This window comes from Alnus glutinosa, chromosome 13, assembly GCF_958979055.1.
Source record: "Alnus glutinosa chromosome 13, dhAlnGlut1.1, whole genome shotgun sequence".
NCBI lineage: Eukaryota > Viridiplantae > Streptophyta > Magnoliopsida > Fagales > Betulaceae > Alnus > Alnus glutinosa.
In genome coordinates this window covers 13,885,576-13,947,389 of record NC_084898.1, presented here as the reverse complement: position 1 = coordinate 13,947,389, position 61,814 = coordinate 13,885,576, and the positions used below count along the sequence as shown (strand labels likewise).

At 36.5% G+C, this 61,814-nt stretch overlaps 4 protein-coding genes across 4 annotated transcripts; 3 read left to right on the top strand and 1 right to left on the bottom strand.

Annotated features, from left to right (window-relative positions):
• The first annotated feature begins 3,908 nt into the window (after positions 1-3,908).
• LOC133854569 (probable enoyl-CoA hydratase 2, mitochondrial) lies at positions 3,909-12,368 on the top strand. The gene is made up of 8 exons (XM_062290803.1): positions 3,909-4,226; positions 4,315-4,484; positions 9,225-9,299; positions 9,930-10,020; positions 10,139-10,190; positions 10,331-10,434; positions 10,674-10,750; positions 12,015-12,368. Exons 1-8 carry the CDS (start codon positions 4,019-4,021, stop codon positions 12,189-12,191), a joined length of 954 nt encoding a protein of 317 aa, XP_062146787.1. The 5' UTR covers positions 3,909-4,018; the 3' UTR covers positions 12,192-12,368.
• A 9,405-nt stretch (positions 12,369-21,773) lies between these two features.
• LOC133855069 (ubiquitin carboxyl-terminal hydrolase 3) lies at positions 21,774-30,594 on the top strand. The gene is made up of 9 exons (XM_062291364.1): positions 21,774-21,904; positions 22,913-23,044; positions 23,190-23,228; positions 23,610-23,715; positions 24,430-24,488; positions 24,607-24,681; positions 29,457-29,505; positions 29,611-29,687; positions 30,336-30,594. The coding sequence occupies exons 1-9, from the start codon at positions 21,830-21,832 to the stop codon at positions 30,432-30,434; spliced, it is 711 nt and encodes a 236-aa protein (XP_062147348.1). The 5' UTR covers positions 21,774-21,829; the 3' UTR covers positions 30,435-30,594.
• Positions 30,595-50,620: 20,026 nt separating this feature from the next.
• LOC133854200 (ethylene-responsive transcription factor 2-like) lies at positions 50,621-51,753 on the top strand. Its single transcript, XM_062290285.1, has one exon. It carries the CDS (start codon positions 50,719-50,721, stop codon positions 51,553-51,555), a length of 837 nt encoding a protein of 278 aa, XP_062146269.1. The 5' UTR covers positions 50,621-50,718; the 3' UTR covers positions 51,556-51,753.
• Positions 51,754-60,235: 8,482 nt separating this feature from the next.
• On the bottom strand, positions 60,236-61,314 carry LOC133854636 (ethylene-responsive transcription factor 2-like). The gene has a single exon (XM_062290879.1). The coding sequence runs from the start codon at positions 61,226-61,228 to the stop codon at positions 60,431-60,433; it is 798 nt and encodes a 265-aa protein (XP_062146863.1). The 5' UTR covers positions 61,229-61,314; the 3' UTR covers positions 60,236-60,430.
• Between the last annotated feature and the right edge of the window lie 500 nt (positions 61,315-61,814).

Genomic DNA, 61,814 nt, shown 5'->3' with positions numbered 1-61,814 from the left:
TTGGGCCAATTGTCTAATCAAAATTGGGTTTAAGGGCATTATATTTCTACGAGTGATTCCTCCTAACCTTTCACATCGCTCACAAACTTTTCAAGATTCCTGGGTGTCTTTAAAAATGGTAGGCCAATAAAATCCACACTGCAAAGTTTTAGCAGTAGTTTTCTTAGTAGAAAAATGACTCCCACATGGTTCAGAATGGCAAAAGGAGATAATACTCATGAACTCATTATCAGGGACATCTCCTAATAATTTGGTCAGGACAATACTTGAATAAATAATGATCATCCTATAAAAATTTTCTTAACTCATTCAAAAAGTCTTTTGCATTTCTTTTTTCAAGAGTTGACAAGTTGAAAGGCATGAGAAGTTGAATGAGACAAAACTCATTCATCACAACTTTTGCCCAGCTATGTCTTTTCATTTCTCCTATATTTTCAATTCCTACAAAAACACAATTCATTACATTAATATCTATTTAAGCGCAACTTTAATAATTGAACAATATTCTACAAATAAATATAAAATGCAAGAATTAGAACAAAGCAAGGTATGATAATGCTTACTCTAATTAAAGAAAATGTGCACATTTAAGCTATTATCACATTTTAAGACTTGGTTTTTTCAAAACCAAGTTTAAACTTTTCACCGTCAAACCTAAAACCTGGAAACCAAAGGTTAAATCAGACCCTCCCTTCAAGACTTGGTTTTGAAAAAACCAAGTTTAACCTTTTACCTGCAAACCTAAGACCTGAAAACCGAGGGTTACATCCGACCCCCCCATGCCTTCTTGCTTAGGATTTTCTTCCTCTCTCGTTTTTCCTCAGAGTTTTCTCCTTGAATTTGCCTTAGGATTTTCTCTCTGTCTCTGGGGGTGGCTCCATGCCTTTTGTTTTTTCTCAGGGTTTTCTCCCTGCCTTGATTTTCCTTAGGCTTTTCCCCCTAGATTTCCTTTAAGGTTTTCTCCCTGACTTGTTTTTCCTAAGGATTTTCTCCCTGTCTTGGTTTTCCTCACATTTTTCTTCTTGGATTTGTCTTAAGGTTTTCTCATTGTCTCATTTTTCGTCAGGGTTTTCTCCCTGTCTTCGAGGGTGGCTACATGCCTTCTTGTTTTTCCTCAAGATTTTCTCCCTCTCTCGTTTTTCCTTAGGCCTCTTCTCATTGGATTTACCTTAAGGTTTTCTCCTTGTCTCCGAGGGTGGCTCCATGCCTTATTATTTTTCCTCAGAGTTTTCTCCTTGTCTTGTTTTTCCTCAGGGTTTTCTCCCTGTCTCTGGGGGTGGCTTCATGCCTTCTTATTTTTCCTTAGGGTTTTCTTGATGCCTTGTTTTTTCTCAGGGTTTTCTTCCTGAATTTGCCTTATGGTTTTTTTCTTGTCTTTGGGGGTGGCTGCATGCCTTCTTGTTTTTCCTTAGGGTTTTCTCCCTACCTTATTTTCCCTCAGGGTTTTCTCCATCGATTTGTCTTAGAGTTTTCTCCTAGTTTACGTGGGTAGCTCCATTCCTCCTTGTTTTTCCTTAGGGTTTTCTCCCTGCCTTGTTCTTGTAAAAGAAGCAACATAAACAGGTTCCTAGTCTTTGGATCGGGGACACTCTGATGCTTAAGTCAGCCTTATTCTTTTATTCAGAATCCATATTCCCAAAATATAAAGAATTTTTTGTCTTTATTAAAATAAATCTGAATTATTGGAAAACAGTAACATAGTTGGTGAAAACATAAATGAAGAAAAGAAAATACGTCGGAATACTACTGGTAGAGAGAGTAAGAGGGAAAGCCCGGCACACCACTTCATCGGGCATCCCATGAAGGTCAAGGTGTGCCTGGAAATTCTCCAAGTGCTCAATAGGATCTCCAATTCCAATATAACTTAAGATCTGTGCAACCTTGAACTTTTCAAGTAGCCTATAGTTTTGTACCCGCCTGCTGAAGGGTGATCTAGTACTCAACAAGAGCTTGTCCACTACTATGGCTTTACTTTTGTCCCTCATTTCCATCTCACGAGCCATGTACATGCATCTCCTCTCCAAATCAGCGAATCCAACTTAAATCTCATGCGTTCTTCCGCTGATCCATACAGAAATTAGGCCCTCCATTCTCTTGTGCCCAATGGTCGTGCTCCTGAAATTTGTCCTCATAGCAATCATCCTTTCGACGATCGTGGCTACTAGTGTGGCTGTTGCACTCCTCTTCATGCTCATCCCTGTTCATCTTGGGGTGGGATTGTTCCGGGATTCAGAGTAGCAACTCTACATTCTGTTGTGCTAAGACTTCAATCTAGGCTTCCAACGTTGCAACACGGTCTTGATTTTTGTCACCCAAGGGATGGAACGGTGGAAGCGGTTGATTGTTTTGAACTTCGGGAGTCGGGTTGGGTTGAACAATTGTCTCCGGCTGGTATCTTCCGAGCCGATTGGCTTGGCTGCTAGAACGTGTGTTCACCAACATGACATATATATATATATATATAATCGATCCCACACTAGAACGACATGTTCTTCGATGTTTTTTATCTTCACGTTCCCAAGATCACTACAAAACAACTAAAATCAAAGAGAACTCGTTGGGGTGCCGATGGGGTCTCACTTTGATGCCTAAGTAAGTTTTTGAGAGAAAAGTATGCCCAAAGCACAATAATTTAGTCTAAGGTTTATACTTGATATATGTGCCTATTTATAGGCTAAGAGGCTGAGGTAAACTTGAATTAGGGTTTCTACTCCAACTTGGACTAAGAGTGCTAGGAGTTTAATTTGGACATGGAGTCCTATCCCAGTCCAACTAGGAGTAGGACTGTTGATCAGGTTCATCAAGGAGTCCTAATTGGACACGAATTGGGACTCCTACTCCAATTTGGCTTGGAGTAGGGTTCTAGTCCAGACTATATGTGATGAGATCTAGTCAAGGAATTCCTAGGATTGAGACCCGGCTGTATCCTTCTATGGATTAAGGAGTGACTTAACACATTCTGTGATGAGACCGATACTTGAGTTCCCGGGGCATGCTTTTCCTAAGTGTTGGCTACAAATGTTGAATCTTGGTCCTAGGATGTGTCCATTCTCGAGACTTAATTCGAATGTGCCGTCTGTCATATGTTTTCGGAAATAACCTTGACCAGGAATGACTCATTTGGGTGTCCATCTCTTGGATAGGCCCATCCGGGAGTCTTGCTGTCTTGACTTGGGGCCCACAATTCTTCTAGGGCTGGTATGGCTTGTAGGCCCATGATTCTTCGTATGGGCAAATCTAAATGAGATAATTCCCGAAAATATTAATATTATTTAATTAATATTTAAATATAAAGAAAATGGTTTCCTTAAACTTATCGCCTTATGCTTGAAAATATATCGAGCCGGCCCTAGTAAAAAATGTGTTTTAATAATTTTTTAAAAATAATAAACCTCGTATTCTATACATAATACGAGAGACTTAGCTAATTTATTGAAGATGATCACCTAGTAGCAAAGGGTTTGAACCAAGAACTCCATATGGATGGGGTAGGCGCTGACTTCCTTATTACTGACGGCATAGCTATTTCCTGGCTTAAACTTGTCACCCTATGCTTCAAAATATATCAAGTCGGCCCAAATAAAAAATGTGTTTTATACTTTTAAAAATAATAAGCCTTGTATTACTCAAATAGTAATGCTACACATCATCCGCTTGTTCTTCTTTTGTTCCCCCAAAATTGATGCAGTTCTTAAAATCATCATTGAATTTTTGATATATCACTCTTGGATTTTGATCCAATGATAATTTTAAGAGCTACATCAATTTTGAAGGGACAAAAGGAAGACAATGGGATGATGTGTAGCATTATTCTTACTTAAATGATATTAGAGATAAATCTATTGGAGACGGTCCAAAGGTATCGATTTTAGCAGTTGGAGATAATATACCTCCTAAAGGTAGCGAGTCCATGGTAAAAACAGTGACGATGATTGGGACATCAATTAAACGAAAATTTTCTACACGCTTATCACTCTGAGCTCCAGCGAAATTCCCTCTCAAAAATTTCAATCCAGAAATGGTTGCGTTCGGGGTCTTCGCGAGGTCTTTGACGCACCACTGCTTGAAAAAATCGAACCCCAATCAACCATCGCTAAGCTTGATCATCTCTCGGAATTTCTCATCCAAGTCGCATACATGGCAGTACCAGAGTCTCAGAACTCTCATTTTGGAGACCGCCTCTTCCGAGTCAGTCCGACTGAACAGACTCTCCGACTCTGATTCCGGTAACTTTCTAATAAAACTTTGAAATTCCAGAGAGACTGTAAGTTTCTTTGCTTTGTGGCTACGAACCCACTTGAATTTTATGTGCAGGAATTGTTGAGGTTAGGTTGGAGAGGCCAGGAGCCAAAAACGCGATCGGGAAGGACATGCTGAGAGGCTTACAGGAGACCTTTGAAGCAATTGAAAGGGATCCCTCTGCTAATGTTGTGATGATTTGCAGTTCAGTTCCAAGAGTCTTTTGTGCTGGGGCTGATTTGAAGGTAATGAAACTACTAACTGTGGATGAAACTTAAGCATGAAACGGCCCAATGTAAGCTAATTTGGCCAATGTTGTGGAGAAAGTCTTTTTTCTTTTTCTTCTTTTTTTCAGTGGGTGTTCAGAGGAAGAAGGATCAACGTCATTTAAAGATTTGACAAATTGAAGTTTATTGTAACTCTGATTAGAATGTCAGGTGGGTTCGATCCCATATGAGTATTCAAGTGACATGGAGAGGAACTGATCTAGATTAGATTTCACACATTTAAATTTTTTAAATTTTTATAACAAAATAAAATCTGGACCTTTAAATGGTTCCTCTTCATTTTAAATCAAGTGGAGAAGATCCTATTCCATGTGTTCAAAGGAAAAACTGGTGAGTTCAGTATCATTGCTATTGTAGAACTATGAAAAGTGGACTGGAAAGTGGAAGAATCTTCTATGGTATTCTTACAGGAGGTGTTTTTTCATAAAGATTTTGGCAACTTAAGATAAAGCCCTATATGATAATGTGGAAGAATCTACTAAAGTCTTTGTATAGGAGGTGCTTTTTCATAAATATTTTGGTAACTTAAGATGAAGCACTATATGAAAATGTGATAAAACCAGGATTTTTGGACATTTTCAGGTTGAATGAATAAACTAAAAGTGATCATAATCTTAATACAATTTACTAGGTCTGGTCAGATAAATGCATAAAGATTTTTGGCCTCTTCTCATAATAATGGCAGATTGACAGGTATTCAACCCAATGAAAAATAAAGAATAACAGGTAGAAGACCACTGTGCGCAACTGAATCTAATTGGCAAGGTTATTACAGATGAGGGAGATGGTTCTGATAGGAAGAGTTTGAGGGCTGAGGCATTTTGTCAACTGCTAGTAAGGCGGTTGAAACAATGTATTTCACTTAAAATGATGTCAAAGAAGAATAGGACACTTCCTTTGTGAATTTTTGTTATGGAGAAGAAGACTGGCATGGAGCACTTTCTTGCTTGCTTTGGAGTATTTGGATAGAGAAGAAAAGCAATGCATTTAGTGGGATCCAGGCATCTATTTATGAGATAAAAACATAATTTTTTGAGTCTTTTTTCTTCATCTTGCTGTACTTTTTTTTTTTTTTTTAAAAAAAAGGTTTTTATCTTGTCATCCTTGGGTCAAGGATCTTGTTCACTTTCCCATGTACGTCAGCAATGCCCGCCTTTTTCTTTTCTTGCGTATAAAAAGAACATTTACCAAAATCATTGATGAAATTTGCATCTTCACAAGTTGAACTTAGTTCCTTTTGACCTTTTGTTTTTTTGGCTTCAATCTTCTAACAAGCCACCCCGCAACTCTCTTCTTAGATTTTTATTTGCTTTTCAGGATTTGTTAGCCCTTTGGTCCTACTTTTATGAGGCTTTGCTTGAAACTCTAACTAGAGTATGACTTTATGACAATTCATGAGAGCCTTTTGATTAGATTTTTAACAATCCTTTCATTTCTCTAGTTAAAAGTTGTGCAGTAGCAAGAAGACTAGCTAGCATAGAACACTAATATGGCACCTTTGAGAGGCCATATTACGTCTTTTCCTCCTAGAAACTCTGAGGGATAACCTCTATATGCGATGGATAGACTCCTGCAACCATGACATGATCTCTATTTCAGGATCCACATGCTAGGGCATAATCCAACATTGGATTATACGTTTTTTCCCAAAGCAAGTTCGCCACCAACAGTAGCAGCACCGTCTGCTAAATTTATCCCTTTTTGATGCAAGAGTCCATGATGGTGTGCTATATTTGAGGCTTTTTCATTGCTAAATTCTGTTAAATGTGTTGACTTATGCTTGAAGAGTGTGTTGGGATTTTGTTATATGATTATTTTGCTCATTTTGGCGAAAATGGGTGTTTTAGTCATTCTGATGTTTTGTTTCAACATATATAATAAAATCTGTGAGGTAGGCTATGTATCATTGTAACGAGCCTCCTCTTACCACTCATATTTTCTCATGCAAACCCATTCACATTGTATTAGAGCCTAGAGTTTAATCCCTCTTGGGTTTCTTGATTCTATCTTTCTCTCCCTCTTTTCTATTTTCTTTTTTTCTTTCCCACTTTCTCTCTGGTTGACCCTCTCTGGTTTTGTGATTACGTAAGAAAGACTTGCTACTCTAGTTTTTATTTTGGGCATAATGCTCGTGATTGGCGGCAGATAGAGTTGTTGTCATGGTTGGTGTGATTTCATCTTCATTGCCGTAAGCCCCGTAGTCGTAGGTGGTATCAATGTAGACAGCAGAACTGACATTGCGGCTGCTGTAATGTATGTTTTACCCTAAATAAGAAAAGTGGCTCAGGAAGGCTGGTTGTGGCTCAGGAGACTCAGTTCCTTCGGTTTCAATGATCTCCGACATGTTTCGGCCGGCACTAGTCGTGTTTCCAGAAGTTTCGGCCGGTTTCGAGTAATACATGTCAGTTTTCTGTCTATTTCGGCAGGTTCAGACCTTTTTGAGTATTTTTTGGTCAATACAAGCCTATTTTGGCTGGTTTCTGTTGATTTTCGCAATTTCTGGGTTGTTTTTGCTTCAGTTCGGATTCTTTTTGCTTCGGTTTGGGCTGTTCCTTGTGATTTTTTTTTGCCTATTTCAGCACTGTCAGTTGGTTTATCGCTTGTTGGTGTGGTTATTTGACCTATTTCAGCACAGTTAGTGGTGTTTTTAGCCCGTTGTTGTGATTATTTGCTGCATGCATTGTTCTAGTTTGAGTTTCTTGGGGTAATCAGTTGCTATTGGTACATTTTGTGGTCGATTAGACAGGCATTATGGCCACCAAATCAAATTTGATCACTTCAGCTTCTATGGTTAATGCTCCTATGATGTTTGTGGAACTAAATGGAAAAAATTATGTTTATAGGGCGCAATCTGTGTAGTATTCCTGGTAGGTAAAGGCATATATCATCACTTCATGCCAGAAAAACCTTTGAAATCTAGTTCCACTGGCCTTTGGGACCAAGAAGATAGTCAAATTATCTCTCTTATGTTGAATAGTATTGAACCTCACGTTGGATCTTCTTGTATATATCTTCCTACTGCTAAGGATATTTGGGATCATCTCACGCATGTGTATTCTGATACTTGGAATATCGCTCAGATTTATGAAGTGTGTAAACAATGTTGTGGGCTTGAACAGGGGTCTCGGAGTGTGGAAGAGTATTACAATCAACTTGTCGAAATTTGAAAGGAGTGGAACATGTATCAACCACTCAACTGACATGAAAGTTATGGAGAAGCAACGTCAAGATGTGGATGTTGTTCGGTTTCTCATTGGGTTGAAACCCGAGTATGAGTCAATTCGTGGGCGGATTTTGGGTGGCTCAGATATTCCTTCTCAAGGTCGTGTCTATAAGTTGAAAAAGGCTTTGTATGGTCTCAAGCAATCACCAAGGGCATGATTTGTAAAATTCTCTAATGCGGTATTGGAGTTTGGTCTCCAAAGATGTCAATTGTATGGTAGATCATTTAGTATTTCACTTGCATACTAGTGTAGGCTATAATCTCCTTATGGTATGTGGATGATATCGTGATTACTGGAGATGATTCAAGAAGCATTGCTCGGTTGAAACAAGTTTAGGGTACAAAGGTTTCATACAAAGGATTTGGGTAGACTTCGATTTTTTCTGGGTATTGAAGTTGCTAGATCTCGGACTGGCATCAATTTATCTTAGAGAAAGTATGTATTTGATTTGTTAGAATAGATGGATCTTTTGGTTGCTTGTCCTATTGAGGTTCCAATGGATCCTAATCAGAAACTTCTGAAAGATGAAGGAGAATTGTTTGAGGATCATGTCTGGTATCATCGTTTAGTTGGAAAGTTAAATTATCTTACTGTTACTAGGCCCGATATTTCATATGTAGTTAGTGTTGTTAGTCAATTTATGAAGGCTCGTAGGGTTTCACATTGGAAAGCGGTCACCTATATCATCCAATATCTGCAGAGAGTTCTTGGTTTTGGGGTATTGTATACACCAAATGGACATTCGGGGGTAGAAGGTTTTACTGATGCAAATTGGGCAAGTTCTCCCTCAGATAGGTTATCTACTATAGGATATTGTGCATTCTTAGGCGGTAATTTGGTCACCTGGAATAGTAAGAAACAAACAGTGGTGGCACGATCTAACGTCGAAACAGAGTACAGGGTAGTGGCTCATTAAAACATTTTCTTTAGGTGATTGGAGGAAGTGTTAGAAGAGTGTTGGGATTTTGTTATATGGGTATGTTGGCCAGTTTGGTGTACATGGGTATTTTAGTCATTCTGATGTATTGTTTCAACATATATAATAAAATGTGTGAAGTAGGCTACGTATCATTGTAACAAGCCTCCACTTTCTCCCATATTTTCTCATGCAAACTGATTCACAACTTTCATAATTCAAAGTGTTTTCAGTGATATATTCAGCTAGTAATTTGTTGAAGTTGTTCACTTTGATTTTAAGGTTGCATATTAATCCCAATCATAAGTTCCACAAGAACCATCATGATATCTTATGTAACTAAAACCTACAAAATTTTGTCATCTTAGTTGTCATGTTAATTTTAATTTTTTCGCTATAGCATTTTTTTATTTTTTAAGTAATCGAAATACCACTAACAGGTGTTAATCTCATGCTTGTAGTCATGCTCGTGCTGCTTTCTTTGATCTCATAAAGACCATATTAACACAACGCTATCATGCACATGCTTAACAGTTCTGCTGTTAATTGGGTTTGCAGGAGCGCAAGACAATGAATCCCTCTGAGGTTCATTTGTTTGTCAACTCGCTTCGCTCAACATTCTCAATTTTAGAGGTTGGTCCTTATCATTTATTTGTATGTTCTCTAAAGTTGTGTTGCCATCAAATTGGCATTATAACAAGGGCACATGAAACATTTATGATACTTCACTCCTATCACCCGTATTTATTGGGATTTCATTTAAAGGCTGGTCATGGTAGAGCATCAGGTTCACTAAATTTGCGTCTTGAAGCCTTAAGAGTGGTTTGCACCCGTCCACTGATCAGAGATGCCAACTGCCTAAACTCTGGTTATATTCCTTTAGTAATGCTGAAGCATCTTATCTAGTCAATCTTGAGCCATAAGTGTATGATGTTCAATAACATTTGTAAACTCATATTTTTAAATATGCATATACACATGGACATTCTAGCTACACTTTGGACTTGAACAATATTTTCCAAATAGATTTTAGCATGCTGTTGCTTCCACTGTTGCTCCTGCTTCATGCGATGTTTCTTAGCACTCACTTATATGCATACTTGCATATGATTTGCTTATTGCTCTTTCCCTGCATACATGTTAGTTCCTTGCAAGATTTCGTCTTATTGGTGCATTTCATAACCATTTCTTTCTTTTCCACGAACAAAACGAGTTTCTTGGCCTTGAAAACTAACATTATTCACTTGAATCCATTTTATTCAGGCCCTTTGTCTTCCTACTATCGCTGTTATTGAAGGCGCAGCATTGGGTGGTGGACTAGAAATGGCTCTATCATGTGATCTTCGGATATGTGGTAGATCTAGATTTAATAAATCTCATAATTAACTCCAATATATCCACTGAGATATCTTCCTGGTTACGATGTGAAGTAATTGTCACCGTTTGATCATTTCCTGCCTTGGATGGTTCAGGAGAAGATGCAGTATTAGCCTTGCCAGAAACAGGACTTGCTATAATCCCTGGGTGTGTAGAGTGATTTTAATAAATCTCTTTAGCATCTAATCAGATCGACACCATTAGTATAGTTTAACCATTTTGGCTTCTTTCTGCAGTAATACTGTTTAGTACAAATCACATCCTCATCAAGTCCTGGCTTTCCACAGGGCAGGTGGGACACAACGACTACCTAGATTGGTTGGGAAAGCAGTAGCAAAGGAACTTATATTCACTGGTCGGAAGATTGGTGGCAGAGATGCAATGTCCATGGGTATGTATGATCAGGTGCTGCTTTGTTTGTCCCTATATATATATTATCAGGGTATCCTAGTTTCACCATCAAGCCAGGAAGTACCTTGGGCTGTTCTACAAGCAGTGGTAGCTTACCACATAGAGGCCAAGCCAAGATCCACCAAACTAATCCCCGACCCAAGACCCCACTAATCCACAAGAAGTGGTAGCTTTGTTTTTTACCCATATTTAGTTACAGAAGTGTGTACTATGTTGCAGGTCTTGTGAATTACTGTGTTCCCGCTGGTGAAGCTCATCGAAAGGCTCTTGAAATTGCTCGGGATGTAAATCAGAAGGTAAAAGTTTCTCTGGCCCATTCTATATGGAAAAAGAGTTGTCTTGTGTATAAATCAATGCAGTTTTGTTGAAATCAGTTTTAAGCAACCATATCATAAAATTCACTAGGACTTTTTGAAATTTGATGCCATGATTCATTAATGTCCGTTTGTTTAATGAATTTCTGATCATTATGATCATCAAAGAAATGGCCCACTGATATAATCCTTAGGATTAGTTGTTTTTGAGAGTTCAGCTCAATTACAGCATGCAAGGCCAGCTCAATAGTAGTACAGACAAGTGAGGCCTTAGCCCCCTATTTTATAAAGGACCCTCCAAAAATAAGGCCCTTTATACTAAATTTGTCCAAAAAACAATTAAAAGAAGGGGAAAGGCCTTAGGAAAAGTAAAATGAGAGGATGCCATTTGGTATGCTATGAAGGCATAGAAAAAAAGAAGAAGAATGAAATGGGTTAACCATATTATTATCTATTGAGAATAATATATTAACAAAACTTGAATACAAGAATTTAAATATTTATTTGTTGGCACATATTACCAGTTAAATCATCCAATTTTATCGGTAGTTGCAACGTTGCAAGCTCGTCGGAAACTTAGGCATGGATTGGAATTCCATGCATTTCAGTTTTTAGCTAATCTCATATGCAAGGAAACAGTAATAGGAGCTACTACATTTTAGGATACTGAGATCACTAATGGAGGTGCATCAATGATCCTCTTTCTTTTTTTTTTAAAAAAAAAAATTCAATAAACAAGAACCGTGTCGGAACCTAAAAATACCTCTATGTTTTTTTTTTTTTTTTTTTTAATGATGAAATATGTATAATGTTTACAATTAGTACTTGAAACCCTGTGAAAAGATGTTGGAGGAGATTAAGTTTTACTTTTCTATATTTTGTATCGTTGGATAACTGTTGGTGATTAGTTATCATGATTTTCTTGTTATCTTCTCTCTTTCTGACTAGGTGTTTTCTCATGTATATTTTCTATGGGAATATATCATTTCCATTTCCGTTTAGGCAAAAAAGTGGGACAAAATTGTCTCAACCTTAAAAGATGGGAACAATTTTGTCCCAATTTTAACACTTTTTGGCCTAACAGGCTCCTCTCCATATTTATTTTTTGTGCACGAGGAGGCGCCTTACTCTTTTACTTTGAACCCTTTCAAAAACCAAGTGCAACTAGATTTTATTGGGTAAAAGAGAGCATTGCTTGCACACATGAATCTCTGATATTGAAATTGAGACGTTATATTGTGAACAGGGTCCAATAGCGATAAAGATGGCTAAAAGGGCTATCAACGAGGGAGTTGAGATGGATATGGCATCGGCTTTGGCATTGGAAGAAGAGTGCTATGAGCAGCTACTGAACACAAAAGATCGCCTGGAAGGCTTAACGGCGTTTGCTGAGAAGCGGAAGCCAAGGTATTCCGGTGAATAAAATGAAAAGATATTTTTGCTTTCTTTGGGCTGTTTTCTCACCTAAGTTGCTGTTTGGGCGTTTTTACTGAAGAAGGAAACCTTGCCCAGATTCTGATCTTATTTTATTCTCTGATTTATTTTCATTACTCACTCTCGTATGGTAAAAATATCAAGGAATAAGGCAGTTTTTTCTTCATCTCTTCCTCTCTTCTTCTTCTTTGGGGATCACTTCACTTTGCAATTACCCTTTTACCAAAATTCAAAAACTCTCAATTTTAGTGTATTAGATTTTCAATTTTATGCAATTTCACTCATTCTGTTAAGGTTTGAGGTTAAATCAGACAGACGGTCAAAGGGTAAAATGACCTTTATACTCTTGTAAACTTTTTACATTATTTTTTTTTGAAAAAAAAAGAGAAAAAGAAAAAGAAGAGAGAGGGTATTTTAGGAATTTCAATAGCCTCCGGAAGTTCGGAGGAATTAAGTGAAGTTTCTCTTTCTTCGTTTCTTCAACTTTTGAAATACCGATTATTGTACAGATGACCTCAAAACAATAATTGTCTACATCTTTGTAAGCTTTGGGCACTAAAAATAGAGAAATAAATATGTAAAATACATCCTTTCCTCCATTTGCATGGTGAGATATTTTGAAGTTTCAATGCAAAGAAGGAAACATATTTTGTTGAAACTTGGTGGAAGACTCGAATGTTGATGACTTTATATAACTATATGTAGTGGCGGAGCCACATGGAGGCCTGTATGGGCCATTAACCCTACAAATTGTTTAACAAATTTTAATGTATGAGGAAGATTTTAGATTGATTGTTAAAAATGACGACTACAAATTGTACACCTTTCAAATTGTGGCGACTTAAGCATGACCAGGGTATTCCTAATTCCTTTGAAAATTCATAACATTTTTCCTCTATAATACACTTTTTTGTTCAATTGTGTTGAGAAGCACGTTTAGGTCTTCGATTTTTTGAAATTTGAATTTAACTATAATTTAGCGTGCAAATTTCAAGACATAAAGTTGAAAAATATGTTCAGATAGTTTGACTTTCTGAGATAAAATTAGAAAAAGTTAGATAAAATTTAATTTGTTTTTGAAAAATCCAAACACTGTTGCATTCAAACATGCCAATCTGATATCTTTTTCTACACATTTTTTGTTTCTAATGATTGTTCAAACAAGACTACGCAACAAAATGGATGAGGAATTTCTTGCAAGTAATTGAGTTGTCTATATTGGAAGAGAAATTGCTGAGACCTTCAATTCAGATTATATAATTGATGATTTTGTCTCTCCCAAAGAATGTAGACCGTAGCTTTAGACACTTTTTTTATTAATGCCGACACGTTACGTTGTTAACATATCAATGTTGATACATATTTATGAACTTTTATGGATATAGTTTCTGTGATACACATTGTATGATAAATTGCTTCATTTCTATTTTAAATTGTGTTTGTCATATTTTTAATTCGACCCTTACGATAATGATTTTTATGGCTCCATCACTATCTATATATATGGACCTGCCTCCTATGCACGCATACATAAAGAATTAGAATAATCTCTAGGACTCGAAGTCAATAATTTATTATATGAAATGGAGAGTCATTTCATGAACAGAAGCTTACAAAATGAAATGCAAGCTAGATGTAGAAAATTATTGTTTTGAGGTCAACTGTACACTATTAAGAAAACTAAATTTTGTCACCAAGGAGTAACTCAATCGGCTAGGGACCACATCTCATGAAGCGGAGGCCACTAGTTCGAATGCCCCCTCTCCCTCTTGTGTGGATATGTCAAAAAAAAAAAAAAAAAAAAAAAAAAAAAAAACTAAATTTTGATTTTTTGATTTTTTTTTTTTTTTTTTGATTTTGATTTTGATTTTTTTTTTTTTTTTTTTTTTTTTTTTTTTTTTTTTTTTTTTTTTTTTTAAGTTTTCCCAAGTTTTCACTTTTCTTGCTTTTTCATTTATATGGGTATTACACTCCCACGTGCAACCTCACCTGCAAGGCTGCAACCATTAAATCACATGTTATTTTTTTAAAAAAGATTTTGAAAAATCAAAATTTTATCTAATGGGCCCTTATGCCTTGACCCATTTTCTATTCTAACAAATGCCCAACTTAATGGGCCTGCACACACTAAGCCCATCACATTGGACTCATCAGGGCATCTCTAGCAATGAAAGTTAGAATAGCTATTAAAAAAGAACAACTATCTACTTTAATCACCATTTATCCTATTTTCTCTTCAACAGTTCACTCTCAACTTTTTAAAAATATTATTTTTTAATCATTTTCTTTAATTTTTGTTTTCATTTGTCTCTCACTCTCCGGTCTCCCCCATCCCCAATCCACTGCACTACGACGAAGAAGAAGCACACACCGCACCAAAGCAGCACTTCAATACCGCACCACTCAACCACTGGATCAACGCCGTTCAACCACCGCATACACGACGTCAATCCACCCACGGCCAGGGCAATGGAATCACCGATTAGCACCGATCAAGACCGATCCACCAAATCTCCACTCAGAATATTTTTAATGCACCAGACCAGGCTTCGCTAAAGGATCTGGCGGGCCCCGTCAGAATCCACCTCCAGCTTCACTGGCGTCGACCCATCCACCGGACGTCACCCATCGTCGATCCATGGAAGATTGGGGCTCATACTGTTGCTTCCATTATTAGATGAGGGACAAAGAGTGACAGAGAGGGACGAAGAGGAATCGGAGAGGGAGAGAGGGAGAGAAAATACTAATAAAAAAAGTCTAAACACATGAATAATGAATAGCCAGTGTTGGCTATTCACTGTTCATATGTTTAGAGAAATAGTTAAAATAGCCATTCTGTTGGAGAATAAAATTTACTAACAAAAGTCAAATTTGACTATTTTGAAGGAAATAACAAGTCTGCTGGAGATGCTCTATGGGTTACTCTAGGCCTAGGTTAGGGGATGTTACAACTAAATAGTAAATACTTTATTTTCTATCAAATGTTAATTTGTAAGTGTTTATTCCCGTGAACAAAATCCTATTGTGCATATTCTGCAAATTTTATATTGGCATTGGATGTGTATCTCAAATCTCGAAACCTCAAAGAAAAAAACTAATTTTATCCTCAACTGTCTTCTTTTTAATTATGATTTCCATTGAATAATCCAAATTAAAAATGCTTTAACTTGCAAAAAAAATTAAAAAAATTAATGTTTCGTTTGTTTCGACGTAAAATGTTTTCCGTCGTAAAATATTTTCAACAAAATCATTTTTCAGAAAAAATGATTTCTTTGAAAATATTTTTCAGTGTTTGGCTTGTACGAAAAAATCACCAACGGTGAAAAACCACTGGTGACGAAATTCCGTCACTGACCGGCAAGATTCTGGCGATAGAGGCCGAAATTTGCTAGCAATAGCCAGATTCCAGCCAGTTTTGCCAGAATTTGGCCCAGTAAGACCGGATTTCAACCGTATTGACCAGATTCCGGCTAGTTTGGTTGAAATCTGAGTTAGCCAGATTCCGACAAAGGCGACCAAAGTCTGGTTGCCGAAATCCAGTGATGGTGACCAGACATCGCTGGATTCCGACGAACTAGTGCCAAATTCCGGCACCGGCTAGATTCCGACCTGTTTGCCGGAATCTTAGAATCCGGCAACTGCCACCGGATCCTGGCAATCAGATTCCAAAATTCAGGGACATTTAGCAGTAGATTCGAACTAACAATAAACTTCCATGCCCGACGGTGGCAGATTTCCACAAACGTATCTACAAGGATGAAGAGCTTAAATCCATAAAACAATTTACGGTTTTTAAAACTGTAAATCGTTTTCTAAAAATTAAAAAAACTTTTACGGTCAAAGTGAAAATGATTTCTGTTAATCATCATTTTCAGTTGCACCAAACACCAAAAAAATATAGAAAATATTTTACGCTCAAATAGACATAGCATAAAATGCTTTAATGGGAGGACATTTAGCTTTTCTAGCTAATCACATCTTTTCAAGTGGTTAGAATATGTCAATGGGGAGACTTTGAAGCTTTGTGTCTAACAACATCTCCAAATTACGTTTTCAACTAATTAGAATATGTCCCATACGTCGAATTTCTCCTTTTCATTGAAATCTCAGTTTAGATTTTGTCAACCCGTTAAGATTCCAAAATATGTACGTGTTTCTTTTCCAAGATCTTCCTAATTAAACCTCTTTTCATAATAAGATTTTGATGAATTCAGAATGAATATATATAATTAGGGATATAAATTTCTTACAAACTGGGCTGTGAAAATTTCCTCCATTCCAATCTCATGAATTGAAAGATTACGTAATTTATAAAAGAGATGAGAATAAGCAAGAGAGATAGAATTCATGTGGTTCGGCCTATAGCATACGTTCAAACATTCAAAACCTATTTTTTGGCTACATCTTTTTTTGACTGTATACAAAACTCATTTATATACAAAGAGTCCTAATGTTACAAGTCTCTTCTACTTGTACATTAACAATAATAAATCTAATTTATCACCTTCTAACTCTTGTTTTGATAAGAACCACATATTTTATCTATTAATGCTATTAAAAAAGCATATAAAAAACGCATGCTATTAGAAAAAAATATGTGCTTCTCACCTACTAAATGACATGTTACATCAATAATGCGGCTTATAAACAGGACACATAACTTTCATAACAAGAGAATTAATCCTCCATTATTATACTGCTTTTGAAGAAAGGGATTGCTAGTGGGATTCCTAAATCTCGAGAGCATGACAATATATGCTTGGTATATGCATATCATTAACCACAGGACCCATCCAAACAAACCCTTTAGGCTTCAGTTCCCTTTCCCCTCTCCCATATTGAATAATAATAATTATTATTTTTTTCAAAAGAAAAAAAAAAAAAAAGAAGAAAAAAGGGACCTTTAAGCTTTAGGGTACTCAGTCCTATATATATAGAGGAAAGAGCCTCCAATGTTTCCCAAGATAGCTCAGAAAGCTCTAACAAGTCATTCTTGGGGAAGTAGTCAAGCCGTGATATTGGTCCGGCTCATCTTCTACCTTCACACCTTGGGCTCTTGGATGAGCCGCGAACCAATATTACTCTTGAATGCTTCCTTGCATATAGTTTCATAGCTTCTTATTTTTATTTTTATTTTTTTTGGTGTTTGCTTGCATGCATGCATGTGCGTCTCTTTCGGATTGCATTGAAAAATAGAATTTTTGTTTTAAAAGAAAAATGTCTTAAATAACTTTTTAGAAAATCCACAAAACCCAATTTTAGACATTTTTAAAGCGAAAAAATGCTTTTAAATATTTTTTACAGAACGAACCCATTTTTGTTTAGCACAACTTTCTATGTATATATTAAAAGTATTTTTTTAAAAGTCTTTTAATACTATCTCAAACAGACTCTAAAGCTGTGATCAGCGTCCTATGCTTGCTCATAATACCTTTAGAGTCCCCCTTGCTGATTTTCTATGCTCCTAACATTTTCTTGCAAATTTCCTCTACTCCATTATAACTTGAATTTGTTCTTAATCTGGCTTAAACATCCCCATATAAGTTGCTGTGCGCTTATATTTGCACTTAAAAGTAAGGTGTTTGAAGCTTTGAGAAGTTAATATTAGACATCTTAGTACTTGGATTAGGCACAATCTTCAACATTCTTCAGTAATTCCATTTCCCTTTCTCGACAACGTACAATCCTTCCTGAAAGAACTTGTTCTTCCTAGAAATATAGAGCTAGCACAAGACACAGTAATCTTAATACCATGCTTGTACTGAAAAGGAGTTTATTAGTACCGGATAGAGACTCGAACGGTATGTGGTCGTGTGTATGGAAGATATTACTGGCCGGCCGAGTAATACTACTCTTCACACCCATTTGGCATTGATTGATGTAACGTATTTTTAAGTTACTTTTTATGTCAGCCATCTAAAAAAAAAAAAAAAAAATGAAAGCTACTTAAAACACGTTACATCAACCAGTATAAAATAATTATGATAAATAAGTGTGAAGTGTAGTTTTATTCTTACTGGCTTGATCGACACCTCCAAAATAACAAAAGAAAAGGCAAGATATGCATCATGTTTGTTTTATCCAATTGTTGCTCTCGTCTATAGAATGATGTCTATCTAGTTCTAGTTATAAATTTCAAGGAGTTTAAGTCACGACTTACAGTAAATTAAGTTTCAGGGAAAGTACACTTGAGTCCCTTAACTCTTACCATATTTATATTTATGCTACTAAACATAGTGATACCTAGTTCCCTCAAATTATCATTCAGTAACAAATAAGTCACTCCGTTAACAATTAACATCGAAATAGATGGAAAAGTAGTCACGTGCGCCTCATGTGACTATTTTTGAATCTTTCTTACTAAAAAGCCTTAAAAAAGAAAAGAAAAGAAAGTAAAACTGAAAAAGAATATTGTATATCCATTAATTTATTTATTAGTGACATTGACATTAATTTTGTCTACTGTGATAGCTATCGTTGAAAGATTTTTTTTAACTGTGAATATTGTTAAAAATTGATTACGCAACCGCCTGAGAGATCAATAGATGATTAATGATTATTTGGTTATGTTTATCAAAAATAGTATATTCAAGACTACCAACAATAAAGAAAATCATGCAGCGATTTCAAAATATAAAAAAGTCGTCGATGACAATTAAATAAATCAATGCTGGGTGTGAAAAGATAAATTACAAATTACATTTATATACTTTAAACCATAATAAAATTTTGTTGAATTGTTTATTTATTTTGTTAATTATATTCTTTAATATTTTTATTAGAAAGAATTTAGCTCTATATTTTAATCCTACCCTTATAACTCCCCCACTTAAATTTTTCATGGAGAGAGACCTAAAAAGATGCTGACCCTAGTAGTAGAGGTTAAGTTTCACTCACTTTTGAAGTATAATGATATTTTTTTTTAGGGAAAAATCATATTTAGTCCTTAAGCTTTTATTTTATTTGAATTTAATCTTTGAGTTTCTAATTTCAAGAATATGGTCCTTAGGTTTTGCACAAATTTTAAGTAGGCCATTCTATTACTTTTTTCCTCAAAATTAATAGTTTGTCATATTTCATGTGTGTCTCAATTGACATATCAGCGTCCATATCAGCACCTAATATTAATGTCACATCATTAAGAACCAAGTCATCCTTAGAAAAAAAAAATGATTAAACTCTAAAAACAAAAACTATTTTCTTCGTCATCCTAATCTTATAGATTTGTAACATTAAATAAAAAACCGTTAAATTTGATGCTGACATGGACATTAACATTATATTGGGTGCTAACATGAACCCTAGAGTGTCAAATGAAACACATGTGACAATAAAATATCGTTAACTTTAACAGTAAAGTAATATAAGGATAAATTTGAAATTTGGGCAAAACCTAAGAACCTTATTTTTGAAATTAAAAACCTAAAGACTAAATCTAAATCAGATGAAAACTTAAGGGCTAAATATGATTTTTCCCTTTTTTTATTCTTCTTCTTTTTTCTTTTTTTTTTTTTTGTGAAATGGAAGGCAATGTTTAGAACTTACTATAAGTTTATTGTGTTCAATAGAAATCTTTGTGTTTCCATATTGTAAAATCATTACTAAATTCATGCGATGGGAATTGTCAAAAAGAAATCAAATAATATATATATACATTCCCCCTAATTGAGGAGAAATGGATGTGATAACACATAACACATAACAAAGTTTAATTTGTATTTTGGTTATTAGTTCGAAAGATTTATTATTGGCGAGCTCTATTTCTTGGGATTGTAGTTCAATTGGTTAGAGCACCGCCATGTAAAAGTAAAAGCTGCGGATGCGAGCCTATTATTCTTGACAAATCCAAATCCATTAAAAAAATAATAATACATCAATTCATCTATGCATTTTCTGCAAAAAGGAGAACAAAAAAAATAGCAGAATTTCATTCCCAAGAGGAAGCGAGTTATTTATCACCAAGCATTCTTCATATGGCTAGATTCAATCTCATGGTCATTTGGATTAATAAAGAGACTGAAAATATAGTGAGTACAAAAGAAGAAACAAGTAAACGCAATAATATGTAGATAATTGTTGAAGTAGATTTGCGAACAATTGGACTGGCGATCGATCCCCTCCTGCAAACTAAGGGTCGTAAGAAGCCCACCGGTTCTGGAGGATCAAGGACACTTTGACGCCCAAGTTCGTAGAAACTCTCTCTGTGAGAGAGAAAAACAAATTAAAAGAGTAAGCCTAAGAAAAAATGTGTGTACTTTGGTGAGACCATTCTTTTTATACACTTGTCGCTTCCGTCATTATCCTCGGGGGTTTTAGGGATTGCCGCCAATAATTTGTTACTGACATAGAGATCCTCTCTCGAGAATATCGGGAATGGTTGCTTGGCGATGGCGTGAGTAAACAGTTGAGTGAGTTGGCCATGGGAAATCGACTGTAGAGTGTTGCACCTGAACGAGGTGTATTTGGGTTTGAAGCCACTAGGCTGGACTATTGGGTTGGGTTTTAGCTCTGTTGTATGGGTGTGTTTTGAGGGCTTCCTTGGTTTGTGCAAGTGGGCCTTAGAGGCCCATCGGTAATATTGTCTTCATTAACCTTACCGGGGATGGAGAGCAAAAGTATTCATTATACACGCACATGACACACACGCACACACACGAATACACACACACACACACACACACACACACACACACACACACACACACATATATATATATATATATATATCACTCAAAATTTAAATGACCATTACATACAACAAAAACAAAATTTAAATCTGAATTATAAAATGAATCATTTCAATTTCACTTTATATTAGGAAATTTGTTTTTTTTTTTTTTTAAAAAAAAAAAAAATTACGTTTGGATGGTTTAAAGAATCTGAGACAAAATTGAAAAAAGTTGGATAAAACTTTAGGGTGCATTTGGGATTGCAATTTTAAACCAAATAGCAGAAAATGAACTGTTTAGAAACTGCGTTTTAAAAAAATTACGATTTGAAAACGCAAAAAAGTGCTTATTCAAATCGCAAACAATGATGTGCTTTTTTGAAAACGCAGTATTTTAAAAGGTTAATCTGCGATTTTAAATGCCAAACTGCGATTTTGCTAAACGCTTAACTGCGTTTTTAAAAATCATTTTTTTAAATCGCGCATTTTAAAATCGTACTTTTTAAAATCGCAAACCCAAACGGACCCTTAGTGAAATTTGAATTTAAAAAACCTACCCAGACATATTTTTAAATAATAATAGAAAACAAAATGTTACCCAAACATGCCCTTAAATAACTCGTTTGTCTATTGTAATTACTAGGCATTTTTAAACTTCATCGTTTCCCATTTTTAAATTAGAATATATTATAAATCCTAATAAGATTAGATTACAATAAATTATTTGTTCCAAAGCTCCGATTTGAACATGTGTAAAGAGGAGTCAACACAAGTAATGGGTTGGGCTTATAATTATTACATGGGCCTGTCTCAAGCTGGCACATCTGAAGGCCCATTAAGTTCTTAAGCCCACCCAAAACCTATATATAAAAGCAGGAAGGAGTCAGTCTCAAATCTAAAAACTCTCCCAATTCTAAAACCCTTTTAGAAAGAAAAAGCAAGAAAGCAAACAAAGAGAAATGGCTGCTTCAGACGAAAGTCCTGCTGCTAAGAAGTGGCTTCCTCTTGAAGCTAACCCTGATGTTATGAACCAGGTATTTCTATTCATCATATAATCCTTTTTTCTTGCTCTTCAATCCAAATCCCTAGTTTTGCATTTTTTTTTTTTTTTTTCTTTTCATTAAGAAAATGATTGGAGAGGATGAGAAAATAGTATATGTTCGTCCTCGTTTGGACCCTAGAAATAACGATTTGGTTTAATTTAAGCGAGATTATTATTTTTCTTTAATGAAAATGTTGGAAAAGTGTATTAATTTCGAAGTCTATGGTGTGAAATTTTAATTTTGTTTTATTTCCTGAGACGCTGCTGGAGCCAAAGGGAGACTTGGAGTATTTCTCCGAACCTAGTGTGGAAATTTGAATTTTTCTTTATTCTGGTTTATGGGATATTTGTAAGAGAAATTTGTAGAAGTTTCTAATCGGGCAGGTTGGTGCTGTGGGAAATTAAAAAGCGTTGAAGGGGTTCAATTCAACTGAACCTCAGACAGTTACATTATTCGAAGTTTGTTCTGCAATTTTTTTTTTTTTGGACGAGGAACCCTACTGGCAAGGCACTTCGTGTACCCACCCTTGTCAAGTAAACCTTGTATCCGTGTAAAGTGCCCCCTAAGCATATATTGGATTACTAATCTTGCAGAAAACTGGGGTTTGAGTTTGCCATGGACTCTATGTTGCCGGGATTTTTAATCCCTGACCAGGAAACTTTGGTTTATAATAGAATGCTGTTTACGACAATTGTAGCTATTATTTTTAGTTATGAAAAAGAAAATCAATTTGAAAAAAAGAAGAAGAATACTTTTGACAATAATGGCGATATGATGGTTTTACAATATAAATGGACCCCATGTTTCCAATTACTTTCTCAAATGCCATGACCCCATTAGTTTTGTGATTTTCCATTAAGGCGATTGTTGTGAAGGATACCATTGTCCTTCTTGGAAAGAATGTATCTTAATTTGCTGTTTTCTCTTATTAGCAGAAGAATTAATGAGTTCATGTGAAAGACATTTTAGGTTGTATTCTTTTGTTTTGTTATTTTTCAGTTCCTTTGGGGACTTGGCCTTCAGGAGGGTGAAGCAGAGTGCTTTGATGTTTATGGCTTGGATCTAGAACTCCTGGAAATGGTTCCAAAGCCTGTACTTGCTGTCGTGTTTCTTTATCCCCTAACCTCACAGGTATTTTTCTGTGTGTTATTTGTCTCTTGCTAGTTTTTCTAGATTTTGGGTACCTGTATTCAATTACCACGAGGCTGTCCTTTTGCTTGGTATGCATAACAAGAATGTACTTGTCTGCTTATTTGATGAAAGTTTTTCTCCTCAGAGTGAAGAAGAGAGAATTCTGCAGGCAAATGAAAAGAAGGTGAGAGCTATGAAATTATGTTCATATGCCAAATGTAAAATACTTCCATTGTTGAACATGGTTTTCTTGGTTTCGGAGATTCTCTCTCTTTTCTAGGTGCTTTCACACAATCAAATTTGTGGCTCATAAATAATTGGCAATTTGAGGCTTTTATTTATGATTGATTAGCACATTCTGTACCTGACCCCTGTGTTTTTACTCTGCTTTCGAAACAATAGATACTGATTAGAGAATGTCATCATTCGTCAAATGACTTTAACCCATCAGAAAATTGTATTGTTCAATTCATGTTTCCAATGCTTCACACATAATATATTTGTACTTTCATTTTCAGTTGTACCCTACCCTGAATTTGATTGTTTCATACCATTCTGGTTGCAGGAAAGTAGCAGTAGAGTTTATTTTATGAAACAAACTGTGGGCAACGCTTGTGGAACAATTGGACTTCTTCATGCTGTTGGGAACATTACTTCTGAGATCAAGCTTCGTAAGTTTGTCAAATTATATTTTCACATGAGTGTTGGTTATATATGTACATGGTAATATATATTTTCCTATCCTAGGGTGTTAAAACATTGTCTGAATAACTATGATCACAGATATAATAAAGGACCATGAATTGTATAAATGATGCAAAATTTTCAAGAAAAGAACCTTTCTTCCATTTTCTTTATTATATCTGTAATTTTCAAAATTTCCTAACTCTAATTTTCTTCCCCTGTAAAAATTAACTGTAAAATCTTTTAGGGAAAAAAGGGGTTCTCCAAAGTCACATCTACGCATTTAATGTTTATGCTCATATAGTTTGAGCATCTCCCTTGAACCAATAAAATAAACGAAATAAATAGGGAAAACAAACAGCATCCTGAAAACGCTAGTGATTATCCAAAATAAAGTAAAAAATGAAAGAAAAATATAGAAAAAAAGAAAAAAGAAAAAAAAAGTTGTAGTTGATTGTGAATATGTGTCTAGCTATAGTCTACAGAAAGGCATGGGATCCAACTGAAGAGTCCTAAACCTTGCCAATCCTGTGTGATCATGCTTAACTTTTTTTTTTTTTTTGGATGCATGCTTCTGTGAAAGCCAAAAGTTGTGATTGAAATAATTCTTCTGTCTTTTAACGGTTACTTCTACTTTTAAAATTAATAGTTATCACATTTACCATTTTCCCTGTTTGGTGCTTTTTTCTCAATTTTTTCAGTCGAGGGATCATTCTTGGATAGATTTTTTAAAACCACTGCAACAATGGATCCATTGGAGGTTTTTATTTCTCTCTCTCTCTCTCTCGCTCCTCCCACCCCAGTTGGATTAACTGATGATAAACCTGACCAGTTTTCTCTTCACTTATGATTTTTATTACTTTCTTGAATTTGTGTAGCGTGCAGAATTTCTTGAGAATGACAGAGAAATGGAAGTTGCTCATTCTGTTGCAGCTACTGCTGGTGAAACAGAGGTAAGTTATTATTAACAGTGGCTATTTACACAAACAATGATGCAATACTCTAGGTCCTATGAGGATTTAAATGTGGATGTGGTAATTTTATATCTAGCTTCTATACCTTGAGACCACTACATTTATGCTTCTTGATTAGTTTATACCATAAATTTGACCCAATCATGAAGTTTTGTTCTTCTTTATCGATCCCTAACATCTAGTCATAAGGGCATTAAATATTTCACGTTAAGATAGTGGTGTATCCTGATACAATTTGCTATTTTTTGACGGTAAGGATTCCTTGCTTTTGAACCTCAATGAGTAACTCAATTGACTGGGTACCATGCCCCATGAAGTGGAGGTTATTAGTTCAACTCTCCCTTTCCTCTTCTCCTTGGGGCCAAAAAACTTATCAAAAAAGGAATCCTAGCTTCTGTATACTGGACTAGTGAGTTGAAGGCATAGACATTCTTTTGTAGATTGACCTCGGAAGGTCATATTTCTTTATAATAAGCAAGCAATGCTTTCAAATGATAGATGAAAATTTAGTGAACCATTGGAGTGAGGCAAATAAGAGTATGTTTGAATGAGTTTTTGAAAGGTATTTTTTTTGTTTGAAAACTGAAATGTGTTCTCTAGGCAGTGGCGGAGCTAGGATCTTGTTATTGTAGGGGTGCGACTTGGCACTAATAATTAATATAAAATAACATTATATTTTACTACGGTTTACCCAAAAACCAACATAAATACTTTCTTTATTTCAAACGCTTCAAAGAAAGTATTGCATGCCAAATTAATTGCTTCCAACATGTAATTATTTATCAATGGTGTGCAATTATTTTGGAGTTATTTTCATATATGGTTGTAACTCCTCTTACTGCTAAGGTTCATCCGTTCATTCCATACACTACTTGGTTAGGAAGACTAGCACTGGCTACAAAATTTATGTAATGTTGCATCTCTCTCATTGGTTGTAGTCAATGTGATCTCTCTTTCGGAACCACATCTAGAAATTCTTGAGGATGATCTTCCATTTTGAGCTTCAATTTTTCCACCATCTTTGTCACCACGACACTGTCGTAGCCTCCCCCCCATCAATGATAATATTGCACACCTTGCCATGAGATATACATTTTGTATGGAGGGAATTATTTTCAATCGAATCATCTTCTTCCACAAGGGCTGGACTCAAGCTTCTATACACAACAAGAGACTCTCCTTGATCGGCACAAATAACTTCCTCTTCTTCTCCTGCTTCCTCATCATATATATTGGATAACCACATAATTCTGTTTGTCTACATATTCCTCCTCAAGAGAAATAAATTTTTGGTTTAGGACCCGCAATACCTTGCATTTAAAACACCAACGACCTGTAATAAGAGGATTGGGTCAATTAGAACCAGCTGTCACATCTGATTTAGGAGGGGGTTTTGATGATGATGCCTTGGTTGAAGAAGGCTTAGGTGGGACTTCACTCGCTTCGTTAAAAGGGGTTGTCACAATTTGTGGATCAAAAACCAGTACTATGGGATTCTTTCAACTGTTTAAAATTTTCGTTGCAAGCTTACAAACATTGTTAAAAGTTAAATAGGGCTGTAACTTAACTGCATTAGAAATTTTATCATGTAACTCTTCAAGATAACGGGCTATAACTTGCTCCTTGGGCTCCACAATATCACAATGTGACATCAAATACTCAAACTCAGCAGTATACTCATATCCACAGAGAAAGAGAAATTCTTTTTATTTGAAGTTTTATTTTTTATTTTTTGTTTTTTTGAAAAAAAAAAGCATCTGGTTTGTAATTTTCTGGAAGGAATATCTTCTTGAACACCTTTCGCATATTTCCCATGTCAAATGATTCCACCATATCGAGGCAAACCTCTTCAATTTGATGACTACAATTTTCACCTTGCAATGCTCCGATACATCTTTTTATTCAAATTCCCTCTCCACGGTGTGCAGCCAATCAATGAATTCATATGGATGCGCTCTCCCTTCAAACTCCAGAATGTCAACATTTATGTCGAAATCTCATTAGAATTCATGAGTATTTGAGTATGAATTGACATTGAGCTTGGTCACAATGAAAAGGATTAAATTCCTCCACATCATCCTTCATCTTTTGATCCATCATGTCTCAAAAGCTCAAAACGCTTTAAATGTTTCTGAAGTTGCCGCATTTGTCTTCTTAATTCATCCATCTCAACATCGCGAAGATCATGCTCACGGTTTGGCCTCTCAACATCCGGTCCATGATAACCACGACCTCAATTTTGCCATTAAAACCTTAGTGTTGATACCAAGCTAAGGCTGGAATAAATGTTGAAGAGAAAAACAATGAGTAAATCAACGAGATTACTCACAACCCAAAGAAATCAACCCAAAAGATATAGATTTGGTTTGTTCACCACTCACAAAACAATCACGAGATACCAAAAAATATCCATACTCGCCACTCAATAGAGATAACAAAATGAAGAAAACGATATCCATACTCACCACTCAATAGAGATACGAAATGAAGAAAACCTGAAGAAAAATCTCTTTTTGAAAAAACCTAAAGCTCAAAACGTCTTTTTATAGGCTACAACACGAAAGCGTATGCAAGTAATGTAAAACAACCAAAACAACACGAAAGCATATACAAGTAATGCGTCCTGCTCAAACATGCTCGAGGGTTGTTTGAAAGAGCCCTTCATGTTTCGACTTTTGACAGCTTGGACACTCGTGTCAGATAGTTGATTCATTTTAGTAGGGCTAGTAATTTTTTAGACGGCCTACAAACCTGACACAAACACGAAATTAGCGGGTTATGGTTAAGGGGTCTAATTCGTTTAATTAAATATTCCGGATTATGGTTGACCTATATAGTGTTATAGTAATGCCTCGGTACGATTCGAATCCAACATACGAATTTAAGGCTTTCAATATTTGATACAGCCCCGACACGAACCCAACACGAAATTGGTGGGTTAAGGTTGAAGGGTTCGACCCATTTAATTAGATGGGTTGGGTAAAAGTTGACATATATAGTCTTATACTCATGTCATAACTTGAAACCAACACGCAAACACAAATTGCCACTTCTACATCTTAGTAGTCAATGGCGCAATATGACAATCCCTTGGCCTACAAGCTACTTGGAGCATTCGTAGTAAGCTCGTCAAAGCAACGAATTCACCAAATTCAACCAAGTTTCCTCAAAATCATGTCTGCATCAAGCTCACTACTGCTACAGTAATTCAGACGATTGTCAGAATCCCTTGTCTGTTCGGCAGAGTCAATTTCTTTCGTCTCTTATTATTTTTCATTTCTATATTCATTTCTGCGCGTACTCGTCTCAACCTTAGCTCCTTTGCCCCGATTTTGTGTCTACTGGAGATAGAAGAAGATCCACGGGAGAGGGACATCGATGAGCTCGAGCTTCCCTGTTCCTCTTTTAGCGGTGGTTTTGGAGGTTTGGCTCCGGAGGTTATTGTGGTGCCGGCGGCGACTCAAAAGCCATGAAGGTTCTAGATCTTTTGAGCTGGTTTGGTCTGATCCATGTTTTTGTTGGTGCGGTGTAGCTGGACAGGTTGGTTGTTTTTCCGGTTCTTCAATCGGTATAAGTTACTTTGTTGTTGTTGTGCTTGTGCTTTAGATTGTAATGGGTTTTGGAGGTTATGGTTGGATTCACATGGATTGTGTGTAATAGCGCTATGATTTTCATGGCAGATTGGGAAGACGAAAGGAAAAAGCTTTGATTTTTGTAAATGATTTGGGGATTTTGTTGTTGGACTGTGGAGGTGCCAACCTCTTGTTCATGGAGTTTATTGTATGTCCGACAATTTGCAGAAGTGATTTTGGGGATTTTGTTGATCTGCACTGGATTTTAGGGATTTTGGTGATTTGGGTTTGTCTTTGGTTTTGTTCCAGTAGTTTTACAAAAACAAATGATAAAAAATTGATGAAGCAGAACATTTTCTGCAAATTCTCGGACATACCTAAAATCACTCCGCCAACTCCATGAACAAGAGGCCGGCACCAGATAGTCCACCAGACAGTTGAATTCAACCAACTAAAACAAATAAAAAATGATATTTAAATAAAGTAGATAAATATTTAAAGAGTTTGATATTTAGAGCTTTGGAAAAATAGCTAGCTAAAATAACAGAAGTGAATTTTTTAGCTAAAATTTGCCTAAACTTTGACTAGTTTACTACGAATGCTCTTAAAGAGCTGGGTTTGACTAAAAGGGGCGACTGATGTGAACATTGGAGGTTGGCGTAGCTTACTACTCGGCAGGCACTTAGAGGAGAGAACAGTTAAATTCTTGGAATGGGTCACATGCATAATAGTCGGAGCGTATCTTTCTCTTTCCCTCTCTCTAGCTAGGGAGAGGTGGTCTTTTGATGTTTCATGGTCCTTTTCCTTTTATTTTTTATTTTTTATTTTTATTTTTATTTTTTTGCCGCCATAATAAGGAGACAAACCTCGGGGAAATAGCTAGGAATTTTGGGTGTGTTGGGAATTGAGACTTGGAGTATGCTAGGGTAGGAACAGGAGGGTTTGGTTTCTCTGTCTGCATGAAGTGTCACATTGTATGTGGAATATGCTGGATGAGGCATGACAGATAGCAGGACAATGGGGTTATAGGAGGAATCCAAGCTCCAGATTGAAGCCTAGATTGAGTCTTAAGTAGGAAAATCAACAATTGGTAAAGTAATGTGCTTATTCTTCTCATCCGCCACATGTATATATTGTTCAGGTAGTTTGTGCTTCTCATCTCTTACCAAAATTTCTTAACAGGCTTCAGATAATGTGGACACTCATTTCATCTGCTTTGCATGTGTGGATGGTACTTCTCTCTCTCTCTGTTATTTAGAATCAAGGGGGGAAAAAAAATTGCTTTGTACTTTTATTTGAATGTTTCTAATTTTTTTTTTTTTAATGAATGATGTAGGTGAACTTTATGAGCTTGATGGAAGAAAGTTTGGACCCATATCTCATGGTCCATCCTCACCAAGCAGTTTATTGCAGGTATGTATCACGATTGTAAAATGACTATAATTGTAACCCTCTAAAGCCTTATTTTGAACCCTATTTGGACGCCAAGAAAGAGTGGAAGATAAATGTTTCAGTTTGTAAATGAAATGAAAAGGCAAGCCATGGATTGAGATTCAAGCCCATGCGCGTCTGTGAATTTGTCGACTCGTCTAAAGAAATAGAAGGCAGTATTTTGGATTTTAAAGGCGAAGAAATACTGTCTGCCCTTCTGGTTGGTTACAACTCCAGGGAGTTGTTTCGTGAAAGCTGGCTGAACCTGACCAATGGGTGGACCTGGGTGCAAATGTTCGCGCAGAGGATTGGGTTTGATTTGTGGTGTCTGGCAATCTTAGATGAATCTTAGCAGAACATCATCATCATCCTCTCTCTCTCTCTCTCTCTCTCATGAGTTTGGCTGACCTCCAGTGAAAAAGCACCGGAGATCTCCTGTGCAAAAATTAATGTTGAAGATTGCCTTCCTCAATCTTGTCATCTTTACTGCTAATTTTTGCACGGTAGGATATCCAATGATCCTTTCATTGGAAGTAAGCCAAACTCCTCTTCACAGCTTTAGCCTATGGACATGCAAGCATAGTATGTGTTTTAAGTTGTCTGAGAGTATACTTTTTTTATTCATAACAGGATGCAGCTAAAGTGATACAGGGTATGATCCAGAAGAATCCTGAGTCACTCAACTTCAATGTTATTGCCATCTCGAAGAAAGATGGGTGTGCATCTTGATCCTTCAAGCTGCTCGACTGTGGTTAATTAAAATGTTGACAATTTATCATCCCCAATGTTGTTATTAGGCATCTTGAAACCCTCACTGCCCTTTTGAGTCTGTTCCTCAGGTAATTTGGAAACCAATTAATTTCATGCGATCCAGTCTATTTGTCTTGCCCCTGTCTGTGAAGCGAATTTATAATTATAATTATTATTATTATTATTATTCCTTTTAAGTGGTAAAAATAAGTCAGTTCGTTCAACGAGAATTTTAAAAAATAAAATAAAATAAAATAAAAACAGATGTCTTATATTGTATTCATCAGCCGTACAGTTATTTGATCGTCTGATTATTGCTGCCTGCTTTAGAGGTCTAGGGCTACTTGTGAATTTTGTGGGCGTGTGATTGTTCCTCAACAGTGTAGAGAATTATATATTAATGTAGGTTTACCTAGAGACTAGCATAAACTGCCGTGCCCAAACATGTGACCCTCCCTGATTTGACGGACACTTGACAGATTCTTAGTTTCAGATTAGTTGCAAAATGAGCTGTGAAAACTAAATGATAAATGTACATACAGATGAGTCATCACAGTGGGTTGTGAAACAAATAACAGCAAAGTCAGTGTATTATGAGGGCCAAATCTGGATTTAAAATTTTCTTTGCAATAAAAGAGCTCTACTAGTAGGGAGCCAGAGGAGCAAGAATAAAGAATTGTCAAAATTATTGAAAGTAGCCAAAATTGGCGTTGGCGGGTGGCATACATGCGTTGTAGTAGGTAACGTCATTGGGAAGAGACTTGGTTGGGGATGGTGGAAGAGGTGCATGTGGCTTGTGTTGGTGGAGAAGTTGCAGTAGATCTAAGATCCAAACTCCAAACAAAAGTGTTACCAAAACTAAAACAAAAATGAAAGGGAGGAACCAAAAGGAGGTTGGGGAAGGGTTATTTGAGTGGGGGAGGTGTGGAGGAGGGAAGAGCAGTTCTTGCCTCCATGGAGGTTTTGCAGAGGAAAGTAGATAAGAGCTTTTAGCTGAGAGCATTTCGAGGAGAGAGATAGAGAAAAAGTTATCAATCACTTTTTTGAGAGAGTTCGGGCTGGTCGAGGACTTTGAGCTATTACGTTCAATTAAACAGCCAAAAAAGATGGTTGAGACTTTTAAATAGTCAAAAAAGATGTGGGAGAGAATTTTTTTTACTTTGACTAGGAGGGCTCGCTTGAGGAATGGGATGGGCAAGCAATTAGACATGTATTCTGTAGATATAAAACACCATGGCCCCCACTCAAACAGCCCACTACATGACATGTAATTATGAAGTGGCAAGTCCTCACCAAACTGGGCCTCTGTCTCTTTGCCATCCTCTAAGATTGGCTCCTCTGTAAAACAAATGTCCAAAAGGGGGAACACAGAAGTGGTAAGTCTACGACTTAGTGAGTATAATCCTGCATGAAACACGGTTATGTAGTAAACCCTTATTAGTTTGAGACATGAAAGTAAAACATTACATGCAGCAATACCATTGTCAATATGATAAGGCAAAAATTCATGTTGATGAAATACATAGATACATATTCATATTACATGTCATAACTATATTTGTTATGGCCTATCCGTGCCTTTAACCTCTTTACGCTAGGGTATGTGCATCCTGTGGGAGCTCTAATATAATCTGTGCTCTGGCTGTGCACATAGCAAGCCAACCAGGTTCGACTTCGGGAGCACCCAATTAATGATGCTGTAGGAGATGACCCCACTTGTGGATGGTTCCATTGGTCATGATATCCCACATATCTATGGTAGAAAATCAATCAACACAACACTAGGCCGTAAGATGAAGTCTACATAGCTGGTATGCATATGCCATAAATCTCTTTCATAGTACAGTTTCTCACTATCTAAAAATGGTGGCCATGTCATATAAATTATATGTTTATTTTTATTGTATGCATGTATGTCACGTTGTAAGTATCACACAATCATTTGTTGCAAAAGACATTTCATCATACTTAGAAATTTAGGGCTCACAGTAATGAATCAAACGGCATTTCATAATATTATAAGGATGCACGTTTCATATCAAAATAAGTCATGCTAAAAAATCATCATGAATTATTGATCTTGTGTATAGAAATCCTTAATAAAACCTCATTCGTACAACTCGGTTTCCTCATCTGCAAAGTATTCTATCACTAGTCAAGCTTTTAAGCTAAAAAATAATATCCTAACCTAGCACCTAAAACCTCAAATTTTTGCATTTTGTCAGAAAATCGTTAGAACGCTACAAGGTACTGTTAGAACGGCTTCACCATTAAGGACGGTTATCCAAACGGTACCATTCAGACAGTTTGAGTAGTGTTTGAATGGTACATTGTTTATCCGTCTTATCCTAAACACCATTCTTGCAAACTCCTAGTTCTAGTTCATTTTTCACTTAAACATTCTAAAGCCTTAAAAACTAGTCATTTTTACCTTCTAACACCGTTTGGCTAAAAAACAACCATTTTTCATAAAATAAATAAAATAAAATAGTAAAAAAGAAGTCACAAATTTCTTCTTCTCTACCATTTCTTTTCTACTAACATCTCAAGAGGCTTATAGTTCTACACATCCACTCCTCTAAGAGTTAAAGATCACCACTTTGCAGTGTGAAACTCGTTCTAGAATACATCACTCTTAAAACTATTTCCTAAGAAAAATATTTGCTTTCTCTTCAAAACGCTAACACGCACGCCCATGAAAACACACAAACAGCACAACCTAAACATAACTTAAACACATGGTAAAAGTGGAATACAACAAATGTTAGGGTGAGAGGTTACTTCTCTCGAAGATTTGAATCTCAAAAACCCCAAGACTTCAAGATCTCTCTCTCTCCCTTGGAGGCTGTGGGGGAGCAAAACATGGGGTTTAGGGTTTGTTTTGGGGGCATTTATAGGACTCCTACAGCATCTATGCAGATTTTATTTTGTTTCATTCTTACACAAACGGTCACTATTTGAATGATCATCGAACCATTTAGACAGTTTTTAAATTTGAAAATTGACGTGGATCATTCAGATTATCAAACATCTTTCTTATTTTTCTGTTAGATACCGTTCGGACTGTCTTTGGATAAACTTTCTCTTAAGTATTTAAAATCTCATTTTCTTCGCTCTTGGGACCTCATGACTAACTCCACCTCTAATATCATCACTTAGGCACTTAATATTGTGTCCTTAATCCTAATCTAAAGCAAGGTATTACACTCGGGGTATCTTTTGTATTCATGAACTATTCGACCTTGTCCATGAATTATTGTATAATGTTTTGGCCATCTACTAGGCTAGAGCATGCATTAAGGGACCATCTGGCCACACTTCCCCCCCCCCCCCAGTAGGACACACAGAATCAACTTCTCTTCCGCCGCTAATTTTTCCCGATTCCATTGAGACATACTTCTCGCTATTTGATGACAGGGACAGCTCTGCACATGACAATGAGATTACTATGATGCTTCAGTCAATCACTGAGCTCATAAGGAATCAATTTTGGAAAGGTAATATCATACTAATGTACTGCACACCTCTTAAATGACCCTTTTTTTTTTCTTTTTTTTTTTTCCCTTTATGGAGAGTGTTGTTCCACTACAAAAATTCATGTTTTTTGCCACGCGCATTTTGCCACGCATGCGACTCGTGTCAGATGTGAAAGTCACTAACTGCACAGTTTGACCCGTGTATCTTAATACACGTGTTAGATTAGACACGTGTATTGAAATACACGTGTCTGACAGTTGGACACGTGTATGGCAATACTCGTGTCTACTTAGACACGTGTATTAAATACACGTGTCTAACTGTCAGACACGTGTATTGAAATACACATGTCCAACTGTTAGACACGTGTATTTCAATACACGTGTCTAATTTGTGTTTTTTTTTTTTGAAAAAAAATTCCAAATTGTATTTTTTATTTAATTCTTTAATTGTATTTTTAATTTAAATTAAAAATACAATTAAAGAATTAAATAAAAAATTTAATTAAATAAAAATTACAATTTGAAATTTTTTTTCAATTTAGTTTTGTTATTGTCTTTTTAAATTTGTTTGGGTTAATTAATTTTTTTTTATTTCCGACCACAAATAACGCAATATTTATTTTACCCAAAAATATCACAAAATCAAATTACACAAACCAATAATTAATAATTAATTATTACAAAAATTAATTACACCAAATAATTTCACAAAATATCTACAAATATGAAGGGCGTCCCTGCGAAGCACGAGGTACCGTCCCAGGCGTGTTTTCGCCAACCGGCGATTGCTGCGCAAGGGATGGTGTAGCGGGCGAAGGTGTAGCGACAGGGAAGTGCTGGCTCAGCCGTCGTCCAATAGGCGACAACGTACCAATCGTTGTCGCATTACCTGCAAATAATATAGACAATTAAAGTATATAATATTACTTGCAAAATTAAAGGGGTAATGAAAACAAATTGAAATTAATTTTGTCCTATACACAATATAAAACATACCTGCAGATGCACTACTAACTGACGACGTACTACCTACGTTTGCAGGTGAAGACTGAGCACCAAGACATGGTTGTGATACTCTCATTGAGGACATAAAGACCTCGAACTGTCGCACGAGCTGCTCCGTGGCGTCGAACTGTTGAATGCGCTGCTCCAACGCGTCATTCCTCTCTCGCTCAGCCCGTAGCTCCGCTTGGATTTCTTCCATCTTCCGGGCGTGTTCGGCCCAATCCCGAGAGGTGCCCTCAGATGGTCCCCCCTGTGAGCGAGGCCTGTATGAGAAACATGTCCCCCGAACAGGTGTAACATTCGACCCAACCTGCCGAACCCTTCCCACGTACTCAGACCTTGCAACCGCCTGTTCGTACGCGTCATTCGGTGCCCAACGCACCGTGTCTACTGAGACGCTCTGCGTGGCGGCTGGATCACTGGATAAACTCTGCGTCATCCTCTCCTATACGTCGTCAACATGAAAAACTCATATACTGAATAATGACATATCACACATAATTTAGAAATATTAGTAAATTAGATCAGTAGCATACGCATAGGATCCGTGTACGTTCATTCAAGTAAGTGCCGTCCTTCCTTGTGTGGGTCTTCACGAACGACGCGGCGCGAGTGGGGGGCGTGCCAGATGTACATATCTGTGAAATGTATAACAAACAGACAGCGAGAAAATAGTGTAAAGAAAAAGAAAAACAATTAGCAACAAATATTAAAAACATAAACATATATTTTTTCATACCTCCTCGTGATTAAATCTGGCATAACTTTTGGATCCCGTATAATGGGAAAGGTCATTCTGCTCCCGCAGCCTCTTCATCCGTTCAGAGGTCGCCTACGCATTGAACATGAAAAAAAAAATGTAAGAATTGACACACTTAAAGTAGTAATAAAATTAAATGAACTGTTATTAAAAAGGGATAATTGCACCGTTGGTCCTTGTAGTATGCGATAATTATTTTTCACTCCCTATGGTTTAAAAAGTGCATGGAAGGTCCTTGTGGTATGTAATAATTACAAATCGATCCCTAGCGTCAAATTCTGTTTAAATTTTTAACAGATTCCGTCAAATGCCACGTCAGCGCCACGTGTCGCCGTCTTATTGGCGACACGTGGCGCTGACATGCACATCTTAATAAAATAATATAAATTTATTAAAAAATAAATAAAAATACTTTTTTTTTTTTAAAAAAAAAAAGAAAAACGAAAAAATGGGGCAGGGGGTGGCCGCGCGCCACCCCCAGAGGCCGCTTGGGGTGGCGCGCGGCCACCCCAGTGGCCGGGGGTGGCTGTAGATCTACTAGGGGTGGCCCGATGGCCACCCCCGGCCACTGGGGGTGGCGCGCGGCCACTCCCATTGGCTGGGGGTGGCTGCCACCCCCTTGCCCCATTTTTTCTTTTTTGTTTTTTTTTTTTTTTAAAAAATAAGTTTATTTATTTATTTTTTAATAAATATATATTATTTTATTAAGATGTCCATGTCAGCGCCACATGTCGCCAACTTATTGGCGACATGTGGCGCTGAAGTGGCATTTGACAGAATCTGTTAAAATTTTTAACAGAATTTGACGTCAAAGATCGATTTGTAATTATTGCATACCATAAGGATCTCCCATGCACTTTTTAAACCATAGGGAGTGAAAAATAATTATGGCATACCACAGGGACCAACGGTACCATTATCCCTATTAAAAAACCACAACATTTTTTTGTCATACAATTAAAGACCTACATAACCTTTTATGCTCAGTGCACCAATCGCTCAGTAGGAACTCTACATCTGCTGCGTCATACTTCGCAAAAAAAATTGTCCGGCACTCTCGCACGGATAATCTCGGGCGTGTCACCGTCTTGAATATCTAGCTTGGTTTTGAACCTCGACTTCGACGAGCGGTGCTTGCGGCCAATATCATTCCACGCTTCCTGTTGTGCCCTGCGCTTGTCTATTGATACAGGTAGATAGAACTCCTCCTACACATTCAATTTAAGCATTATAGGTTTAAAAACTTCAAGAAAAACATAATCTTAAGTTTAATTCAAATAAATAAATAAATTAGATTCATAAACATACCATCAGCGCATCCCACATAGCCTGCTTAATCTGCTTATCTACCTTCGCCCATTCGTCCCGCATATGAATGTAGGACCCGCTCCTGATAAGCATGCCCTCAACCCGCCTAAAACGGTTGCAGACTCGTCCTACAGGTTGTAGAGCAGCATTGTACTGCAACACAACCTTCTTCCCCCTCGGGAGCACCCAGTTTCTCTCTGGGTCCCTAATCACCTCATAATATATGGTTCCGTCTGGGTTGTACCCTAATGAAAAAAATATACAACATTTAATTAGTTAACACTAAAAAACATAATTATAGAAACAAATTGTAAATTCAATTTTTTTTTCTTTCAAACTTAATATTTATTTTTGGTAACATAATATGAGTTTTAAAGATGTCTAAATATGTACTTACCCATCAACCGAATCTGGTCAATCTGTATGTGTTGGGTCGCTGGGTCGCCTGCGACCTCCTCGCCAACCCCTCCCGCTGGTGGAGGCTGCTGATCATCATCTGAAAGCATATCCTGGGGGCTATCGGGGGCCAACTGATCGGTACCCAACATCGCAACGTCCCCCTCATGGAGAATCTGGCTCCCCCCCAGATCTAGCATCTGACTCTCACTGGAAAGTGGTCCCTAGCTCTCTCCAAATATCGGCCCCTGGCTCTCCCCAGATAAAGGCATCTGGCTCTCTCCAGGCCCTAGGCCCTGACTCGTTGCCGATGCTGGCCTCTGTCTCAACCTCATAATCTGGCCCTGCATCGCTGCCTGTGCTGGCATCTGTCCCAACCCCACAGCCGGCATATGCATCTCCCCGGTCTATGGCAGAGGAAACCTATCATCCTGTGTCTCACTATCAGATCCACATGGCATAGGTCCAGTATATGTATATGGAAAGTACAGCGCATAACCATGTGGCCCCATCCCTTCTCGCACCCACCATCGAGCCACGTTACCTGGTGGGGTGAATCCTATCTGAGATAATGTCGGCAGCTCCGAATATGGAGAACTGGAACATCCAGTTGTGCTGGTTTGCCCGTGATCTGACGTGGGCACGACCACCGTACCCGGCAACAATGGTCTGTAAGCGACATCTGGGTGGTGTGGCCACGGCGCAGTATATAATGCGGTCGAATCTGTGGGCGTGGTCATGGGGGGCACGGGTGGGCGGGGTGCCCGATATGCACAAGGAGGGGGTCTCTGGTCCATCGATAGCTGCAAACAAATGTAGACAAATTAATTAAAATTTGTATTTTATATATTATTAATGAATTTGCAAATTATACAATGAAATTTATGCAAATAAAAAAAAGTGTATTGAGTTCAAGCGAATTGTACCAACAATAAATATATCAATCATTATATCGCGGGAGCTTCAATCGGATCAATGTCGGGCCTGTCGTACTCGAATTCATCATTCGTATCAGGTAGGTCATCAGTGGCTAGTACGAGCGGTACGCACTCATGGTAGGTTGTACCTGCCTCATTACTCCCATCCCCCTGCCCAACGTCGTACACGTTGCGCGGTTTGGTCCTAACTGCACAAACCCAATTTGGGTTCCTTCCATCTTTGACGTAGAATACTTGATCTACCTGAGATGTAAGCACGTACGGCTCGTCCTTCATCAGTTCTCCCTTGTGGACGAGGTGATTGAAGTTGACAAACACTAGGTCATACTCGTCTATTCTGAATCCTCTGTCCATCGTGGGGTCTGTCCAATTGCACTTAAATAGGACATACGTAGTCCTGTCATAGTACTCGACCTCAACTATATCGATTAACTGCCCATAGTATGTTTCGCCTTCAACGGTTGGAACACATACGCCGCTGTTCTGAGTCCTCCTTCCCACATCATGGGCAAGCGTGCAGAACAATTTCTCATTTACCACGTACCTGTTGTACTTGACTGTTGTCTCCTTTAACCCTCAACAACGCATAACCAATTTGTGGCCCAATTCCTCCCTACATTGATCATTCAGACCATCGACTTATGTTATAATTTAAATTATTAAAGATCACATTGGTTAATTACACTGAACACGCATAAATTTTGCCAATTTCAAAATTACCACTATTTCCTTACATAAGCACGGTACCATTCGCAGAACTGCTCATGATGTTGTGCTTCAATAAGAGCCTCCGTAATAAATATATCAAGCATTATATCACGGGAGCTTCAATCGGATCAATGTCGGGCCTGTCGTACTCGAATTCATCATTCGTATCAGGTAGGTCATCAGTGGCTAGTACGAGCGGTACGCACTCATGGTAGGTTGTACCTGCCTCATTACTCTCATCCCCCTGCCCAACGTCGTACACGTTGCGCGGTTTGGTCCTAACTGCACAAACCCAATTTGGGTTCCTTCCATCTTTGACGTAGAATACTTGATCTACCTAAGATGTAAGCACGTACGGCTCGTCCTTCATCAGTTCTCCCTTGTGGACGAGGTGATTGAAGTTGACAAACACTAGGCCATACTCGTCTATTCTGAATCCTCTGTCCATCGTGGGGTCTGCCCAATTGCACTTAAATAGGACGTACGTAGTCCTGTCATAGTACTCGACCTCAACTATATCGATTAACTGCCCGTAGTACGTTTCGCCTTCAACGGTTGGAACACATACGCCGCTGTTCTGAGTCCTCCTTCCCACATCATGGGCAAGCGTGCAGAACAATTTCCCATTTATCACGTATCTGTTGTACTTGACTGTTGTCTCCTTTAACCCTCAACAACGCATAACCAATTTGTGGCCCAATTCCTCCCTACGTTGATCGTTCAGGCCATCGACTTATGTTATAATTTAAATTATTAAAAATCACATTGGTTAATTACACTGAACACGCATAAATTTTGTCAATTTCAAAATTACCACTATTTCCTTACATATGCACGGTACCATTCGCAGAACTGCTCATGATGTTGTGCTTCAATAAGAGCCTCTGTAATGCGACCCCTAGTGCATGATCGCCTAAGCGCGTCTTTGTGCATCCTACATTCAGCGTATACAATTATGTAATAATTGTTATTAATAATTTTATTCGAATTCTGTTAAATATATAAACACTACTTACATCCGCAAATTGTGAAACGCTTCTGAGTTGAACACAATATAACGATGAATCTGGTGCATTGTCAACCGGTTCTGGGTAACTCGCGTGCCCGCCTCCCTTGTATCCATCAGGATTTCTCTGAGGTCTGTTGTAGAATGTTGGTGCGTTATCCAGATACCTTGAACAGAACGTTACCAGCTCGGTCGCTATGTACCCCTCTGCAATGCACCCCTCAGGAGCCGCTTTATTGAGCACAGTAGACTTGAAACTCCCAAGACTCCTGGGGTACACACATACACAACATTTTTTTTGTCGTTAATTAGGGAACCAATTAAATCAAAATATATATATGTATATATTATGCGAAATTTTACCTCTCTACCGGGTACATCCACCTATACTGCACATGTCCGCCGAGTCTACACTCGCGCACAAGATGCACGACCAAGTGGACCATGCTGGTAAAAATCCCTGGAGGAAATACCTGTTCTAGCTTGCACAAAGTGATACAGACGTCACCCTGCAGTCAGTCCATCTCTTCTTGTGATAGCTTGGTTGAGCATATGCCTCTAAAAAATGCAGAAATCTCCATAAGAGGTCTAACAACTTTATTTGGCAATGACTGACGCAATGCAATTGGGAGAAGCTGTTGCATCAGTATGTGGCTATCATGGCTCTTCAACCCGAAAATTGTACGGTCCTTGAGCCGAACACACCGTGAAATGTTCTAGGCGTATCCGTCCGGGACCCTCACATTTCGAAGAACCTTCAGAAAATTTTCTTTGTCTTCCCTAGACATCGTGTGACAGGCAGCGGGAATATACGTCTTACCATTTGCGGCTGTGAACGGATGCAACTTAAGTCTCAACCCCATTTCCTGCAAGTCCAGCTGAGCTGCCAGGTTGTCCTTTGTTTTCCCTTTGATATCCAAAATAGTGCCAAGTATATTATCCACGACATTTTTTTTCTATGTGCATAACATCAAGATTGTGCCGAAGCAAATTGTCTTTCCAATACGGCAATCTGAAAAAAATACTTTTCTTCTTCCACATAACATCATCGGAACTCCCTGCACCCTTCTTCCGCTTCTTCCGTTTCTTCTTCTTACCCGCGTTCTCATCCCCAAATGCAACTCCGTCTAACTGTTGGAAGATCTCATCTCCGCATGGCACATTTGGCGCCCGATCAAATTCTTCAGTACCGTCAAATGTTCTTCTGTTCATCCGCCACAGATGTTCATTTGGCAAGTATCTCCTGTGCCCAATATAGCAAAATTTACATCCGTTCTTTAAATGTTTAGAACGTGTCGATTGCATACAGCAAGGACATGCCTTCACACCCCTGTTAGGTCAACCAGATAAATCTGCATACGCTAGCAAGTCGTTTATTATCCACATCAACTGGGATCGCATATTAAAATTTTTCTTCTTTGAAGCATCAAATGTTCGTACCCCTACATTCCACAGTTCCAGCAACTCATCAATCAATGGCTGAAGGTAAACATCAATATCCATACCTGGTGAGCTCGGTCCAGGGATAACCAGTGACAGGATGAACGACGTATGTTTCATGCACATCCAAGGTGGCAAATTGTACGGCACAAGCATTACGGGCCATGTGCTGTGGGATGTGCTCATGTTCCTAAAAGGATTAAATCCATCTGCTGTCAAACCAAGCCGGACGTTCCTACTGTCTGCCATAAAATCTGGATGTAAAATGTCAAACGATCTCCATGCCTCACCGTCAACCGGGTGCCTCAATACGCCATCCCTAGTGCGGCCTTCTGCATGTCATCTCATATGGGGCGCAGTATGCTCAGACATGAATAACCTCTGTAACCGTGGGATGAGTGGAAACCACCTCAACATCTTAACCGAGCGTTTTTTCCTCGCTGATATGACATCACCATCCTCATCTATATGTGTATCAGCCCTCCACTTAGATTCTCCACATACGGTACATGAATCTAATTCTTTATTGTCTTTCCAGAATAACATACAGTCATTACGGCACGCCGGAATCTTCTCATACCCTAGACCCATAAAACTTAGGAACTTCTTCACCTCATACGTATTAACTGGCAATGTTTCATCGCAAGGAGGCAACAGCTGATTGATAAACTCGAGAATGTCTGAAAATTTTTTGTTACTAATACCTCCAACGCACTTCAAATTGTACATATGTAAAGTAGCACTCAATTTACTATGCCTAGTACCAGGGTGAAGTGGCTTCTCGGCAGTCTTTAACAACTCTTGGTACTTCAATGCGTCCCCGCAAGAGGTTCCTTCGTCAACTTGTTGCGGATCCGTACTGACGGCTTCAGCAACATCGTGCATGCCGAAGGCGTCACGCAACATGGCGTGCATGTCATCATCCTGTTCCAGGGCCCCCCCTGTTCTGTGAATTCACCCTATTCAGTGCTACAGGCAGCGAAATCTGTGCCACTGTGATGACTTGAACGCTGACCACGAACAGCAGATCCGCTTGTGGTCTCACCGTGCATATACCACAAATTGTATCCCGGGTTCATCCCCTTACCTCCTGTCAGGTGGGCAAGAACATAATCTGGAGTGTGACGCTGGTTATTTCGACAATACTTGCATGAGCAGTAAATTTTGCCATCTACAACCGTATAATTACTAACGGCAAATGCCACAAACGCCCTACACCCGTCGTTATACTGTGTCGTACCCCTACGTGCTGACATTCAAGACTTGTCTATATTTCTTTGTATAGGGTTAAGAGACCGAGACAAATCATACTTTTTACAATGTGAACTTGTAAAAAAAGAAAGAACATGGGTTACAATTTTACGGTTATGGTTTTAGGATTTACGGTTTAGGGTTCTGGTTTTTGTAATTTTTTTTTTTTTAAGGGTTTAGGGTTTAAGGTTCATGGTTAGGGTTTTTGGATGCAACATAAGGGTTTAGGTTTTATTTTTTTATTTATATTTTTTGAAGGGTTTAGGATTAGGGTTAGGGTTTAGGGTTTACTTTTTTATTTATATTTTTTTTAAGGGTTTAGGGTTTTTTTTCTTAAGGGTTAGGGTTTACGTGTTTTTTTTTTTTTTTTTTTTTTGAAGGGTTTAGAGTTAGGGTTTTGGTTTTTTCTTAAGGGTTTAGGGTTTAGGGTTAGGTATTTTTTTTTTTCTTTAGGGTTTAGGGTTAGGGTTTTTGTTTTTTCTTACGGGTTTAGGGTTTTGTTTTTAAGGATTTAGGGTTTAGGATTAGGGTTTTTTTTTTTTCTTAAGGGTTTAGAGTGTTTGATTATAAGGGTTTAGGGTTTAGGTTTTTTTTCTTAAGGATTTAGGGTTAGGGTTTTTGTTTTTTCTTAAGGGTTTATGGTTTTTGTAATTCCTTTTTTTTTAAGGGTTTATAGTTTTTTGGGTTTTTTTTTAGTGTTTAAGGTTTAGGGTTAGGGTTTTTTTTCTTTTTCTTATAGGTTTAGGGTGTTTGTATTTTTTTAGGGTTTAGGGTTAGGATTTTTGTTTTTTCTTGCGGGTTTAAGGTTTTGTTTTTAAGGGTTTAGGGTTTAGGATTAGGGTTTTTTTTTTTCTTCTTATAGGTTTAGGGTTAGGGTTAGGATTTTTGTTTTTTCTTACGGGTTTAGGGTTTTTGATTTTATTTTTATTTTTTGAAGGGTTCAGGGTTAATTTTTTTATTTATATTTTTTGAAGGGTTTAGGGTTTTTGTATTTTTATTTTAGGGTTTAGGATTAGGGTTTTTGTTTTTTTCTTAAGGGTTTATGGTTTTTGTAAGGGTTTTTTAATTTTTTTCCTTAGGGTTTAAGGTTTAGGGTTTAGGGTTTAGACCTTTGTTATGAATTGCTCAATAACATGTATTATTGTAAATGGTAGACAGTAGCAAATTTGTTTCAAATTTGTTTTTGTTTTATTGATTATAATTATTGAGGTTAATTTTCGTTGAAATCGTTGGGTGCGATCATTTTATTATTAAATGAGGGAAAGTTTGTTTGAAAATCATTTTTGTAACAATTTGTCAAAAAGGATAATAGCAACACAAATGTACAATTAAATTATGTTATTATTTTTGTAGGGAAAAATGCTGAAATAGAGTGTACAGCATGGTTTTGAAATTTGATTTTAAACAATTTCACAATTTATTTTAAGGTGATTTTGTATATGTGAACTATTTTTAGAATTCATTTTTTCATATTAGGATTTTTTTATGAATTTGTATATGTCGACCATATGTAAAATGCATATATTGATTTTATGTTGCTTTTTTAAATTTTGTTGTTAAGGCGAATTATACTGAATGCTTAGAAAAAATAATTGTGATTAACACACCAACGTTTAAAGTGACAAAATGATATTGTAAATTTTATAATACGAATAATGAAGTAAAAAGTGGACAGTCAATTTGTAATCGTTGGTTTCTCATGCAAAACCATATTCGTAGTACAGTAAAATATATCAAAAAAAAGACAAAAAAAATGTTCGCATATTTCACATGCAAAACCACAAAAAAACTAAAAAAAACAACACAACAATATATATACAAACCCAACAAAATCAGTAGCATTGCATGGGGAAAAAAAACTGTCCAGTATTAATTGCTAAATCCACGTTTATTATAGCAAAAAAATAAATGACAAAAATAAGGGAAAATTACTCACAATTTATGCTCCTTATATTTGTTGTGGTGTAATTTATGCTTCTTAAGGATTTTGTACCTGCATTGTTGGAAGAAAAAAAATTAAGAAAACAAAAGAAAAACACAAGTCAGAGAGAGAGAGAAAGGTCCGGACCTGAAGCTCACCGGAGTGTTTGGAGCCGACCGGAGTTCAGAGAGAGAGAGAGGGAGAGATGTAGAGAGAGAGAGAGAGCAACAAATATAGAGAGAGATAAAGACAGACAGAGAGAGGGAGACTTTGTTATAATGGCCGGTACTGTTTGGGTTAGAGATGATGAAATGGCCGGTCGGAGTTAAGGGCCGGTACTGTTTGGGTTAGAGAGAGAGAGAGAGAGAGAGTGAGCTGGCCGGAGGTGCTTTGACGGAGAGGGATCTAGCCGGACGTGCGGAGGTCGGTGAGGTGGCCGGTGACGTCGACGGAGAGGGAGAGAGAGAGTGAGGGTGAAAGAGAGACAGTAAGAGTAAGAGAGAGAGATATGATCGATGGGTAGCTTCCTCTGGAAGCTACCCACATTTAATTTTTTTTTTTTAAAAAAAAAAATAATAATAATTTTAAAGAAATGGCCAGGTGGTGCGTGGGAATTGTCCCGCGCTGTGCACCTGGCCAAATGTTGGCCATGAGGCAGGTGGCCACGTGGCCAATTAGGAACGTGTACTAATATACACGTCCCTAATGGGAGACGCTACACGTCTCCAATTGTAAAATTGATTTTTAATTTTTTAATAAAAAGTAAAAATTATACATATAAATATATAAACCCTAACCCGACCATAAGTGTACGTATATACTATACTATATATGTACATAAACCCTAACCCTAGGTATATTTAATATATATGTACATAAACCCTAACCCTAAGTGTATATACTATATATAGCTATAAACCCTAACCGTAAGTGTATGTACTATATATGTACATAAACTCTAACCCTATGTGTATGTATTATATATGTACATAAACCCTAAGTGTATATACTATATATAACTATAAACTCTAACCCTAAGTGTATATACTATATATAGCCAGAAATAATAAACGTAAGTGTATGTACTATATATAGCCATAAACTCTAACCCTAAGTGTATGTACTATATATAGTTATAAACTCTAACCGTAAATGTATGTACTATATATGTACATAAACCCTAACCATAGGTGTATGTATTATATATGTACATAAACCCTAAGTGTATGTACTATATATAACTATAAACTCTAACCGTAAGTGTATGTACTATATATGTACATAAACCCTAACCCTAGGTATATTTAATATATATGTACATAAACCCTCACCCTAAGTGTATGTACTATATATAGCTATAAACCCTAACCGTAAGTGTATGTACTATAGATAACTATAAACCCTAACCCAAATTGTATGTACTATATATATCTATAAACCCTAACCATAAGTGTATGTACTATATATAGTCATAAATCCCTAACCCTAAGTGTATATACTATATATAGCGATAAACCCTAACCATAAGTATATATATTATATATAGCTATAAACCCTAACCCTAAGTGTATATACTCTATATATCGATAAACCCTAACCCTAAGTATATATACTATATAGCTATATAGTTATAAATCCTAACCCTAAGTGTATATACTATATATAGCCATAAACCCTAACCCTAAGTGTATGTACTATATATAGCCATTGACCTAATTAAATGTATATACTATATATAGCTATAAGCCCTAAGTGTAAATATTATATATAGTTATAAACTTTAATCCTAAGTGTATATACTATATATATCGATAAACCCTAACCCTAAGTATATATACTATATATAGCTATAAACCCTAGCCCTAAGTGTATAAATACTATATATAGCCATAAACCCTAACCCTAAGTGTATTTATTATATATATATTGCCATAAACCCTAATTTGTATGTTTTATATATAGCCATAAACCCTAAGTGTATGTACCATATAAGGGACTAAACCATAAGTATTTAATTTATTATGTAGCACGGAACCCTCAAAAGAACTGCATTTACTATATATAGCCATAAATAGCAAGGTTAGGGTATATATATACAAGTCATTATAAATGTATATAGTTTCTAAACCGTTTACATGCATGCATATCTATATATATAGTATTAATTATAGGTTTTTTTAACTTTGTTATGTTTTAAATTTTTATTTTTTGTTTCTAAACGTAGATGGTGTACAAAACTAAACCCTAATTTGAACTATTTGGTTTAATTATATATATATAGCACCAAATTTGGTTTAATTATGCATATAGTACAATATGTAAATTAGGTTAGGGTTTACGTACTTATCAGTATACCATATATATATAAATAAGGAACCTAAAAAACATAAACTCCAAATATAGAATTTACATATAGCATATAGTTTTAAAACCTAACTTTATGTGTATATGCTATGTACACCGTAATTTCACAAATTTATATAGTTAATAAGATAAGGAGTTTTTTTTTTTTTTTTTTTTTTAAAAAAAAAAAAAAATGAACACAAAACAAATTTATTTTTTTTAATATATATTTGGAAAAAAAAAAAAAAAAAAACAGTTGGCCACGTGTAATAATACACGTGTCCAATTGGGGTGTTTATACAACTAGCCACGCTGTCAAAAAGACACGTGGCTAATTGGACACGTGTCTACAGTAACCGGTACTGTAGACACGCGTCCAATTGTAGGGTTTTTTGTAGTGTTCCAACCCTTTTTCGGTTGAGGGTGAAGGAGTAATAATCTTTGCTTAATGAGGCGTGACCCCCAGCCGATTGAGCTACATCTCGAGGAGGACCCCGCCCTTAATCTGTTAAAACAATTTTTCATTTCTTCTAAAAATATCGGACCATTAAGGCATCCACCTAATTAAGTTATTCTTTTCTTGAAGTGTTTCTTTTCTCCGACCAATGCGCTTGGCTTAATGGATGTTTTGGGCTCAGATGGAGGGGCCCAATATTGGATGAGATTATTATCGAGTACACCATTATTAATTTAATTTAAGGCCGACATTAGCCCTCATGTCATGCTTTTGGATTTTATATAGTAATTAAATTTGCTTAGATGATTTTCAAAAAAAAAATTTGCTTAGATGATCTTCAAAATCTCGAAGTTTGATCAAATGATAGTAATAATCTTAATTAGATTAAACCATTGACGACAAAGAACAGAGTCTGGATAGCTTATACAAATACCAAACGTAATCTTAATTCAAAGGTTATATATATATATATATATATATTAAAAAATATAGCCATATTGTTTGATTGGAATTCCATTCAACAACAACAAAAGAAACCAATAAAATATACAACAAAAAAAAAAAGATAAAAGAAAAAAAAGAAAGATAATATAGAAAAGTCTAATTAAGCACGTTTTGATTATTTTTTTTCAAAAGTTGTATGCAAGTTGTTGTGGGACCCTTTTATTATATTGTCGTTTAGTAAGAGGTTACTCAAACATTGCGGTGCTGCGCACGAGCTGTTGGTTGGCACGAGTGGTCATTTAGTATATTTTGGTTTCTAATAATAGAAAGGAGAATTTTCAGCAGTCAAAAGTTATATACGACCAATATGGTCTTGGTCAACTTTTATGGTTCTTATTGCTTTGACATGTCGTTTTATTTCTCCTAGGAAAAATCTAATTCTCTATATTTGAGATTGTAATTTCTTCCATCAATATAATTTAGGGATTGTGATTTTAAACTAAATAGTGTAAAATTTATTATTTGAGATATGTGTTTTTAAAAAATTACGATTTAAATACGAAAAAAAAAAAAATTTGTTTTCAAACCTAAAACAATTTGGGACATTTTTAAAGGTCGAACTGCGATTTTATTAAATGCTAAACTGTAATTTTAATAATTTATTTTTTAAATCTTATGTTTTAAAATTGTTATTTTTACATAACATATTTTGAAATTGCAAACGGACCCTAAAAATAAATGGTTTCAATTGTGTTATATAAATATTAAGGAAATAAAACAAAATAAAAACTCGAAGAAGCTAACAGTCGAACCAATCCACCCTTTAGATGGTCAATTGTTCCCTTAAAAGTGGCCAACTACCTCTCATTCTTTGAGAAAGTGGTCACCACCTTAATTTGGATCGACTCGATAGAATTTGAGGTTTAAGGTGAAAATTTAAATAAGACATTTTATTATATTTAAATATTAACAGAATAATATTTATTTTAATTTCTATTATTTATTTATTTTATCTAAAAAGATTCATCTCTTTTTATGAATACAAAATTACTAATTAAGTTTTACGAATTTTCTTGTTCATTTGTGAGATTTTTACCTAAATTCTCTGTTATGTTTTTGTTTATTTCTAGTAGCAAATTTATCTAGAGATGATTTTCGAGATTCAATTGAGTTTTCTACTATTTTCTTTTCTGAAAGAAAAATTATATATATATATATATATATATATATATATATATATATATTTCATATCCGTATGCATATTATTTACAAACAAAATAAATGTTATCTATAGCATAGAATAGAAGTATATTATGAAAGAGCAAAATGGTCTCGATGCAACCTTAAGAGGTCACACGCACCTCATTTCTGTCCAAAGAGACGGACAACATGGACAAAAGGTACTATTTACCAAAATTGGCTGGCCCTAAAAAAACTTAATCATTTAATCAACACTTTAACAAATGTTATAAGAAGTCGTGAATTGCTAGTAATTCGAACAACAAACATTAAAGTCTCCTTATATGACTCATTTATCTGAACAAATCTCGAGTATTCTACTTGTTTGTTGAGGGTAAGTAGGTCCTATACAAACTTTCTCACATTAATCTGAATTACAAGCAATCCTCTAGATACGTGGCAATTCGGGTTAACAAACACAAAAATTTCCTTATAAAATTCGTCTTTATGAACAAATGTCAAAAATTCTACAAGATTGAAGAAATGGTAAGTCGTGTACAAACTATATCACATCAGGCTGAATATCTAAACAAATTCCTCCGGGAAAGTGACCGAGAGAGTGACTCACCTTCCTTCCCTGAAACCACACAAAAGAAAGAGTGTGCAAATTGAACAACGTGGGGACCCACTGACACCCACATATCTCTCATTGGCCTATTGACTTTGTTGGACATATTATCCAAACAAAAATAATGTTTTTTTTCCAATAAATGTCCAGGACCGATGTATCCATGACCATCCACAAACACCTTTTCCTCGCCCCACCCACCGATTCTTCGCCGTCGTTTTTTCTTTTTATCCCATTATTTTATTTTATTTTATTTTATTTTTAAAAAAAAATCTTTGAAATACGATTCAAAGTTGTTGAATCTCTTTTTTAATTATACCTTTTAAAAACTGTATCTTTGAAATCATGGAATAAAGTTAAGGATCCAATTTTTTTTTTTAAAAAAAAAAAAATCATTGATCATTTTGTAATGAAAAAATGCAATTAATTAACAAATTAATCAAACTCAAGTTAAAATTAAGCTCTTTTTATGCGTCAAACTTGTAGAAATTAATTAACAGATTAATTCTGACGAATATAACCTCAAAACAATCTAAATTTTGTTTACTTAAAAAAAAAAATAAAAAAATAAATGGCGATTAATTGGCGGACGAGTTGATGAAGAAAGAGTTGATAAAGCGACAGGCAACAATTTGGCTGCTGCGGTAAGACCCGTGACGTCATAGCGTTCCCATTCATTAAAGAATTCCACAAATAACAATAAAATCACGTGTTTAATGCGGTTTCCCACTTGCTCAACTCTTGAACCTTCGGAGAAACTCTGAACCACAAGGAAAATCCGCACCAACACCTTTTTAATATTACTAAAATGCACACATCCAATTAAATTAAATTAAATAAATAAAAGCAAAAATGTGGATATCGCCAAGTGCATGAACCTCTTCCCCTATAAAATACCTCCCACTTCTCCAATCCACAGAGAGAAATCTTCAACACTCCTCATAAATCTTTCTTCACTCTATAATCCGAAACCGAAATTCCATTTATCGGATACAGAAAAATGTTCGGACAGAGTACAGCCCAGTCCGATTTTGCCCTTCTCGAATCCATTACAAGGCATTTGCTTGGGGAATCCGAGAGTCGACTCGGTGCTCAAGTACCCGGTTGCGGCAATAACCAGATCTTCTGCCGGAGCTCCAGTTTCGGCAGCTTGTACCCTTGCCTCACCGACACCTGGGGCGAATTGCCGTTGAAGGAGGACGATTCGGAGGACATGGTTCTCTACGGCGTGCTCCGCGACGCCGTCAACGAGGGTTGGGTCCCATCACTCGCTCCGGGATCCACTGAACGTTGCGATTTCGAGTTTTCGAACGCAACCGTGAAATCCGAACCCGAACTCTTAACCGCGGTGAAATCGGAGCACGAAAGCTTACCTCCGGTGGTGAACAGGTTGCCTGAGGCTGCGCCGGTGAAGAAGGAGGTGGCGGCTGCGGTCGTTCCGTCGAAGGGGAAGCATTACAGGGGTGTGCGGCAACGGCCTTGGGGGAAGTTCGCGGCTGAGATCCGGGACCCGGCTAAGAACGGCCAGCGGGTCTGGCTGGGAACGTTCGAGACGGCTGAGGACGCCGCGTTGGCTTACGACCGAGCCGCCTACCGCATGCGCGGCTCCCGTGCCTTGCTCAACTTCCCGCTCCGGGTGAACTCCGGCGAGCCCGATCCGGTGAGAGTCACGTCGAAACGGTCGTCGCCGGAGCCTTCCTCATCTGTGGAGAGCGGGTCGCCGAAGCGGCTGAAGAAGGCTGACGGCTCGGCGGCTCAGGCGCAAGCCGGGTTGCAAGTGGGTCACCAAGTGGCTTCGTGTCCCCATGGGCAACAAATAGTGGTTAGCCAATGCTGACAGAGGAGGGGGCACTTCAGAATTTTCGACAGGCACACTGTAATATCTTGGGCCAAGCATATTGGGCTATTGGGCTATCCCCAAAATTTTGGAAAATGTCTGGGAGAAAAATGAAAATAATAAAAAAAGAGTGGGTGTAATGTATAAGAGAAATAGGTAGGGTTGTTTGGATATGTGAATACGAACGAGATTTGTTTATTTTTTTGGGTAAGGTTTCTATAGAAATGGAAGACTTTCGCTTTCCCTTTGGTCCGTGATTCAGAAAGCAGTTTCCCCTTCACATTGAGATTACCATTTCATCTTTGCTATCATTCCCTTGCGAAAGAATCCTAAAGCCTGGACTAGCACTCCCTCTTAAAGTTTATCTATATGGTACTGGCGGACAGGGCGGACGGATATTAATTGCTCGTATATGTTATTTGTAACTATTTATTATTCGTTATTCGCATATGCGTATACGATTAGAAAAAATTACTATCTATATATGTGAATGCAATGATGATTTTATGGTATTCAAATGCGGTTAATTGTATACTCTTTATTTATATATATATTCATCAAAACAACGTTATAATATCAAAAAGATGTCGTTTTTTATTAGGTATATGTTATATTTATATTGTTTTAAGTTTTTTTCTTCACTATTCGCTCATTCGCTTCGCCAGTTTAGCGTAATGTTATCAGAGTCCAAAGTTGTCATCGTTTGATCTGTAAAACTCACACGTAAGTCATACAGATTTAATGATTGATTTAAAAAATAGATATACAATAAATGCTTATAAGACGTAAAAATATCATTTTTGTTTATAAAATTGGGTTATATATATTTCTTCTCCGCATCACATTTCAAAAGCATAATTCGCTTTACGTCAAGCATATACTAAAAACTACCCTTTCAATCTACCAAACACAAAAATCTCCTTATGAAAAGATTTTGAGAGTAAAAGGCAATATTTTTCATATGTTTTATTTATTTGGTCATATTGGTAGTTGTAGGGATGCGGACGGGACAAGACTTAATTGGGTTTGAAGTATTAGTATTTAATTTTAAATTTTTTTTTAAAATTTCAAATAGTCAAGAAAATTAATATTGGAGCTGTATGGCAACAAAACGTAAAATTTTTAATTTCTTTTGCACTTCTCCCAAAAAAATCAAATTAAAAACATTTTAAATTTTTTTACACATTTTATATCACATCAATAATTTTTTATTATTATTCAAATAAAAAAAACTTACTACAAAATAAAAATTTTTTCACTTTTCCATAAAACATTCACAAATTTTATATCACATCAATCATTTCTTACTACTATTTAAATAAATATTCAATTTCACAATTACTTACCAAACAACTCCATTATAATTTAATAAATGGGTTTGGCTCAAAATAAGTTAAATTAGGAATAAGTTTATTCATACTATTTAGCGGGTTTGACCCAAAATTAGTTAACTTAGGGTTATGGTTTAGACAATAAATCTAGTTTAGTGTGTTTTTGTACTATAATAAATAGATAGTGGAATTTGATGAATAAGCAAACTTTTTTTGAGGGGTGACTCTTCTTTTCATAGGTAAAATCATACCAAACCCTATTGTTAGTCAATAAGATTTTAGTTCAACTTGAAAGTCTCATCATTGTTTAGTGAGACTCTGTTCGACGTGTGAGTTATCTATATTGTTTTTGTTCTTTATATCCATCCTACATCAATTTGGTTATGTTCTACCTTTTATTTTTTATTCTTAAAATAAAATAAAAAATTAACAAAAAAAAAAAACACAAAAAACTTTTAAAACCACAATAATAATTTTCACTTTTACATCACATTATAATACTTACCCAAAAAAAAAAAAAAAAAAAAAAAAAAAAAAAAAAAAACCTCATTTTTGTCATGTTGTTAAAGTCGAATTCAACAATACAATGTTTTTAGGGTAATACTACTTTTAATTAACTAACACTATTTTTTTTTTTTTTTTAAAAAAAAAAAAAAGTGACAGAATATAAAAAACCGTGGGATATGAAGCTAGTGTGAAAAGTTTGTATTACTTATTTGGAAATTTTTTTAGCTTTTTTGAATTTTTAGTTTTTTATTATTTGATTAAGGGTATTTTCCTAATTTAAAAAACATTGACATTTTTTTATATTTATGAGAGACATTATTAATTGGGTGGTGAGACATGATACATGCACATGCACATGCAATAGGCTCCTCCCCAGTTAAAATTTAGTTGAGTTTCAACTGAAGATAAGCCAATTAGTTGTAAGTAAGGGTATTTTGATAATTTCACAGTGTAAAATTACCAAAATACTCCTATGTATAACTAACTGGTTCCTCTCCAGTTGAGTTCAACTAGAGAGGATCGAGCTCTCATGCACATCTTTTCTATATATTTTGTATATCACTTTTTTAAATCAACTATTAAATTTGTAGGATCCAAATGAGGATCTTTTTGTGTTCTACAAATTAAATGATTTATTTAAAAAAGTTATGTATAAAATATATACAAGTGATATACGAAAATCATTTCTCTTTAGTGGTAATTGAGCATTAGTTTGAAAGGTACGTGAAATTTATCATACTTATTTTATTAAATTCGTGAATTTTCAGGGGTCAAATTTTCAAACCTGTCCTTGAATGCAATATTTAGGAGACAACTGCCCAACGAATCCGGTTGCGTCAACCTGACAAGTAGTATGAGTAAAGACAGTCGTGCGGTCCAAAAAAACAAATTATCCATACCTTTGACTTTGAAAATTTGACTTTGACTTTCTTCAACATTTTAAAAAAAAAAAACTGGAGCACTCACACGTGGGTTCTCATCTGAAGCAAGAAAATCAACGATTAATGGTCAAAGTGTTAATATAATAATAATAATAATAATAATAATAATAATAATAATAATAATAATGGAGAAATTAATCAATCATTGTTAAGTTGTTAATACTGTCTTAAAACAAAACTCTTGCCGCATCTCGCCGCATCATGACTAAGGATCTGTTTGAATTTGTAATTTAAAAATAGTAATCTTAAAATAAACTATAATGGTCCAAGATCACGCTTAACGTTTTCTGTATGCAGCCAATTAATGGGGGAATTAAAGCAATGGTATTTTGCTCAAAAAGCCTTAAAATTAAGGGTTAAATCCTTCTCACCTACTTGTTGTTTAACGGATTTTTTTTTTTTTAAAAAAAAAAAAAGTATTGTCAATGTTACGTGTAGATATATGATAAATGCAGTTAATATTTTAATTTACAATTTTTTCAATAATTTAATAGTATGCCACATCAAGTCATATTATAATATGACACGTGTTCCATATACCACATCATATGTCCAGTTGAGCTGAATTTAATTCGCATTAGTGACACGTTATAGCCACATGTTAATTTTGAAACCACGTCAGCACCACATCAATTAAACAATTACCCAAATTGATTTATCTTTCTCGATTTTCCATTTTTTTCACATGAACCCTAGTTTTTCCTTTTATCCCCAAATAGCGCAAACAAGTCAAAGCAAATTTCAGTTTTTCCATCGCACGACCGAAAACGCACAAGAAATTGGACTGGCATCTAGTCGCATATGGGATTTTGATCCAAAGGAAGGATCTCGCGGCATAGATAATGTTTGTTAATTCTGTTAATTCTAATTTGATATCTTTAAAAAATAGAATGACTTCTAATTTGTTCTATGTGTGTACACAACGTGTACCAAAATATTGTAAATGCGGAATTTAAAGAACACAAATATTTTGTTAACGAAGTAGAAACTCAATGAAGAGAAAAATCACTACAGGGCAGCCAAACTCAGAAAATCTACTATTAGAAGACAAAGCTAGTACATAGACAGTAACATTCACATACCCGATGCAGCGATCATATCTAACACTTTGACACGTAATTCAATGTAAACGCCTCCTAACCAAGGGATCCTCCCTAAGATAGACTTCAATAACAAGCACATAACAGCAACGACTTGAAAGCTAGCGGATCTTCACAATTTCTCCCTAAAATATACTCTCTAAACTATGAAGAATTCAATACCAAATTCTGTAACTAATACATGCCTAGTGGCCTCTATATATAGGCTCAACAAACCTAAATTGAGTCTGGAACGAATTTCACTAGGTAGGGTCCGGATGGTAGCTAAAAGCGTCCGGATGGACAACTGTGCAACCGGCTTTCCATAACGCACTTCATGCAATACCATATCGGGACCGCTTCCGGACGGTGTTGCCCTAGCGTCCGGATGGTTGTACATCTACTGCACGTAATGTCCATAATAAGGACTAGTATTTGGATGGTGTTGCCCTGACATCCGGACAATTGCAATTCTTCTCCACGTCTTGCCTTATCAAGAATAGCGTCCGGATGGTTGCAGTTGTCTTCCCATATCTGTGTCTGCGAAAAAAATTATTTTACTTGTCAAACACTGATGAGCGTTCGGACGCATTGCTGAGACGTCCGGACGGATCCAATCTTAAACAGTTTGAAACTTCTGGACACTGATGGGCATCTGGATGGTATTGCCACGTCGTCCAGACAGATGTTGTTGACTGATGAGAGTTCGGAAGTTATACTGGCTGTTTGGATGGATACTTGAGATCCGACTTCTTTGACCTGAAATTTGCACAGAATCTTCTTTGAACTTTTTGAAGCACATTTCTGAAATGAAGACTTTGGAATAAACGACATCTTTGATAAAATGACAACATTACATAAAAGTGGTTTTATCAAATAGAATGCAGCCAATCACATACTAACAATCTTCATATCTTGATTTTTTTTTCTTTTTTAGGTATATGAAATAATAGGCTAAATTTTTTTATGCGGACTTCGAAGGCCAATGTCCTACTGACATAACATGTTGACGTTGATAGATCACACATGGCATCTGGCTTGACACATGGCATGATGAGACACTGAATTTTTTTTGCTTATGTGGCGGATGGCGTGGCAAGCCTGCCGCTCGATTCTACTGACATTGTAAGCTAATTTGAACGAGAAGGCTAAATACTTCCTAAATGTTAAGTTTTTCTCAAATTTTCATATTTTTACTTGGCTTATATTTTAATATATCCTTTCTATTACGTGTATTATAGTATCCAAACCAATTGAGAAGACATCTAGTTAGAAGTGACCTAATGAAGTTCAACTACCACATAGTAGTAGTTTTGAACTACATCACAATTAGCTCAAACTATAAGTCCACACCTCACCCAAAGGCACTAATATCGTGAGTAGTACACGAAATCCTACAATGAGTCCAAGCGATAACCATATCAGTGTTATTATGCAAAAAGATGGCATCTGCCTTGAGGTCCTTCTTACTCAAATCCTTGTTGGGCTCTCTATAAAATATATATGTTTAACAAGTAGAAAATATAAAGTGGAAGTCCATGATTAAGTGAATAGATTACGCGTAAAACAAACTTATGCAGTGAACCCAATAATTTTTGGGACATAAGAGTAAAATCACACATGCAACAATGTCTCTCAATATGGTAAGGCAAAAAATTGTGTTGGTGCACTTGTATATATAGACACACACGCACACACACACACACACACGTCATAACTCACCCCTCTATAGTCTACCCATGCCCTTTCCCCTTCACTGTAGGGTTGGTACATCCCGGAGAATATATGGTACAACCCTAGTGCCCAAGGTGAGGTACATAGCAATCCATCTCTAGTCACTTGACCGGGTTCGACCCTGGATATATGGTAGAACTAACCTTCCACTCCTTCTTTAACTTTTGTAATTTTTTTTTTAACCTATTTACCAAAAAGCCTAAACAATGACAGCAGAAGAAAATCACGGAAGAGGGTGGGCAAATTTTACCAACTATGAGTTGTTGAGGCCTTGAGGTACAATTGTCAATTTTTGACACGATCCGCGAACCCGACACGAAAATACAGGGTTTAGGTTTGGGGTAATCGGGTTCGGGTCATAATCGAGTCAACTCGATTATGACTCGTTTATAATAGTATCCGGCGAGTCAATCCGCGGGTGACACGCCAGACATGATTATAACACGGTTAGATATTAAAAAAATAAAAATAAAAAAGAAAAAAGAAAAAAGAAAAGAGAAACTTCAGGAAACGGTGGAAAGTTGAAAACCTAGCCCTGCCTTTTCTGGTTTTATTTCTTTGTGTATAACCAGAAACTTCGATGATCTGGAAATATAACCAGAAACTTCACTCAGCCACGACCGTCGAAGTTCAGCTCTTGAAGTCGAAGCCGAGCTCCACCACGCAACCCTCCAAAATGGCATCGTCCCCAACGGCTCGTTCACCGTTCACGCCGTCTGAGGTTCAGCGCTGTCTTTTCGAGTTTTCAATTCGTGAACTTGGGAGCCCTAGATTTGGTGCTTGACTGCTTTGTTGGCTGTGAACACGATTTCCTGTACGATCTGGGTATGGAAACCACAGGGATCGTCGGATTGGATTGCTTCTCTCGCTGGATTGTGTTGTTTGCCTGTTTGGTTTTCTCCTATGACTTTAGTGCGAATTAGGGCTCTGCCGTTTTGGGGTGGGTATGCGGATTGGGGTTCAGACGAAGACGAAGAGTCGAAGACAATCCTTCATCCTTCTTCTTCTTCGGACGATCGTCATAATTCGGCGTCTCGGACGAAGGCATGAAGCTTCTTGGCTCTTGCCTTCTTTAGTTCTTCTTCTTCACAACGGGTTATCCAAGTCGTGTTCAGGTTTAAGATTTCAATCTGATTAATAATCGGGTCGGGTTCAGTCGGGTTGACGCGAACTCGACCCGTAAACCTGAATTGTCAAGCCTACCTTGAGAGTAGACAACTAGGGAGCATAGATAAAAATTCTATCAGAAGTAAGAATAATTTTTGAAAATTGAGGAGGACATTTGATCCCTCTCGACCTCCCTCCTTCTACCCTAGAGTTTAGGGGTGATTGATTATTATTTAGGGGTGATTGATTATTGTTTAGGGTCGATAGATCATACAAAAAGGTGATTGATCACACCCTAGAGGTGATTGATTATACCATTCACACTCATGGATTGATAGATCACCAACTATTCGTTGTCTTCAACCATACCTTGCTAATGCTATCAGTTGTGCTGCTTTTTCAAAAGCAATTCTTTGAAGTAGAAAAAGTAAGATTATTCTTTATATTTTTTTTTTAAAAAAAAGAATAAATATTTATTTACTGCGTACAAACAATGTTAAACGTGCAGTTGGACCATTCTAGACGCGAAACAAGGAAAGTTTTGGATTATTCTGGTTAAGATGAACTTTAGAACAAGCAAGCTGAAGCTGCCCTTTGAACTTGAAAAATTTCTTCAATGTCAAACTGAAGAAATATTCAGAAAGGAAAGTCAAAGGTATGGATATGGATATGCTTGTTCCGACCGTACACAACATACACATTTCATCCAGAGGAGGAATAATAGACAGGGACGGTCAACCCCTGTCCAGCTTTTAATAATAAAAAAATATATTATGCATTTTTTTTTTTGTATTTATCCTTTATGATATTTTCATTTTTTTAAAAAAAAAAATATTTTTTTAATATTAAAAGCTGAACAGAGGATGGTCAAATGTTCCATGTCTATCATTTCTCCATCCCGAGTATAACAAACAAAATGGGCTACTTTTCTTTGATCATATATATATATATATATAGAAACCTAAACATTTTTAAACATAAGGTTTGGGCATATCTTCTCATTATTTTATCATACTTAAATAGAAAATATAACAATCATAGTGGTGGAAATAAAAATAAGTATGGTAATTAAATCAAATAATTTGAATTCTTTAAAAAGTAATTATTTTATAAGTAAAGAGATATAATCTTTTGCTATCTTAAGACGCAATTCTTAACCACTTTGCCCATGTGGCAAGGTGGTCCCCTAGCTAGTCTAAGGTTTTTTTTCTAAAAAAAAAAAAAGAAGAGGTATGATTATCTACTACCTAAATATACAATTTTTCACTACTTTGTCTATGTGGCAAGGTGATCATCCACTTTATTTTATTTTTAAAAAATAAAAAACTCCAAAGCTAATAGGGGGTCACTTTGCTATATAGATAAGATGGTGAAAAGTTGTATATTTAAATTGTAAATAATTATGTCTTAAAAAAAAAAAAAAAAACAAGTAAAAGTTCAAGTTGCCACGTGGGTAAAAGTAATTAGCAGTTGTGTCTTAGGGTGATAATGTATCATATCTCTATAGTAAATTATCAAATCATAACATATATTTTAACATAAGAAAAAATATTCTATCATATTATATATTCTAATATAAAATATGCTCCGCGTAGAATTCCATTTTCATAACACAATCTCCACGCCTGCTTCTCCATGTTCAAAAATTCAACAATGTCTAAAAAGAGATGTATTTAGTGTCATTTTTTTGCACATCTATTCTATAAATTTACCGTTGAATCTATAGTTAGATTTGCATATCTATTATACTGAAATAAACCAAAAAAAAAAAAAAAAAATGTAATAGAATGAAATCAAATATTTATTTCTTTTTGTCTTGCAAATCTTAACCAAACCAACAGCATGCATGTCATTTCAAATGCCATCCAAATTAAGGAATGAGTAAAATGCATATCTACCTTCCACAAATCATTCTTAAAAACTAAACCTTGTCTTCCATTTCTATAGAAACTTCACAAAATAATAATAATAATAATAATAATAATAAAAAAAAATGTTGTATTCACATATCCAAACAACCATTTTTAATTTTTCTCATTACACCATTTTTTTTTTCATTTTTCTCCCAAACATATTCCAAAATTTATGGGACCGCCCAAATTGCATGGTTGGCCCAAGATATAATTAATATAATTACAATATTCTTCTCGATAATTCAGAAGTCCCTCTTCTTTTGTCACCATTGCCTAACCAGTATTTGTTGCCCACGTGCACACGATGCCACTTGGTGACCCACTTGCAACCCGGTTTGGGCTTTAGCTGCCGAGCTGTCAGCCTCCTTCAGCCGCTTCGGCGACCCGCTCTCAACCGAAGACACCGATGACGACGGCTCGGGAGAATACCGCTTCGACGTGACTCTCACCGGTTCGGGCTCGCCGGAGTTCACCCGGAGCGGAAAGTTGAGCAAAGCGCGGGAGCCGCGCATCCGGTAGGCGGCTCGGTCGTAAGCCAGCGCGGCGTCCTCAGCCGTCTGGAACGTGCCCAGCCAGACCCGCGCGCCTTTCTTAGCCGGATCCCGAATCTCAGCCGCGAACTTCCCCCAAGGTCGTTGCCTCACACCCCTGTAATGCTTCCCCTTCGCCGGAACCACTGCAGGCGCCGCCTCCTTCTTCGACGGCGCAGCCTCCGGGAACCTATTCAAAACCGGAGATAAACTTTCGTGCTCCGATTTCACCGCCGTTAAGAGTTTGGGCTCGGATTTCACGGAAGCGGTTGAAAACACGAAATCGCAACGTTCAGTGGATCCCGGAGCAAGTGATGGAACCCATCCGACGTTGACGGCGTCGTGGAGCACGCCGTAAAGCACCATGTCCTCCGGATCGTTCTCCTTCAACGGCAGTTCGCCCCAGGTGTCCGTGAGGCAAGGGTACAAGCTGCCAAAACTGGAGCTCCGACTCACGGATTCCCCCAGCAAATGCCTTGTAATGGGTTCCAGAAGGGCAAAATCGGACTGGGTTGTGCTCTGTTCGTACATATTTGTATCCGATATTTTGGAATTTCGGTTTCGGGGTTAGAGTGGAAGGTTTTTCAAGAGTTGAGACTTCTCTCTGTGGATTGGAGAAGTGGGAAGTATTTATAGAGGAAGAGGTTCATGTACTTGTCGATAATAAAATGGGACTTGTCTTTCAGAGTTTCTCTGAAGGTTCAGAGTTGAGCAAGTGGGGAGACGCATTAAACACGTGACTTAATCGTTATCTGTCGATTTATTTATTATTATTATTATTATTATTATTATTTTTATGAGTGGGAACGATATGACGTCACGGGTCTTACCACAGCGGCCAATTGTCGTTAATTCTTCATCAACTCGTCCGGCAATTAATCGCAAGTTTGATTTTTATATTTTCTCCTTCTTCTTCTTTCTTCTTCTTCTTTTCATCTTTTTATACAGGGAAAAGTACACATAATCCCCTCAAACTACCACTTCATTGTCAATATACCCCCCAAACTACTAATTGTGTCAATGTCCCCTTTAAACTACCAAAAAATGTCAATGTTCTCATAATGACAAAAATGCCCTTCATAAAATTTTTAAAATAAAATAAAAACTAAAAAAAATT

Excerpts from the sequence above, each read along its gene's own strand:
- LOC133854569 (XM_062290803.1), top strand. The coding sequence starts at position 4,019 with ATGGTTGCGTTCGGGGTCTTCGCGAGGTCTTTGACGCACCACTGCTTG. Across the intron at positions 4,227-4,314 it reads ACTCTCCGACTCTGATTCCG|GAATTGTTGAGGTTAGGTTG; the intron begins GTAACTTTCTAA and ends TTTTATGTGCAG. Across the intron at positions 10,191-10,330 it reads GGACTTGCTATAATCCCTGG|GGCAGGTGGGACACAACGAC; the intron begins GTGTGTAGAGTG and ends GGCTTTCCACAG.
- LOC133855069 (XM_062291364.1), top strand. The coding sequence starts at position 21,830 with ATGGCTGCTTCAGACGAAAGTCCTGCTGCTAAGAAGTGGCTTCCTCTT. Across the intron at positions 23,045-23,189 it reads TTTATCCCCTAACCTCACAG|AGTGAAGAAGAGAGAATTCT; the intron begins GTATTTTTCTGT and ends TTTTCTCCTCAG. Across the intron at positions 23,716-24,429 it reads TACTTCTGAGATCAAGCTTC|TCGAGGGATCATTCTTGGAT; the intron begins GTAAGTTTGTCA and ends CAATTTTTTCAG.
- LOC133854200 (XM_062290285.1), top strand. The coding sequence starts at position 50,719 with ATGTTCGGACAGAGTACAGCCCAGTCCGATTTTGCCCTTCTCGAATCC.
- LOC133854636 (XM_062290879.1), bottom strand. The coding sequence starts at position 61,228 with ATGTACGAACAGAGCACAACCCAGTCCGATTTTGCCCTTCTGGAACCC.